Source organism: Chenopodium quinoa, unplaced genomic scaffold (genome assembly GCF_001683475.1).
Source record: "Chenopodium quinoa cultivar QQ74 unplaced genomic scaffold, ASM168347v1, whole genome shotgun sequence".
In the NCBI taxonomy this organism is placed as follows: Eukaryota; Viridiplantae; Streptophyta; class Magnoliopsida; order Caryophyllales; family Amaranthaceae; genus Chenopodium; species Chenopodium quinoa.
The window spans coordinates 4,271,168-4,332,115 of NW_018742815.1; the positions used below are offsets into that span (position 1 = coordinate 4,271,168).

Consider the following 60,948-nt stretch of genomic DNA (forward strand, 5'->3'; position numbering starts at 1 on the left):
GGAGGACTTTGAGCCATTTTACTTCTGCACATGCATGAGCCATAACACGATACTCTGCCTCAGCGGACGATCGAGACACCGTAGTTTGCTTCTTAGTTTTCCACGAGATCAGAGAATTTTCTAAGAGCACAAAATACCCACTAACTGATCGCCTGGAAATGGGGCAGCTGGCCTAATCAGAATCACAGTACATATACAATTGCAGATCACTATCTGCTCGAAGAAACAAACCTTGTCCCGGATGCCCTTTAATATATCGCAGAACTCGAATAGCAGCATCATAGTGATCCTGTCTTGGTGCTTGCATGAATTGTGACAGAATATGAACCGCGTATGACAAATCAGGATGAGTAATAGTCAGATAAATTAAACGACCAACTAGACGTCTATATCGAGCAGGATCCTCGAACAACTTGCTGGTGGATAAGGCTAGCTGATGGTTTTGTGGTAATGGGGATTCTACAGGCTTGGTAGCAAGAAGACCAGCCTCTTGGAGTATGTCCAAGGCATACTTACGTTGGTTGAGAAACATACCTTCGGAAGAACGATTACATTCAATGCCTAGAAAGTATTTTAAAGGACCAAGTCCTTTAACCTGAAACAATCATCAAGGTACTTCTTAAAATAAGTGCAAAGTTTTGGGTTGTTTCCTGCAACCAAAATATCATCCACATATACCAATAATGAAAAAACATCCTCTCCTTTTTGGTATGTAAACAAGGTGTGATCGGCATGAGATTGTTGAAAGCCATATCGTCGCAAGGAAGAAGTAAGTTTTGCAAACCAGTTCCTGGGAGATTGGCGTAAACCATACAAAGATTTACGTAACCGACAGACTTTACCAGGAGACGAACCTGTTGAAAAACCAGGAGGTAGACGCATTTAAACTTCCTCATGTAAATCACCATGTAGGAAAGCATTGTTTACATCTAACTGATGAACCTCCCATTTCTTAGCCACTGCAACTGCAAGAAATGTACGAACACTAGTCATCTTAGCTACTGGGGCAAAGGTGTCGGTAAAATCCTCACCTTCCTTTTGATGATTACCAAACACCACTAAACGAGCTTTATCTCGTTCAACTGACCCATCAGACTTGTATTTGGTCTTAAACACCCATTGACAACCAATTGCTCTCTTGCCAGGAGGAAGATCAGTTATCTCCCATGTATTATTATTTTCCAAAGTATCAATCTTCTGCTTCATTGCTATACGCCACCTCTCATGTTGTACCGCTTCTTTGTAAGATCTAGGCTCAATGTTAGTGCTTACAGCGGCAACAAATTTTCTATGGCCAGCATTAAAATGATCAAGAGTAACATAATTAGCTATAGGATACCGCGTACCTGAGGAGGCTAATGACTCTAGTGAAGCGGAGATGGGGTGTTTAGCATGTGCTGAGTGACATATATAATCGGAGAACCAACTTGGAGGTCGACGAACACGAGAAGTTTCACTAGGAACTGTTGCAGATCCGATGTTACGACTAGATGGTGCTGCATCCATAGTTTGAGAGGGATCAGGGGCTCTGGCAAGTACAGCACCATCCTCATATGAACTACGAACTAAGGGGCTGGCTGGAGATGACTCAGGGTGAGCTAACATACCCGAAGTAGCATCTTGGACACTAGTATTGCGTTGGCGGCGCGTGTATACACGCATTGGTTAAGGTGCAGCTTGCTGCTCACGGGAAACACTCCCCCTGTCCACCACATTAGGGGCTACTGGATATGAAGATAAGTCCCCAAAATCTAAATCTGCATAAACCTGATTGTGCTCAGCATGAGAAGGCTCTGTCGACTCATGAGAAAATGGAAATGTGTCCTCCAAAAATCGGACATCTCGAGACACAAAAATCTCATTTGTCTCCAAATCTAATACTTTCCACCCTTTTTGACCAAAAGGATATCCCAAGAAGACACACCTTCGACTACGGGAGCCAAACTTATACTTTGTTCTCGGCTTGTTGTGAGCATAACATAAACAGCCAAACACGCGAAGCAACTCTAAATTAGGAGGAGAGCCAAATAAAATTTCATATGGTGACTTCCCTTCGAGCACTTTTGTGGGCGTTCGATTAATGAGATGTACAGCGGCTTGAACACATTCGGCCCAAAATCGAATAGGAAGAGATGCCTGAAATCGCAGAGCCCTTGCAACCTCCAGAATATTACGATGTTTCCGTTCAACACGGCCGTTTTGTTGAGGGGTACCGACACATAAAGACTGAAACATAATACCCATATCTTGATAAAACTGCAGAAGAGAGCCTTTGGTGAATTCAGTACCATTATCAGACCGAATTATTTTCACTGTCTTATCGTATTGAGTTTTCATCAAAGCACAAAAATTTCTTAAACAAGTCGGTACTTCACTCTTTTCTTTGATTATATAAATCCGAACACTACGGGAATGATCATCAACAATTGTAAGAAAATAATGAGAGCTAGAAGAAACAGATTTTTTGTACGGACCCCATAAATCACAATGGATTAAACTAAACAAAGTATCAGCTTTATTATCACTTAAAGGAAACATCGTACGAGTTTGCTTTGCTCGAAAACATACATCACAAGAGTCTAAGTATTTCTTTATTTTACTATTTCTACTGGAACCGGAAACATAAGATAAATGCTGACTTGAAGGATGTCCCAGTCGCTGATGTAGGAGAAGAGTTGAGTCTGCTGTAGTAGAATGAGACAGAATTTGCTGTGTCACTGGCTGAAAAACGTACACCCCATTCCGAAGTTCACCTAGGCCAATCGCCTTCCTCGACGTGCAGTCCTGTATGATACAAACACGATCAGTGAACGTCACAAAACAATGTGAGTCAATAATAAGTTGGCTAATAGAAATTAAATTGCATTTAAGGTTAGGGACATATAGAACGTTCTGAAGCACCAAACCAGATCCCAAGCAAACACTCCTTTTCAAAACTGCAATGGTTTGAATACCATCAGGTAAGCTAACAGGGCAAGGTGGGAGGTCTGAGCGATCAAACAAATCATCCAAAATCCCTGTCATGTGGTGTGATGCGCCACTATCAAGTAGCCATAAACAATTATTGTTGTCCTTACCATACAATTTTTCAAAAGCTGAAGAAGACTCCAGGAGAGTTATAATGTGTTGCACTTGTTCACTAGTGAAACCAGGAGGTGTAGCAATGTTGTTGGCTTGATGAAAGCCATTGTTGGGGTCTGTATCACCATCATGTTGCTGGTTCGTTGCTCTGGCAGTATTAGCTGCTGCTGGTACCTGCTGTCCACGTCCTCCTGAAGCTCCCCCTCGACCATGACCACCACGACTACCACCACGCCCACGCCCCCTTGGAGGAAAACCAATTCGCTGATAACATTTTTCATAAACATGACCTGTGCGCCCACAATGAGAGCATGTTGAAGGTGATGAGCTGGTGGGGTTGGGCTGCAAACTGGATGAATTTTGGGAAGCTTGAACTGCAAAACTAAGAGCCTGAGATTTATCATCACGGTCCCTTATAATACTTCGATGTCGTTCTTCCTGTGTTGCTAAAGAGAATGCCTTATTAAGTGCGGGAAACGGCTCCATACTCAAGATTTGGGTGCGAAGAGCTCCATATAGGTCATCATCCAAACCCAAAACAAAATCATGAGTCTTTTCTCGTTCAACACGGGCTTGTAGTTTAGCAGCAGCATCACAAGTACAACCACAAGTCAAATCCTCCGAACCATACAACTCGTCCCACAATGCCTTGAACTTGTTATAATATGACACTACACTCATGCAGTTTTGACGGAGTAAGTGGTACTGGGACTTGAGTTGATTACGACGAGGGCCGTTATTAATTGAATAACGTTCTTTTAAATCCAACCACATCTCTTTAGCAATTTTATGACCAGCAACACTAGGTTGTATAGACTCATCAACCGAATTGAACAACCAAGAACATATAGTAGAATTATTAGATTTCCAAGCTACAAATTCAGCACTTTTCTCATCTGTTGGTTTCTCAAAGTCATCACTAATAAAAACCATACTTATTACGCCCTTCTAAAGCATTAATCACAGCCTTTTCCCAAACATCATAATTTTCGCCCTTTAACAAATACTTAGTGAGGGATGTACCAAGCCCTTCAGAAGGATGTAAATAATAAATTGAAGATGCATCATGAATAAGTTGCAACTTTTTACCATTCTTCCCGTTATCACCCATAATAACAGAGAACTTGAATTAGAAATACAATAGGCACTGACCTTAGTGAAGAGAGAACCACTTAAAAAAATTGCACAAACAACCACCTGTAGCTGCTGCCCTTCAGAAATAACCACCAGTTGCCTCGCTGCAAATCTGCAAACAGAGACGAGAAGGAGAAGAGCGCAGGAATAAGAAGATTTAGGGTTTTGAGGATCGAGCAACCATTGGCTCTGATACCATGAGGGAATTTTAGAAATTAGGTCAATTGACTTGCTTTGACAGCAGAAGCGTTTTTACCATATATACAAGATTATGGCCTTGGGCCTAAGTAAAAAGCTGAAAATAAGGAAATAAACTACTGACTATAGGAAGCCCATAAAAAGTTTCCCAGACCAAGTAAATAACAAAAAAACAAATACTTGTTTCCTAAAATAACCAGATATCCAATAGATAAACTGCAAGAATTTGGATTTGTATTTGCTTCAATTCCGGGACCATTAAACATGGCTCAATTTGATAGAATTTCAAGTGCTCTACCCTGTCATTTACAATTCACTTCCTTAGATTGACGAATATTGATGGGCATGTATCCTCGTCTTTTCCAAAATGAACAAGTGGTCAACATTTATGCAATTTGCTTGTCTCCATTTTTGCAATCTTCTCTTTTTTAGTTGCTTTCTCTCTCCTCTGTTAGTAACAGAACTTCATTTAAATGCATTTTTTCAATTTCTTTTCCATAATTTTTATAAATTATAAAGTCAACATCTTACGTAAAATTCCTAAATTCCAATTTCTAGAGTTTCCCAAACACATAAAATAGAATTTTAATTTCAGAATTTGGAATTCAAGAATTAAAATTTAGAAATAGAAATGAAATAAAGATAACCAAACACAACCTTAGATAAATATAAATTGTTATCAAGATTATAAACTTGTATTTTCTAATTTTTTTTTTTTTAAAAAAAAAAAAAACCCTTGTATTTTCTTGTAAAGATCCATTTCCACTAAATAATTAAGTTAACCAAATCATAAATTTTAAAAAAAAAATATTATAAATTGAAATTAAAATTAAAAAATCAGAAAAAAGAAATGGTGCTCTGTTTTCCCTCCCTCCCAACGTCTTCCTCCCTTCTTTCTACTTTATCCTCTTCTCAAACCAGAAGCTACTACTAGTACTTCACTAAAACTTCAAAATTTACAGAGAAAACCAAGATTAAATCCACCCAAAACCTCAAAATTCTCAAATTCCAAGATTCAAACTTCCAAATTCAACCATGTTTCAAAAATTCATCATAATCTTCACCATAATCTTCACATTCAACATCCCCTGTTCATCCTCCATCTCATTCATCCCTGCAAACAACATCACCTTCTTTGGCGATGCGAACTTAATCATCAATTCTGCAACAAACCTTTCTTCCATTAGTTTAACCCAACAAAACCCTTCTTCTTCAGGCAGAGCATTCTACTTTTACCCACTTCAATTTCTTGATCATTCAACTAATTCCTCTGTTTCTTTCTTTTCTCGATTTTCCTTCATTATTACTCCTTCTTCTCCCTCAAACCCTGGTGATGGAATCGCTTTCTTGATCACCTCTGATTTGGGGTTGTTTAGTTCTAAATTTGGGCATTTGGGTTTGCCTGAATTCAGCCTGAACTCTCAAGAATCGTTTTTCGCAGTCGAATTCGATACAAAATTTGATGCATTAGTCGGCGATGTTAATGATAATCATGTGGGTATTGATGTGAATTCTGACATTTCTTTGGTTTCTGTTGATGGGTTTTGGGTGGAGTTGATTTGAGTAGTGGAAAGAAGATTAATGCTTGGATTGAGTACAGAAATTCAGTAAAAACTATCAGAATTTGGGTTAGTTACCTCCCAATTAAACCCTTGAATCCTGTTCTTTATGCTAAAATTGATCTTTCTAAGCATTTGAAGGAGTCAATGTATGTGGGATTCTCTGCTTCTAATAGAGATGGGTCTGCATTACATGTTATTAATGGATGGGAGTTCAAGACTTTCGAGTTCGATTTTTCGACTGTTGATAGAGATGAGGAGGGAGGTGATTGTGTGAATTGTACTCCGGGTGAAGTTTCTGATGATGATAACAAGAAAGATGAGATTGCATTGACTGGAATTATTTCTGCATTGAGTTTTTTGGCAGTTGTTGTTGTGATTTATTTTGTCTGGTTGTCAAGGAAAAGTGTGATATCAGATAGGGAGAAAAACAGGAGGAATGAGTTGAAGAAAGGGCCTATGAAGTTGCATCTCTCGGAGATCGAATCGGCTACTGATGGTTTCAGCAGGGGTAGGATCATAGGCCAAGGAACATCAGCAACAGTTTATAAGGGAATTCTTTTCCATGAACAAGTAGTTGCTGTTAAAAGATTCAATGATGCTAGTGACGGTAATCTCATTAGAACCTTTACCAATGAATGTTCTTCTATGACTCGGAAAATTGAAGCACAAAAACCTTGTTCAATTGTTGGGATGGTGCTGTGAAAAAAATGAACTTATCTTGGTGTATGAGTTTCTGCATAATGGTAACCTTGATCAGAATCTGCATACAGATTCGGATGCTTTTCGTGTTTTAACTTGTGAACAAAGGCTGAACATTGTGCTTGGTATAGCTTCTGGTCTCACATACTTGCATGAAGAATGCAACAGGCAGATCATTCATAGGGATGTTAAGACTAGTAATGTGATGCTTGATTCGGATTTTAACCCTAAACTTGGTGATTTTGGGTTGGTTGAGGTATATGACCGAGATTCTAGATTGAGGAAACCTACTATTCCAGCTGGGACAATAGGGTACATAGCCCCGGAGTATCTTCACTTGGGTGTTCCTACTATTAACTCTGATGTTTACAGTTTTGGAGTGGTGGTTTTGGAGGTGGTGACAGGAAGAAGGCCAACCGAGAACAAACAAGGTTATCTCACTGATTGGATATGGAACCTGTGGGAGAGGGGTAAGCTGATTGAGGCCGTTGATTGGAGGATGATGGGGTGGTATAGTAAGGAAGACATGGAAAGGATGCTCAAGGTTGGTCTGTGCTGTGTGCACTTAGATAACAAGAAAAGGCCTACTATTAAGGAAGCACATATGATGTTAAAAGGGGAACTGCAGGTGCCTGATTTACCAGCTAAGAGGCCTGATGTGAAGTTTCGAGCAGCCAATCATGGGGCTTCGAGAAAGATACTGAAAGTTGGAGGTGATGATGTTGAGGAGTGTCCTTGGTCAACTCCAAGAACTCATTTCAGTGAGTACTGATGATTAGGTGCAGGTTTCTACAGGAGATTAGCTCTTGAGCCGTGGATTCAGATGTCAGTTTATCGTAGTCTTAGATTTTGATTTTTACTTGTAAGCATGCTGGTAAGAAAAATAACTGTATAGCAGAAAATCAAGTTTACTAATTTCATTCTCAAGTTTTACTACATGAATTCTAGTCTAGGGGATAAAAACCCCTTTTTTTTTGTTTGAGAACAATAGTGTCAATAATTCAGCTCAAAAGCTGCTCAGTTCCTCAGTCTATGTAGTCATTGTAAAAAAAGATAATCGTTTACAAAAAACTCTGAATCTTCTCGATTTCTACTAGAACCTCTATTTGATTGCATCTAGTGTACCATCATGCTTTCTCTTTGCTTCATGATTTCATGAGTAGGTCATGTGACAATATATATTATTAAAGCGAAACCTGAAGTACCTGTCTTTGTAGAATTCTTCTGTTTTCCTGCAAAGACAACATTAGGTGCTAAAGTTATATCTTAAAAACTCATTGGTAAGGGTTGATTTAAGTTTTGAAAATTACTCAGATTGCTTAGAATTCTTGTATTAAATAGTTTACTTGTTACTTCTGTTATTCTGTATGTTGGCAGTGTAATGTATGATGATTCCTGCTATGTAGTTTGGCAACCTATGGTGGTAACTTGTTTCAAACTTCTGATGCAAGAATTTTCTAAGTATAAGTACACTTTGTGTGAGAAATTTGTCATATTTAAGAATTTGGCCAACAAACTACTGATTAGAGCTTTATTCAAGAGCAATCTCTTCATTCCCTAATGCTGATTCTAAGAAATAACAAACTTTTTTTTAATAAAAATGCTCCTGTAAATTGTTTGTGGGAAGTGTCTACTGGTTTTCCTATTAGTTTCAGTAAAAACTTTTACTTCTGAAACGTGTTGTTACTTGTTAGTAACAGTAAAACAAATTTTAAGTACCGTAAGAAAAGCTCTCAAATTTTCAAGTTAGGGACACGATGCTGCTTGTTTGATTCAGAGGCCTGAAATCATTTGTAGCAGAACCTGAAACCCCCAACACATTACACAAGAACTTGCATAAGTAGTCTTGCATAGATAGTTCTTAATAAGGTAGTGCTTGCTATCATCATATTTTCACTACTGGTGGATACTCCTTACTTTATTTAGCAAAACATTTTACTAATTAATCTCATAATTCCTCAATGGATATTCGAGAATCATTGTATCTTTTACTTCCCTTGTAATATACTAACGTAATTTTCTGGACCTCATTTTGCTGTAAAAGGTCTTCAGATCAGGAGAAGTGGCAGAGCAAATATTCTAAGGTTTAGTCTTCTTTTACATAGGTTGATTTTGCTTCGACTTGCAGTCTTGTGTGTTTTGTGTTGTTAGCATGTAACTTGTATGATCAATGTTGTTAAGACTTCCTCGAATGCAGAAGCAAGTAGTATTGTTTACAATCACTGTTACTGTGAAATGTGAATAAGCAGGATAAATGCAATTTAAGTTACTAACTGAATAATTCTGTTTAGGGGAGATATCTGTGTGGATGCAGTCATGCAAATTTACAAGAAATTAGCTGATCAAGTGATCATCCAGTTTTTTATTGACAGGAAATCCAAATTATTAGAAATTTTTGTATATGATACACAGATATAGTTGATATAAATTTGATTTGATTAACAACTGAATTGGCATTTTATTTAATGGCAAGTAGAGGTCAAATCCAGGAAGTAAATTAGAGATTAGGAAATATAATAATTCATGAGTAAAAAAAATTGTACTGTATAATCTATTTGACAAGTGATGAGATTTCAAATCAATTTGTGAAACTAATTAATTTAGTTGGTTTAAGTCTAGTGATCCGTAAAGGTACTCCATAGTAGAATTTGAGAAGTTGTGAAAATACCCATGAGAAGGGAATTAAGTGCTTGTTTGGTTCACAAGGAAGTTATATACCCATGAGAAGTAAGTACCTTATTTATTTCCTAGGAAACGGCCATAATTTGTTTGGTTGACAATAAAGGAAATCTCAATTCTCATGAATTTCTATTGACCAAGGAGAGAGTAGCTAAATAAATTCCCATGTTTTGTAGGAAATCAAAATTCCTAGAAATTTTTATTCCCTTTTAATTCTAACCAAACAACCACTCAAAATTTCATTTCCCATGAATTTCAACTTCCCCGCATTATTGGTTAACCAAACAATTAGAGATAAAATTTTGTTTACATCACAACTCTCTTTACAGCACCATGTATACCAAATTAAAAAAATAATAATAAAAGATAAAAAAAAAATTAAAAAAAAAAAAAACACACACACACACAAAAGGCAAAAATATACAAGTACAATATTCTATTCTTCCACAGCTTTTAGCCTTTTACTACCATAAGCTGTATAAAAATTAAGTATTTATGGAAAACGAGTGGTTCATGTAGCAAGACATACTATTTTCAGTTTTTTAACTCACTATATAATAGGTAAGTCCCTCACAAATTTGCAATAATACTGTAAAATAAGGTTAGTTGAAAGCTTTAAAGCCATTTCCAACTGCTTTTCATGTTTCTTTCAATTCCTATTAAGCTGCAACAAAACATAAGAATAAAGTTCCCAAGAGAAAGACTAGCTCAATTCTTCTTTATTAAGGTCAGTTTCTTCTTCATAATCTTCTTGAATATTTTACTTTGTTATCTAATTTTGCAAATTTTTTAGGAACATTTTGAATTTTATTTTTTTATTTTTTTTATTTTTTTTTTTAACTGCTATAAAAGAGGTAATGGGATTACCCACCTACAAGAGTTGGGTAGCTGTTTTAAAGCAAACATCATGAAATGTTTAAGTTTGAAGAATATAATTTGGGTAAATTTTTTTATGGCATGTTTGATCAAAGAATTTGCAAGAGGTGTGAAAAATATTAGGTAGGTCCATCATACACTCGAATGTCATTTTACGTTCTTTCACTTTAACATACTAGAAGCACATGTGAAAAAGTGTGATGAAAAGAAGAATGTAAGAGGGTGTAAAATTACATTTCTCTTGTATTTAATCTAGAAATTGAATACTTAAAACATAGGAAATTATGGATTTAGTTCAATTTCTAAGATCTTTGTAATAGATTATATAATTACTTGGGCTGATCATTACAACCCGAATATATTATACTTAAAATCCATATTCAAGCAAGAAAGAACATCCCATAAATTGAAAATGTGGCTGTTAAAAGCTCACATATTTGTTGAATGTTTTTTTACACAAAACATAGCATGGATTACTTGCTTTTTTTTTTCTTTTTTTTTTGACACAAAGCATGGATTACTTGCTAGTACAATGTACAAGTTCTTTATTTGAAGTACAAGAAGATGATATTCTCATTAAATTGGTAATAAATGTAAACTGGTACGGTCTGTATCTTGAAAGTGAACTACATTATAATGAATTAAATGAATGAAGTTGCTAGCTTGCATAATTTTAGGAATTACTCTTAATATAGGGAGAGATGTTAAGAGATCTTTTAGATTTGGGGTTCCTAGAAAGGAAAAGTGAGCACACCTAGCCTAGCTACCGGTCACGGCCTATTTGGACCAGTCCACATAGAGCAAGGCTGTTTATCGAACACCCAGCTTGTTAGCCGGGCTAATTTTGACATGAACTAAGAGCATCCGAACTGGACCGTCCATGAATTGGCTCAGCCCAGTTGACAGTTGTGTACTCCGATCATACAATACAAGTGGGATGAATAAGAGCCGTACTAATATCCCAGTGATTGCTTGATTGAACATAGAAAGTAATATTTCTAAAGTTTCTATTTTACCCAAGTAATTCCATTTTCTAGAAAGTGCCAAAATTTGTATTAGGAAACCCTGATTTTCAATGCAACTTCCTTTATAATATTTTTGTCTACCAAACAAACGTGGTAGAAATTTCTACTATACTTCACGTTTTAGAATACTCTTTGCTGATGCCTTATCTTATGCCTTAAATCATAGTGTTGGTTGCAGAAAGAATGAGTGTGTGCCAGACATGCGGAATGAGAGGCATCCCTGAACTATTAGTTGTATGCAGCAAGTGCCAAATTGCCTCCGAACACGTGTAAGTTTCTAAGCTTTCGTAGTTTAAATTCCATGAAAGAACAATAAGTAAGATAAGCACAAAAATCAAGTCAAATTAGAGTTCATTTGTATATGCATCATGCTGGCTTTGTGTCTCTCAGTAAATACTGATAGAGTTCAGATCGTATTGTCGAGTTTTGTCACAATTTGCAATCTCTTTATATGATGGTATGATATAGTATTAAAGAAAATGTGTAATTCATATTTACATGAGAAAGTCATCAAGAACAGGAGAGGTAAAAGGTAACTTAACAGCACCGGTAGCAATAAAGAACAAGAGGAACCAAGCAGGTGCAATCCAAAAAAACATAACCTCTAAAATTTTCTTTCCAGATGACCGAGCAGCTCTCTCAGTTTGTTCATTCATCCACTCTCCAGTTTCGCGTAGTGCTCGTTCAGTTTTGCCCTCTGTCTTTCCTACTGAATTCGATAATACTGCATCGAACACACTATTCTTCTCTGCAGGATCACTGCATTACATATACAAAGTATAAAGCAACAAAAAAAGATGAGTGATAACAGACTAATAATACAAAAAACGGTTTAAAATTATCTGAAGTTTGTACTGTGTACCAACAATAATCCCAAGTTCTAATTATCTGGATAGCTTATACTTCGTTCTACTTCTCTAATATATTAAAATAGAGTCTGAAAGAGATAAGTAAGATGTGAGGTGCTTACCTTATACTAGCAGGATCATGATCGCGGTATTTGCCAGCACCAATGGCTCGTTCTATCTCCGCAATAGAGGGCTGAATTTGCGGATTGTGGCTTGATTTTGGAGGAGTAATCTTTGAAGGGTTCCGGGGTGCTGTGTGCTTAGAAGAATTCTGAGAGAGAGAAGCAAGAGTGATAACAGGTTTGGTTATGGAAATACAGCCTGATAAAATCATTTTGTGGTGTTTAGTGGGGATTTTGAGGATAGAGTGGGTATATGTAAATATGTGGCTGCATTGGTTGTTTATATCTATTTTCTTGTCTTATTGAAAGTGCTGCCTTTTTCATGAATATATTTATGGTCTATCTTTTTTGTAATGCCAAAAAGGGAATTTTTGAGGGACGAAATAAAATACTCTTGAACTTTATTTATTTATTTTTTACTTTTTTTTTTCATTGGTGGTAAATAATTTTTTTTTTTTCAAAATTTTTTATAAACAAAGTATTAGGCTTCCATCTTTCACAAGATTTTGGTAGGATTATTTATTTTGCCTCATTTTATAAAGTCCAAAATCTTCTTTCAAAAAAAAAATTAAAAAAAAAAGTCCAAAATCTGAGGTATTTGATTGACGAGCTTAGAGATGTTATGAAAGTTCAGGAATCATATGTAAATGATTACAATAATTTAAATTATTATTATTTTTTAGAAGAAAAAAACTGTTTTTTTAAAAAAAATGAAACTAATCTGTTTTCAAACCTTTTCCTGTGATTGGTTCCGTACACGAATATTAGAAAAGAACATAAGAGTAAGGATGGAAGAGAGCAGAAGCGGAAAGGTGAGAGAAGGGAAAAGAGCAATGATGATTAGAATTCCTTTAAGGAAAACAATTTACAGACTCATTCGGAATATTATTGTAATTTTAAATTTAATTCTCTTGTATACTACGGAGTATATATTTAAGGATCTAATTGCACTATAAAAAATCCATGAAAATATAGTATATCTAAGCATATGCATCTATTCCAATCTGTCTCCTTGAAGACTATATTGGACCACCAGGACTACATATTGAACCACCATTCACAATAATTACACACGTTCGTTGCTACTCGGGGCCGAAAAGGTAGAACTACAATTTAATTCCCCTGGAAACAATAGTCAATCTTGGGATATAAGCCCCAGGATTTAGATTTAGTTCCTGCACTTTTTCAGGTATCAGTGAAAGAAGCTTCAGGAACAGGGCTACAGGGTTTTCTGTTAGAAAATTGCGGCTTCTGAATTATTTTCATATGATAAGTATTTCTGCTAGTTTTGACCCTAAGCTCTAAATAAGTGTTGAGCTCCTATTTCTTTTAAGGTAACAGTAGCTCCCATGTATAGTTAATTAGTTGACTTTAGCTTCCGTTACAAGTTGAGTACTTGAACATCACGTATGTAACTAGAAGAAAAAAGAATCATTTAAAGGGATAAAGTGGGAATTAACAAAATAATATCTTTGGGACTAGATATTCTCTTATCTATGTCAATGTATATCCATAGCATATACTTACAGAAAGTTTGTGTAGCTAAGAAAGATATGTATATAGGTAGTGTGAACTAACCTTGTCCAAATAATTTCCTGCGTTTCAGTTACTGCCGTAATAAGTTGGCAGAGACAGATGATGATGAAGTCGAATGGACTTGTGAATTTTGTGAGCCAAGGATCGTTGAACTGTCTGATTCAACAAACAGTGTTTCAGACACAGAAAGTGGTGAACTAAAAGATGATGCAAAGGAGCCACTTCATACATCATTAATTGAGGAAGCTCAGAGTGTGAGAAATGCCGAGGCTGGTCCATCAACCAATGAGATACAGTTATTCTGCAGAGATTTGGAAACGAGTCATGATCCAAAAAGGCAAACACACAAATATGTTGTTGGAGACCTGCATTTTCCAGATGAAGACTTTGAAGCAACAAGTGCTAGGGCGGCTAAGTCTGGCTCTCCGGAAACATCCTGTATCCTTGAAGATGACTTCTGTAGCAATATAGAGCCACTACCAGATCCTTTTTGGAAGTAATGCTCCCCTTCTCTTGTGTCCTGGAACAACTAATTTAATGTACATGATATTAGTTTAATCCTCCGCAAAAGAGGATACAAGGACAAAAACATCAAGATTCGCCCTAAATCAGGAAGGCAGGAAATAGTTTTGAAACAACTATTTTAGTAAGGAGTTCTAATATGCATATGGTTATTATTTTGCAGGGGAAGTTTTAAGATATATGGAGAAAAATCTTGTACTGTCCATGAAATGATGGCACACCTATCCAACGAAGCATGCAAAGAAGCATCAGAGGTGACAAGTTCTTTGCCTGTGCTCCTACGCTTAGAGATGGTTTCTAAATTCAACATTTGGCCTGTGAAGTTCAAGGAAACACTGCCAACAGCTTATAATATTGCAGTGTACTTTTTTCCTGATCACCGGTAATCTTCAACAAAAATATGTATGTCAAACTAATTTATCCAAATTTTCTGTTTTAATAAAGCAATTGCACATCATACAGCACTGAAAGAATGTACGACTGCCTAGTGGATGACATAGTTGACCGTGAATTAGCCATGATATCAAGGATCAATAATGTTGAGCTCCTGATCTTTTCATCTTGTGAGCTGCCACCAAATTATTGGAGTAAGCCCAAATCATTTGAAACTTTTGCAAATATAATTTTACTCTATTAGTCTATCAGTACTTACTACTTAACCTGTTTCAAATTATATATTTAAAAGGAATATTTCTAATGATAGATGGGGAACAAATATAATGCTCATATGCAGGATTCAAACGGAAATATTATCTATGGGGTATGTTTAGAAGAAAGAAGAAAACCTTACCTCAACACCAACATGATGATTCTTCATCCAGCATACATAGTAGCATCAACCATACGGCTCCTTCAAAATTGTCAACTGAAACAGGTGGTAACTGAGTCTGTCACAGAGAACTTGGCTATTCTGAGCCAATTCACAAAGGACTGGTGAGTAATTTCATGCACACATACTTCACCACTAACTAAACTACTTTACTTTTTACTCTTTCGAACATAAAGATGTTGGAGGCAAGCTAAAGAAAGAATGATTGTAAAATAAATCTTTTCTTTCCTTGTTGAATCATTGTACAAGTTTTTTCACGGGAAATAGGAGCTACAGTATAGACCTCAGTAATCCATTCTCCCATTCTGCACTTAATACCTCACTATTTCTTCTGTTTAAATCTCAACAGAAGAGTATCTGCATGCTTAAGACCGGAGAAATTTGAAAAATTAGTCAGTAGAACAGCCATAGGCCCATAGCCCATAGGTTATACCACAACAATGTCACATCCACCCAAACAAAAACCTGTATCAAGCATTGTTTTACTCTGAAGAAGAAATCGTAAACTAGAAAATACCAAATGAACTTCATACAAATATTCAGCATCAGTCTGCAAACAAGGGTCTGGGGAGGGAAATCGGGAATGACATGTCTATAATGGGAATAAGGGATGTTAAAGTTTCCGTTACATTCATAACTCTTTGCAGTTAGCACTTCAGACACATGATTGCTTGTACATTGCAAATACAGGAAATTATTTAACAAATGCAATGCAATGATTTTGTGCTAACAAGAAGCTAGGAAATGCTGGAAATCTGCTGAAAGCTAAGCACAGCATGCTCGTGTTAGCTGCTCTGGCGCATATTACCTGGTGTGTGAAAGGTATAAAAGACTTAGGCCATGTCATGCAAATTGTGCAAGGAGTGCTTCTCCATATGCTGCTGTAAACTCATACAGGAAAGGCTATCCCTGATCATCAAAACTTGATGTCAATATTGCTAAGCTAAGTTGTTAGGTTAATTCAATTTTCTGTTCATTTCTATTACTTTGGGGAGGCAGGGGATTGTCAATTTATGAATTGAGCCAATAGTACTTCAGCGCCGGTGGTGCCTTTGTAAATAACAAGAATATGTAAACCATAACAAACTTCTTTGTAATATATATCAATATGCAAACCAGCATGAAATTAAATTTACATTCATCACTTCATCCTTGACCAAATAATTTCACCTCAACTTATTATTATTTATTCCCCTTTAATGTTGTTTGCTTACAACTGTATTAAACTACAGATAGCAGCTAATCTAAGTAACAAAATTGCGAAAAGATTTCAACTCAAACAAAAACAAACTCAATTTTAAATTCTCCTACATACAAAAATGGCAGGAAGAGAATCACCATTCACCATAATCACCAAACAGTCATCTTAATCCAGAACCCTCCGCGTTATGAAGAAGCATGCTCGTGTTAGCTGCTCTGGCGCATATTACCTGGTGTGTGAAAGGTATAAAAGACTTAGGCCATGTCATGCAAATTGTGCAAGGAGTGCTTCTCCATATGCTGCTGTAAACTCATACAGGAAAGGCTATCCCTGATCATCAAAACTTGATGTCAATATTGCTAAGCTAAGTTGTTAGGTTAATTCAATTTTCTGTTCATTTCTATTACTTTGGGGAGGCAGGGGATTGTCAATTTATGAATTGAGCCAATAGTACTTCAGCGCCGGTGGTGCCTTTGTAAATAACAAGAATATGTAAACCATAACAAACTTCTTTGTAATATATATCAATATGCAAACCAGCATGAAATTAAATTTACATTCATCACTTCATCCTTGACCAAATAATTTCACCTCAACTTATTATTATTTATTCCCCTTTAATGTTGTTTGCTTACAACTGTATTAAACTACAGATAGCAGCTAATCTAAGTAACAAAATTGCGAAAAGATTTCAACTCAAACAAAAACAAACTCAATTTTAAATTCTCCTACATACAAAAATGGCAGGAAGAGAATCACCATTCACCATAATCACCAAACAGTCATCTTAATCAAGAACCCTCCGCGTTATGAAGAAGCATGCTCGTGTTAGCTGCTCTGGCGCATATTACCTGGTGTGTGAAAGGTATAAAAGACTTAGGCCATGTCATGCAAATTGTGCAAGGAGTGCTTCTCCATATGCTGCTGTAAACTCATACAGGAAAGGCTATCCCTGATCATCAAAACTTGATGTCAATATTGCTAAGCTAAGTTGTTAGGTTAATTCAATTTTCTGTTCATTTCTATTACTTTGGGGAGGCAGGGGATTGTCAATTTATGAATTGAGCCAATAGTACTTCAGCGCCGGTGGTGCCTTTGTAAATAACAAGAATATGTAAACCATAACAAACTTCTTTGTAATATATATCAATATGCAAACCAGCATGAAATTAAATTTACATTCATCACTTCATCCTTGACCAAATAATTTCACCTCAACTTATTATTATTTATTCCCCTTTAATGTTGTTTGCTTACAACTGTATTAAACTACAGATAGCAGCTAATCTAAGTAACAAAATTGCGAAAAGATTTCAACTCAAACAAAAACAAACTCAATTTTAAATTCTCCTACATACAAAAATGGCAGGAAGAGAATCACCATTCACCATAATCACCAAACAGTCATCTTAATCCAGAACCCTCCGCGTTATGAAGAAGCATGCTCGTGTTAGCTGCTCTGGCGCATATTACCTGGTGTGTGAAAGGTATAAAAGACTTAGGCCATGTCATGCAAATTGTGCAAGGAGTGCTTCTCCATATGCTGCTGTAAACTCATACAGGAAAGGCTATCCCTGATCATCAAAACTTGATGTCAATATTGCTAAGCTAAGTTGTTAGGTTAATTCAATTTTCTGTTCATTTCTATTACTTTGGGGAGGCAGGGGATTGTCAATTTATGAATTGAGCCAATAGTACTTCAGCGCCGGTGGTGCCTTTGTAAATAACAAGAATATGTAAACCATAACAAACTTCTTTGTAATATATATCAATATGCAAACCAGCATGAAATTAAATTTACATTCATCACTTCATCCTTGACCAAATAATTTCACCTCAACTTATTATTATTTATTCCCCTTTAATGTTGTTTGCTTACAACTGTATTAAACTACAGATAGCAGCTAATCTAAGTAACAAAATTGCGAAAAGATTTCAACTCAAACAAAAACAAACTCAATTTTAAATTCTCCTACATACAAAAATGGCAGGAAGAGAATCACCATTCACCATAATCACCAAACAGTCATCTTAATCCAGAACCCTCCGCGTTATGAAGAAGCTGCAGCCATCATCTCCTTAGCCTGCTGATCTTTATGCTTAAGATACTGTTCCATGATCGCAAGCCTCGCAGTCTCGAATGCAAAATAGCCAATTGCAGAAAAACAAGCACTATGAACAATTCTTGGTCCCATACCCCTAGTAAAACCAATCCAACCTTCATCCATCATAATCTGCTTAACAGTGGCACTAACCCCACCAAGTGTAGCAGCAGCAACCTTAGTCACAGCCTCCCCATGAACTTGAGTCATCAACCTAGTCTTAACAACATCCAATGGAGTTGTCAACGTGGCCGAAATCACCCCGGCCAATGCCCCACAACAAACACTCTCCAATGGTGTCATCTTCCCCTTCTCCGACTTCCTCAAAACCGCGGCTTTAAGCCACTCGAACGAGGCATAACTCAAAACCCCAGAAGGCAAATTCCTCAGCAATGTAGCTGAATAACCAGCATATAACCCCAAAATCCCATCCTTCTCCAAAATTCTAACAACAACCTCCCAAGACCGGCCCTTCGCACCCGCCTGCATTCGTTGCGTAATCAATTCCTTAGGCACCATTATAGCAGAAGACACAACATTCCCCATTAAACCAGCAGTAGGAGGAATCAACACAGGAGGAAAACTATCAAATTTAGACAAAAATGACTTCCCAAATTCACAAGTAGCAAAATAAACAGCAGAAGAAAAAGTAGAACCAACTAATGCAGCTGAAACCCCACTATAAAACCCTAGAATACCTTTTGATTGGAAGGTCTTAACAATGGCGTCGAGGGTATTAGCGTAAATTTGACTAGCCCCTTTTGTCTGAAGCTTCGTCTTCACAGTTTCAAGCGGGTAAAGGCAAACATACGTAAAAGCTCCGGCAGATCCTCCGGCACCCGCTCCGATAGACGCGCGTTCGAAGATAGAAAGGTCTTTTAAGGCAGAATTTGAGGTGGGTTTTTGCGGAATTTCAGAATTGGGTGATGGGTTTTGGAGCTTGAGTTCCATAGAAATGGAGGTTGAGAGGAATTGGGGGAGACAGACATTGTTGTTAATGGCGGATTTTCGGGTTTTGGGGGAAATGAGGACGGCATTTAGGAGAGAGAAAGATGTGTTGAAATCGAAATCAGAGGTTGAATTGAGTAGTAATGGTGATAATGGAGTTAGTGAGAATGAAGATGATGATGAAGAGGTTAATCGAGCTTTCATGGTGGTTGTTAGGATTGGAAGTTGAAGTTCTGGGTTTTTGAGTGAGTAATTTGTGAACGTTGAGAATTCACTGTGTATACTCATATACTGTATACGACGTGTTTGGATGCTGGGCACACGTACGACGTACCGCAATCTCTTTAACTTTTTTTTTTTTTTTTTTACAAAGTTTTTGGAAATTTGCTCATTGAGGAAAATGAATGTGGAAAATTTTCCTCGAGGGCTTCACGGTGGTTACTGGTGAGGAAGTTGGTTTTCCTCACAAGGAATCCTCATGGCGAAATGATTTAATGGTAAGACTAAGGTTCTGTTCTCTTCACCTTAATTTTGCTGAACTGAAATTATTTTTACTGAATTTAAATTATTTTTGCTGAACTTAAATTATTTTTACTGAACTGAAATTATTTTTATTGATTTTCTATTATAATTCTTCTTTAAGAAAACTGAATTTTACTGAAATGAACTTATTTTTACTAAACTGAAATTATTTTTACTTAATATTATTTTTTAAGGTGAATAGAACAGGGCCTAAATTATGGAATGTAAAGTTAATGTTAGAATATTTGGAGAACTACAGCGATTGAATATTTCTTTTATGCACATGATTTAGAAGCTGTTTTTTTAATAGTTTGATATCGATTTTATAAGAACTAATAGGGTTACACAATATAACTATTATGATACAAAGAAAAACCCAATTAGTTTAGACTGTGTTGATGTTATGGTGAAGGAGTGCCAACAAGGCAACATGGTATAGTCAAGGTAAGAAAAATAAAATTGGGATTCCTACTAAGGATGATCAAACCAAGACCTTTTCCACCACCAATTCAAGCCTCAACAACTGGATAATGCATTATGGAGGCCACCCAAAGTACCCTTGATGAGGTTCAAAAAAGAAGTACCCTATGAAATGCTACATTGAACCGATATCATTGGCCAATCATCAGCCTACAAGGTCGAGATTCTCCTATTTGAGTTTCATAAAAAGAGCTCAAAAGTTTTATGAAACATTACCATGGTGGATACAACCATCTCGTGTAGGGGTGAGCAAACTGGGTACCCGGTCAAAATTTTAGGATCCGAACTTGAAATTGGTTGGAACCGGATCCTAAAATTCGGATTCGGAATTGGAATTGGTTCAACCGGGTTCTAAAATTTAGGAATTGGTATTGGAACCACCGGGTACCGGTTCCGGTTCCAGGTACCCACTTATGTAAAATATAATACAAATTATAATTCTTATTTTAGTTAGGTTCGCTTTTAGCGTTTAATTAATACTTATATTTATATATGCATTAAGCTATTTGTATTTATGTTATGTATTAATAATACTTTTTTAATTGGAAAAATAGAAACTAAAAATCCAATCTTTGCGCGATCTGACAATAAAAATTCAACATTTCATTAATCTCAAAAAAATCCAAATTTTATACCCCACCTTCTTCAACAGATCCATTTAACCTGTAACCGGTTAAACAAGGTTTTTTTTTTTTTTCCTCTTACTTTACCTTCTCACTCCTCCTCTTTCTCTCTTCTCTTTCCTCAAAAACTGAAACAAAGTACGCAGCATGCACCTCCGCCGCCGCCACCTCCACCACCACCACCACCTCTGCCACAATTTAGAGAGAGAGGAAGAAGAGCGTTACTTTTACGCGAACAGCCGCATTTTCCGGCACCACCCAACAATCCTCCTTACGCTAAACAACAAGCTTTCCCATTCTCATTTACATTCTCTCTCCTCCTTCATTCTTTGTTTGAATTAATCTGAGGAGAGAGAAAAATTCATACCCTTTTCACATTTTGAGCTTCACGTCACTTTTCTCTCTCTCCCTTTGTCTTTGATTTCTTGAATTTTGTTTTTTTCAGTGAATTAATTAGTGTAAAGTTTTTTTTTGTTGAAATTGGATTAAAACCCATGTAAATGGTTGCATCAAGTTTGAATTTTGATGTCAAAGTTGAGAGATTTTTGTAGTATGAATTTGTGTTCTGCTAATTGTTCAATTTTGGGTGTTTGTTGAATGTTTGAAGTATCTCAATCATGAATGTTTGTTTAAACTGCCTAATTTTGGGTGTTATGGGTTTCAGCAAAAGGGGATGGGCGTTTTTGTTGGTGGCTGGGCGTCTGTGTTGGTGGCGGGGCGGTGGAGTTGATGTATCTGTGTTTTTGTTGGTGGATGGGTGTGTATGTTGGTGGCAGGGGAAGTTGGTGGTGGTGTACGTTGGATTCCGGCGGACTGTGCGTTTTTGTTGGTGGCGTGTGTGTTGGGTTCCGATGGGCGGTGGCCGCGCAGGGAAGGGAGGGGGAGAAGGTTTGGTGGCAGGGGAAGGTGGTGGTGGCGTAAAAGGGGATTCTGAATTTTTTTTTCTTTTAATTATTTTTGTTTTTTAATAATTAAAAAGATAATTGACCTATTATTAGCTGACACATGGCATATAACTTACAAAAATCAGAGCTAAATGGAGTGTTGAGATGCATTAGCAAATGCATCTTCAGGGGTAAGCTGGTAAATTCTCATGATTGAGTGGAAATCCACATCACCTTCCGTTATGCTTTTTGTCAGCCCGTTTTTATAGTATATCGTATTTTGTAAATGTATTTGGTATAGTACTCCTTATTTTGTATTTGCTTGAGGGTATTTTTTCTCTCTCTTCCATTTACCCCTCCTTCGATCTGTCTTCTCACTCTCTCTCCCCGCTGATATTCGGACCCTTATTTTCTCCTCCTAACCAATTTTTGAATTTGAATTTCGAACCCTTCTTCTCTGTATTCCTTATCCCTCCATCTCCATCATTCGTGATTTGCGTTGGGGGTTTGTTGAAGAATTCTTTCCGGGATTGCTGCGGGGCGAACTGAAGGGTTTTACGCATCAGTCGTGGAACAATTTGACCCAAGTAAGCGACTTAGTTATAAATTCATTAGTTTTTCCCAAATTTGTAATGGTTGTTGTTTTTATTTTAGTAATTTGTCTAAGTTAATGTCATTGTATTCGTTTAACCTAAAAGATTGGGTTTTTAAAATGGGTATTTTCTGGGTTTTAGGGGGATGTGGTGTTGTTCATATTTGAAATCATTAACAGGGTTGAAGAATTACATAAATCCCAATTACAATTGTCCTCGAAAATTTGTTTTTTTTAGGGTTGAAGAATTACATAAAATCCCAATTACAATTCACAGCATGAATTGTTCCACGAATTTGTAATTTTCTTGTGCGCGTGATTTATTTTTATGGGTATTTCTTGCTATATAATTGGTTTCATGGTGTTGGTTGTATATGTTTGATTAGATTGTATGTTTTGAGATTAAAGTATGTTGTAATTATGTTTTAGTTGTAATTAGGTGAATAAACAAACAAAATTGATTGACAGTCGTGTGTGTTGTTGGGTGGGATAGTGCTATAAATCTGTTGTTGTGAGTTTGATTGGTTTCATGTCGAAATTGTAACCTTAAATCTCAACATGTTAGAGATCTTCAACAATGCTGCTGTGAGATTTATCTGTGTCATAAAGTGCATGCTTGCGTTACTCAAGCATTGTGTGTGGAGCCATTCATGTACACATAGCCATTAATATTTATGAACATAAAGTGCATGCTCGCGTTCTGAGATTGTTGTGTGGCCTGTAGATAAGCAGCTATATGTGTTATTGATAGAAGATGACACCTTTTTCTTGTATTACTCTTGAGAGTGAATTAAGTGCCACTGTGAAATGATTTATTTTCCTGTTCTATATGCTGGGACTAGAACCCCTCCAAAGACTTGTTCTGTCTCTGATGACCTACTTTTATCAAATGAGTGGTATCACTATTGACACCTTTAATGAATTACAAACTTTACATCTTGGTTATACCTTTTTGTAACTGTGATAGTACTTGTAGAATGCTGATGCATTTTGTATTATTATGACAGTCCAATTGGATATTATTATGACATTCCTTTACTAGGCCCTTTTTTAGGTTTGTTTCTGCATTTTCTGATTTGTATTGATTATTTAGGGTGTGTTGAAGCATTTATCCATGATATGTCTCTATTGGTTGTTGTGTATAAGCTAAGTGCAGCTTTTGTGATTTTTTTTGCAGTAGTAGGTTTGTATTATTCCCTACAAAAATTATGAGATCGAAGACAGTTGTGCGATCGAAGAACTGGAAACATGTGACGGTGAGTGTTCTATGTATGTATTAATATATTAGTTGAATGTGATTGGTGAAAGACTGAAATTTTCTGTCATTTCTGGCATTTAGGATCCATCAACTTCTAAGGCCCCTGGTAAGGCCCTTGTGAAAGGGGGGTCTGAAGTGAAGGGGATGCACAAAACTAACAAGAGGGAAAAGCTACCGAAGAAGTCTAAAAATGTTGTTGTTGAAGATACTGAAGAAGACAATGGGTCTGATGAGCAGACTGATGAAGACATTGAGGAGGACTCCTGCTCACCCTCTGAGTTCATGAAGATGATGATGTAGTTCATGAAGAGTAAGAGTAGTCGGAAGAGGAAAAGGGCAAAGGTTTAGTGAATATGTAATTACCAAGACAGAGGATATTTGTACCAAATTAATATTCTAAGAATTGGATATAACATTGGTTTTTGATCTGTATGTGTCTAGGGTGAAATAACCGAAGGCCAAAAAGTTGTGAGGGAAGGGGCAGTGTTGAAGACCCATCATGAGAACGTCGGAAAGGTACGATGTGATGTTTTAGTAACTAATTTGAATGTGGGCATGTATATGAGTATTTTTTTTGTTCTTCACTTGACTTTATTTGTGGGCTACTAATGCATAATCCCTGCTGTTGTGTCATGGCAGTACCCCAACATTGTATGCAGAGTCGAGTCTTTCTGCGAAGCTGTCAAACATTTTGATTCAAGAAGACGTGCTTTAGTGACACAAATGGGGTTTCAAGGTCTTTTAGAGATTGACATGAAAAGTATACCAAGGCAATTTTGCTATTGGTTGATGACAAGAGTGCTTCCTGATGGCACGATGGTGTTTGGGCAGAGTGAGGTGTTACCCTTAGGTCCCGCTCAAGTGAGGTCTGTACTTGGGTTACCAATGGGTGCTGAAAAAGTTCCTTTTGATGTTGGTGAAGATGATGAGGAGAAGGTGGAGAAGATGAGAAGGATTTTTTATCTTTACGGTGTCGGTTCGAATAAAGAAACCATTTCGTTGAAATATGCTTCAGATGCATTATGTCCGTTGGATGAATCGGGTCAACCAATTCCCCTTGCTGATGAAGTTGAGGAGGAGGATTTCATGGTAGCCTTTCTACTTGTCGCTCTTGGTAAAGTGGTTTGTACAACCACTAATAATTCAAACTTTGCCAAGTCACTCCTACCAGCATTGACAGTGGCTACTGAGGCTGTCAAGTATGACTGGTGTTCGCTGACTTTTGAGTGGCTATGCGACACAGCTAACATATTTCATAGGAAGTTTCAGAAAGATGGTTTTAGGTCTGGATGTGGGGGTAGCTTTCTGTTCATTATCACTAGTACAAAACTAACCTTAAGTAACACCCAAAAAATGTTACATAATGTGGTAAATGTGTTATTATAGACAATAGGTAACACTTTAGTGGGTGATACTTCCGCCCATGTTACCTAAGGTCTTATGTAACAATTTGGGTAATGTATGGTAACACTTTTAAAAGTGTTACTTTAAACCTTCTTATGTAACACTTTTTTATATTGTTAGTATCATTTTTAAAGTGTTACCTTTTATTTCTTGGGTAACACTTAATTATCTTTAGTAACATTTTCAATTATATAGTAACACTTTATCCGGTCTTATGTATCACTTTTTCAATCTAATGTAGCACCTTGTTGATTATTAGGTAACATTTTTCAATCATATTTTGACATATTGTAGTACTTTATTTGACATTATGTATCATTTTTTCCAAACTATTGTAACACTTTATTAATTAGTAGGTAGCATTTATTATTATTATTATTATTATTATTGAGGAAATTTACATCTACTACTCCTACTAATACTGTGATTATTTTGTATATGCAAAAAAATAATAAAAAATATAAAAATACTATTAAAATGTACAACCACTACACGAATGTGAAATTAACATATACGATAAACATTAATTTGAACTGATAAAACTTCATATATCCTTGCAACAAAAAAACCATAAACACCATTTTTTTTTCGCTAAATAATCTAATAATAATAAATAATAATAAAAAAAGTCAATTTCGGTCTCTTAGACCACCAAATTCCAAACTGAATAAGTTTAATCACAATCAGCATAGTTCCAAACAAACATCAGTAGTAAGCGAAGACAGCAGCAGCTTGCAGCTCAGCAGACATCAGCTACAACAGCAATAACAATAGCAGCAGTCATCAATAACTTGACGTCAACAACAGCAATAATGGCACCAGACAGCTCCTTGCTTTAGACGAGGCATCATGGAAAGAAGACACAATTTCATCCACCAATGCAATCTCATATAAGCGAGTTACATATGTTCTTTATTTACCCTATTTTTGGCCATGTTAAGTTCCTGCACACATAACCAAAAGAAAATCAATAATCTATCTACTTAGCTAAAAACCAACTTTATTTACAAATTTCTAACGTCGGCCCACTTTTACCCATTATTCATTGTTTTGTAAATATGAAAGAGCAAATCATGTCATAATTTCCCCTGTGCCTTTTTCAGATTTATTAGAACCAGTCTCAATTAGAAAGGGGTAAACATACTCAAGACCGGACCAAATTAGGTCTGATCCAAGGATATTTTACCAATATCCCTTTATTTACAAATGCCATTAGGTCTAATTTCAATCACCATCATAACACGTCTCACTATAAAGAAAAGGCAATAAATTACCAAATTACATAAAAGAAGTCAGTAAATCACACAATTCAAATGAGCTTCTAATCTTGAAAAGAACATGAATAACGTTTACTTAGATGCCTAGCATCTTTTGACAAGAAATTCCCAGGGCAAAATCAATAATTCTTACCTAAAGACCAGCTTTAAGTTCCAATCTTGAACATGTGCCTTCCACTTTGTCCATGAGATCTGAAAAAAAACTAAGTTCTTGGTATCTTTCCTCATAGCATATGTAGCCCACTTCGCTAAAAATGAAATTGATCGTAATATATAATGTAAGGACTATAACTCATAATTTAAAGTTATTTAGCTGTAAATATAAATGAAAAAAAATTTGGAGCAAGGTGGCATCATTTAGACATGTATCAAATACAGATCATTGATTTCTCACAAACCATCAGTTCTATTCGATTCCAATTTTTACAAATATACTAAGCACATTCTTCAATAATAATGCTCAATTAATTTACCCACCTTCTATTTTAACAAAGATCTAATTAGATTAGAAAATCTCAAAGTCAACTACTTTGCACACAAGAGAAAAAATTGTGAAAACACCTAAAACAATTAACTTACCCGGGCTAGCAGAGCATTTTTTTCTTGGCAAAAATAGTTCTTGTTAAACTTGAAATAGATTGAACGCCAATGTCTCAGATATAGGAGTCGTCATGCATTAATATCATCAACCTTTTCCAGCCTGGTTACAACCTTCAAACCATTAAACATAGATACAAATATACATACAGTGAAATATCATCAACGACATGGCACAACTAGCCTATTCCTTTTTATTTCTTCAATACTCATATTTTACATGTTAGCCTCATCTTTTCATTGTATTTCAATTTAAAGTCAACCAAATATCATACTCCGTAAGTAGTCCGTATAACATTATGAAAACTCTCACATTTCACTTAAAAATACTACCTTATATACATTCCGAAAATAAAGTCCACATTTCACCAATTAGTTAGGAAAAATTGCAAAAATTAAGGAGATATATTCAATTTGACATGATTTGTAACTCACATTGATAAAAACACCCACATGAGAGGTATAGTTCAATTTCTCACTCAAATTCATCCTTCAATAGAGTATACATAATTTCACTACAATCAAATAAGCTAATATCCATAATTAGAAAATTCAGTTCAAAACTCAGCCAATCAACAGTTAAATTCCAACCCACGATCTTTTCATTTCAATTTCTTGATCAAGTCATTATTCAACAAATGTCATCGAATTTTGCAACAATACAACAATATACACTAATATTCATGATTGATTTCAGCCCATAAGTAATGCAAGGTACCGTAAACAGAACCTAATTCATAAAACTGGTGAAGATAAGACATTCTTATCAAATTATTTAAGCTCAATTTAAAATCAAATAACCCACTTACAGTTTCAAGCTAAAATAATTTATAGATGAATTTAAAAGATAGTTTCACAAATTTCAAATTTATAAGCCTAAATATAAAATAAAACATACCTACTTTCCATCCGAACCTAATAATTCGCTCATCCATTACGAGGTGAAGTTCGAGCGGTTCAGGGGCCACTTTAGTCAGCCGTCGACGAGTTGATGCAACCGGAATGGTTGAAGAAAAGGAAACCCCAACGACCATCTAGATTCAGAAATCGATCTTAGTACTTTAGGGTTTATATGATAATTTGGGGAGGATACAATAATAGTCAAATCAAACCAATCTAGAAAAATGGTTTTAAAAAACCAATCTTAAAAAATAGAAGGAAGGGGCAAAAACATAAATGGATCTTTTTATAGGGGCAAATTAATCCGAACATTGTAAATAAGAGTTTTTTTTTTTTTTTTTTTTTTTTTTTTTTTTTTTTTTTTGTGGAAAAGGTAGATAAGGATTACTTGTTAATGAACATCCTTATTTTCATTTATCTGACTTTTATAGGTTATTAGGAAGGAATTATACGGATAGATAGATTCATAGATAATATAGATATCTTAAAGAAATAAGTAACACCTCTTAGTGTTACCACAAAATGTTACCTATGTTAAAATTGTTACCTTAAAATGTTACCTACGTTAAAAGTGTAACTTCGAGTGTTACATACTAAAAGAATGTTACCAAAGTGTTACTTATAAATCTAGTAATTTTGTATTGTAAAAAGTGCTACCAAAATGTGTTACATAAAGTCAACTTTGTACTAGTGTATGGTGATCCTTAATCAAACTTTACATATTTTGGTGTTAAAAGGATTATTCACTGTCCATATTTTAAAATTTGTGTTCTGGTGGGTTGGAAGCAGAGGTTTCTGTTATTTATAATTCATAATTTTAAATAGCCTCTATATTTTTTTTTTGGTTGTAGATTTATTATCTCGACCACTTGCATCGAGTTCCTGTGCAGTGGGGAGTTTACCCGAGGGTGAAGGTATGGAACTGTGTTGAGGTGAAGGCAGCTCTTCTTGAAGATAAGGTGTCGAGCAATGAGTATGGCAAGCTTGAGGTTAGACACCAACATTAATTTTATATGTTTTGTGGGTTTATAACATTGTTTGTAAACAGTTTTTTCTAATTGATAGGCCGTCGATATTGCTTATGGGGAGGAACATCCCCTAGTACCAAGGGAGGATGATGGTGTTCCTAAGAACAAGGCGGTGGTTTCAGGAAATGAGGCTTCCGTAGATGTTGTTGTTGAGCGGGTGAGTCTTCTAAGTTTAGTCTTGAATTATATGCAATTTTAGTTGTTTGTGTTCCTAAGTGTGTTATTCTTATGTAATTCTAATCTCTGTTGAGTCCTCTTGACTTCATTTATTTTGTGTCACTTTCATTGGTCTACTATGAGTGTACTACCTTTATGTGATACATATTATAAAGTCATAGTTTTAACATTTACTGCTTGTGCAGCTTAATAATGTAGTCACTTTACTTAACATTTACTGCTTGTGCAGCTTAATAATGTAGTCAGTTAACTCCAGATAGTTCTGCTGATTTATCTCAACCCTTAGCTGCTAATATGTGGTTCCAATGTTCCATTTGCGTTGTTTATCCCAAATGGTGTTAACTGAGGTGTCTTAAGTCAAACCGAATGACTAACTTGAGTCTTCACTTCATTTATTTAGTGTCTTCACTTCAGTGTTCTACTTTAAGTGTCCTTTTTTACCCTTAATCTATTTTTGTTAAATTGTCTTAAGATTGTTGTTGTGTATGTGTAGGTATTAGGTCATTTGGAATCAAAGCTGGAAGCCATTGTGGAGGGTTTGATAGGGAATGCCCTAACTAACTTTGTCAGTAAGATGACTGGAAAACCTATTGATCAATTTGGGGGTTTTCAAAATGTTGGGGGAAGGGATGAAAATGCTGGGAGTACCGGACCAAGGGATGATAAAGCTGCGAGTACCGGATCAAGAAGGGATGAAAATGGTACAAAGGGATGAAGTGATTCCTTCCCCCGAAAAGAAAGGTGCTGATGATAACTCTGCTGACAGGTCATCACCCAATTTGGAGGAAGGACTTAGGCCAAATAAGCTTAGTCCCTTTGACAAGAGGATTCTGTGTTTTGTCCGCGGGTGGAAGGAGTTGAAGAACGATACAGAGTAAGTAGATGTTAAATTTGCTGCATAAATCGATGTTTTATTTTCTACTCATGGATTTATGATGGAAGCAAATGCTAGAGTTGTGATGGATTAACAGGTACTTAAATTTTTAGGTGTGATGATACAAATTTTATGCTACATATGTATCTTGAATTCCATGGATTTTTGTTCAAACTCTGTACTATGATTAAATTGTTGGGTTTAGGAGAGTTTAGCAGGTGGGGTGAAGGTTTTATCACTTAGATTATGACTGTCTGCCCTAATTTAGCTGCTTGATTAACAAACCAAGTTGTAAGCTGTTGGTTAGTTCAATCTAGATTCTTAGCATCTAGGGTGTTATGTTGTTGATGCAATTCTTGTGGATTAATAGAAGATGGAAATACCCTTGATGGCTTGTTTAAGGCTGGAAGCATATGAGACCGGATTGCCTATTGGCGAAAGAATTAGTGGGAATCTTAGACTTGTATTCTAATAGAGAATCTCTTAGACTTGTATTGTTAAGTAATTGACTTAACGATGTATAATTTTTTGCTCATGGATTTCTTTTGATGCTTTCAATAGGTGTATAATCTTAGCAATTGTTTGCTGCTTCACTGAGAATGAGTAATTGATGCTCACCTTTATGCATACATTTTCTCTGATTTGCTAGTGCAGCTTTGCATTTGTGTATGAGACTAAGTTGGTCAGACTCATCATTTCACCTGTATTGGGTCCTTGTGGGTATAGTTATATAGATGCATGACAGTTATTTTGTTCCAAAGAGTTGATTTGTATGTGAAATGAGGATGTAGTTTGTACTTGGGTTATGATTTACTCATTTTTATATTATTATGAAAAAAAATGATTGTGATGTAGGGGCTAACTGTAATCTTTTATGCCATATGCAAGCCCGGTCCAAACTTAATTCTTTGTGATGGTGTAGATGCATCTCAAAGGGACTGTTATCGTGTTGTTTCCCCGAGGTCTCGTGTTGGAGATCATTATGTTAGGGTGGCCTCTGTTTTGTATACGAAGACTTGGGCATCACAACATACGAGGAAAGGGATTATGATGGATCCTTCATATGCGGTGAGTTAATTTTCTACTTTTTTTGGTGAAAGAGTTTCTTCATCAACATTATTGGTATTTATTTTGTTTATAGTATTTTACTTACCCTTTTTTTTTTCTTTGTTTTGGCTGTAGAATTTTGTTATGGTTGGTAAAGATGACCCTAAAGTGTTGGGGAAAAAGTACGGGAAGACTTTCCTTAGCTATTCTCTTGACCAAATTCAAAGTGTATGTGTCAGTTTCTGGGAACTGCATCTGAAAGTCATTTATTTTTTATTAAGCCTTTTATAATTAAAGTTGATCATGGTTAACACAGGTTTTTGTCCCCGTTCTTGATGCATCTGTGTAGAATACAGAACATTGGTATTGCTTGGCCTTGGATTTAAAGGCACATGTGGTTTGGATGATTGCTTGGCCTCACTTTTTTGTTATTATACGGTTTTCTTCGCGAAGTAAAGTTGTGACATGCACAATTTGGTCCTGTAGATGAAGGCCTTAGAGGAGTTGCTGCAGGTTAGTGACCCCACATGGGAGGTGGGTACAACTTCTACATGGGTGAGGAGGACATTTCCGGTACGACAGGCTGACAAGTAAGTAGTGCTACCATGGCTGACAAGCAACTACAGCTTTATTTTTTGCTTTAGTATGTGATTTTTAAAGCTGTCCTAGTATGGTTATTTGGATGTGAATGGGTTTATGGTGAATGTGCAGTGAGCTTGCATTATTTTCTTTAAATGAACTCACATACATGGTATTGTCATAGTTATTGTGATACTTATTTTGTTTTATAATGCTTACCTCTCCGGCCGTCGTCGTGTTGCTATAACAGTTGCTCATGCGGCGCAATCATGCTAGCAAGTATTAAGCATTGTGCACGATCTTTTGAAGCTCCCTTTCACATGGTGAGATTTTGGTCCTTAATATGTCCTAAATCTATAGGAATTGAAACATGTACATTAAATCTGTCCTTCTGCCAATCTAGTATACATGAAATCGGTTGTAGCTAAGGGTATTTTGTCAACAAAGTATGTATGATTGTCAGGTGTTTTGACATGAGTATTTTTGCAGGAGAAACATACCTCCTCGTTGAGGAACAATCTGTTTCTTGAAGATGTGAACAGCGATCTCAACGAGTTGCATGCAAATTTGGAGACGATCCTCCCAAAGGAAAGACGGTGCGGTAGAAGGACAGGTTCTCAGATGAGTTGATAGGTTTGGATTCAGAAGGGGTGTGCTTAGGATTTTTAAAACTAGGAATATCATAATAACAATATAAACATGATTTCTACATCATAATATCAATAAATCCAATTAAAGCACTTACTTTGATGCTTCGTACCTCTTTCTAATAACAAAATACACACGTTAGTAACTTCAAGGAAAACAATAAAATAAACAATTAAATTAAATAATTGAAAGAGAGATTTGGGACCAAACCCTCAGAAATTAAACCTTTCACGTCTAGGGCGAAGGCAACTTCGAATATGGCTAGGTGTTTCTAGATCTTGCGAATGCAGAATTTTGTATGTAAGAAGCGAGTTTAGAAAAGAGAGAGAGAGAGATGGTGAATGATTAAAGAGAGAATGAGAACTGATTGTAGATGAATGAAGATTAATGTTGATGAGAATTGGTTGTTGATGAATGAAAACGGAGTGTTTACGACGTTATTTATAGAGAAAATCAGCCAAAAAGATAAAATTTACAAAGCAGAGTATGGGCGCAACTGAAACAGAGCTGGCTACTCATTCGATTGTGATTCGACGTGAAAGGTACTCATCACTGGGTTTGGTTTTGGGGAGATACAAATGGGTGTCTACATTCATGTTGCTTCCAGGAGCTTAACTCGTCAGGGTTTCCTGATTTCTTCGAGGAACAGGCTCGGATACCAATTGTTGACTCAAATGAACAATACAAGAGGGGGGTGAATTGTATTGTAGAGGAACTACGGTAATTTTTGCGGAATTTATTAAGGAACTCGAATTAAAACTAAAAGTGCAAAGAGAGATTTTACGTGGAAAACTTCCGGGCCTTAATCAAGAAGATAAAGCATGACCACAAGGGATTTTAAACTAAACTCTTAAAAATAATAGGGCAAACAACATATTACAAATTAAGACTCTAAACTCAAGTTCCTCAACAAACTTAAGCTCTCTTTAACTGATCCCTCAATTAGTCGATTTCTCTAACTCTCTCTTTCTCCTTGCTTCACTCAAAGCAATAAAACATTCTTAGAGTTTCCCCAAACTCTAACCCAATACAACTCAAGGTTAACCTCTAAATTGCTAAGTACAAAGACACTCAAGGACTCAAGTGGATTATGACTCTTTTGAAAACTAAAAGACTGTAATGCTCAAGTGTAAGTTTCCAACTGAAAACCTAGGCTATTTATAGAAGATTTAGGCAGTTAAAATAATCGTTGCCACAATCACCACTCAACCACAACTCCCCTAAAACTAGGAAGTGTAAGGAGTGGAATATTGGGCAGCAAGTAAATCGAAATACTAGGAAGTGGTTTTACTGCTTCCTAAATTATCTCAACTTACTTTGACAAATTAAAAAACACGTTTAAAGAGAATATTTCCAAAAAATATTTTCCAAAGAATAAGATAAAATTAAAACAGAAAATCTTTTTCAAAAAGATATTTTAACATAAAAGATATATTCGAAATTAATTTAGTTAAAATACGGAAAATAAAATCTTTATTAAATAAAATTAAATCCACTTGAATCCTAAATTATTATCGTACTTAACATTAATACAAGAAGCCTAAGATAAAGATAAAATACATTAGACTCCTTGAAACTCTTAGACGCTTTAGTTCCTCGCTAAAGGAACTTGCCTTCGAAGCTTCAACTCTGGAGCTTCAGTTCCTCACTAAAGGAACACGACTTGATTGACTTCTTTATCCTTCCATAGCTGAATTAGATCTTATTCCGTGCTCCCTTCTCACTCAAGAATTCCATAGCATAACCTGTCATAAATCAAAGCTAAAAACGAAAGTTAAACTTATATAGGTTTGCTTAGGTTCCTTGAGTCATCATCAAAGCATAAGATCAACATTTAATAATAATAATAACTAATATTTAATAATAATAATAATAAATAAATACTAATACTGATACTAATAATAATAATAATAGTAGTAGCAGTAGTATTAGCAGGAGCAGCAACAGCAGCAAGAGCAGCAACAACAGCAATAGCAGTAGCAGCAGCAGCAGCAGTAGCAGTAGCAGTAGTAGGAGTAGTAGTTACTCTGCTGAAATCTGCTCTGCTATGTTGAAATCTGCTCTGCTCTGCCCAGAAGATCAAAAGAACAGGGCCTAAGACGTATATATTATCAATCCACCATAATAATATAGTAATAGATGATAATAAATGAAGTTAATATTACAGTATTATTTTGATGATTAATAAATGAAGTTAATTGTCTATCTAATGACTAAAGATCCTCAAGAAACATAACTTGATGGATTTTTCTGTAGCGGTCGTTTGAAATATGACTACCTTATTATTTTAATAATAAATAATATGAGCGATCTATTTTTTCACATTATAAATTGACACAATTAGTATACTAATTTCTATAGTGCAAATATAATTTTTGAAAATTTTAAGCCCACATAAAGTAAATGTTATTGAATGGCAACGGATTGGATGGGGCTAAATTCGAATCCGATCCGCTTTATAAAGCCCCAGGCTCTTAGCAACCTAGGTGCTTAGCTACGCCTTCAACCCCCTCGGTGCGCCAGACACTCCTTCGGCCCTTCATACCCTCTTAGCAAGTCCGAGCTCTCAGCTCACTCAACGCTTTCGGTACTTGCAGGCCAGGCTGAGCGCCCAGCCTAGTAAAGTCACGCAGGACTACCCCGGGCTCTCGGCATCTAACATCGCTCAACCCCGCTCTCTCCCTCCGCCCAGCTTGGCAGTTTTTGTAGAATATCACTCACTCCCTCACCTCACTCCTCGCCACGCCCAGCTCCCCCTCGGCTTGCTTGGATGGGCACCACCCCTCAACCGTTCGGCATTCCAAAAAACAAGATTATAGCTTGAAAAGATGAGAGCTAGGCTTGATGAATCAAAGCCCTCAAATCTACCTTCTCGAATACAACAATTAAAAATAGAAGAAAAAAGTTCTTCTCTTGGCTAGGCCTACCAAGACTTCAGACCTCCAGCAGACGAGCAAACCGATCGATATTTTCAAAAGAGAAACAACAAGTTTTCCAAGAAGTACAAGAAAAAGTGAATTACTTTAATTATTTGCATAAGACAAATAAAGGAAGAGGGATACGTGTTGTTGAAATGGAAAAAGGGTGGTCCATATCAATATCTTTAGCTAAATGGGCTCTCAGTTAAGCGTAAGGCTTACCTCTTTATTATCAAGATAAGATATGCCTTCAGCAAAATACATGGGACTCAACCTGAAGAAAATACTCTGAAAGAAGAAAAACTCTCAGTTATCTACAAGCCGTCATTCATCATTCGACTTAGCTCTTGGATAAACTCTCAAAACCGCTCAGTCATCTTAATTAAAGTACTTATAATGCATTGCTTAGGGCTAGATTTCACCCTTGCAAGTCGCTCTCGGAGCTCTTTTTAGCCCTCAGGTACACCTGTGGGCTTGTTTATTTTTAGCCCTTGGGTACGCCTCAAAGTCTACTCCGGCTTACGTGACAACTTCTATCATATTCATTCCGCGTGATATCCGAACTTCATGCGATCTCGTTCCCACATCATGTGTGGGGTTAAAAGTTTGGGGCAAGTCCATTGTACTAAGCCCATTGACCTGGAATTACGAAAATACCCCTTCATGATCCAGCCCATCACTGGTCAGAGCAAAGTACGGATTTACCCCTAATCTGTCCAACTAAGTACAACTTCTACCATCTGAAAGTACGTCTGTAAAAAGCTCCCAAATCATTAATGATGGTAACTTTTTCCTAATTCTCTAAGCTTCTATCTCTACTTTCTCTCTCTAAAGTGCTCTCTTTCTACTTTCTCTCTCTAGAAAGTACATTTGCTGAATTAAGCATCAATCGGAGAGGCTTTCCCGGGTCACAACCCCGGGGCAGTTAACCTTCTCTCTTTTGCAGGCCGAGCTCTAGGATAGCAAGGCGGAGCAGAAGGACATTTGAACAGTTATTAGACTTAGCCTTAAGACATCTTGATATTACTCTAACCCTGAGGGGAATTATGTTTCCAGAAACACGTCCAAATTATAAAATAAAAGCATAGTGGTAATATGCATGTAGTATAACAAATCAAACAAGGAGTATTTTCTAAAAGGTTGAGGTTTAAGCCATATGTTTCGGAATCATATTCTACGTTTGATCTTTTGATTTGGAGAGTTTGAGGTTCTAACCATGTTTACCCTCCTTTATTGTCGGTTTGTTTTCATTTTACGAGTAAAAATTGGGTGTTGCTTAAAAAAAAATACCATGTGTCCATTAGGGTTTTTGGTGCATATAAAAAAAAAATATTGATTAAGGGTGATTTGTTGTTAAATGCAAGATTTTTTTTATAATGAAAAAGTCTAATTCTTACCCAAAAAATCATTTAGTTATCTTAGTATCAACTAATCATTCTAATTAAAACCTAGTTCAAGTGTTCAGCCATTACCAAACAAGCTATCATCTTCATTAGATGAGTTAATTATTTGAATTTTAAAGAGAAGGGCTCAATTACTTTAGAATATGAAGGGGATGTCATGATGTCATATATTAGTTAAAGTTCACGCTACAATGGGGTAAATTTCATTCTCTATTTATAATTCTACCTATATATATATATATATATATATATATATACTACTACTACTACTACCGTTACATATTATTTGCAACGATTTGACATAAAATATAGATGAAAAATGTCTAATCGTTGTAAATAATATGTAGCAGAAGTGATATTTCTTTTCCTTTCATGATCTTTAGCTTTGACCTCTCGTGCCTCTAAGATTTTAGATTTCTTTTTTCTTAAATTCTTGCTATACGCATTTTAGTTGATGTCTATGAAGGGACTTTCAATTTGACACCTTCTGAAAATATATATCTCGACTATTTATTTACTCCATATGTACATATTTAGCGGTTACATTAGTAGTTCTAAGTTTTCATCGCACTTTTATAGATTTAGTTGTTACATTCTCATGTTAGTGGCATGTTAGTTATAAGGGTTATTTATATGAGATCAGGCCAAGGCTAATCAAGTAGTAAAATATAAAGTAGGTATACCATATGATTGGGCCTTGATTTTCTTTTTTTTGTTTTTAAGAAAGGCCTTGATTTTCAAAGCCGCTTCATGTATTCTGGCCAAAAATGGCTTAGACTGGTCTTAGCAAGCAATCTAATGATGAATGCTTAAATACTTCATAAATTTCTTCATGAACAACACAAAATTAGTTAACCACAAAACAGATTCACCACATTTCTTCTAATCTGTCTTTTTTTTTTTTTTTTAACTTACCTTATTCTGTTGTACTTAAAAATGGTTTGATATGCTACATTATAGCCTATTTCCTTAAGCCTGAACAATTGATTATTGTATTTGTAGTAATTACTAGGAAACAAACATCTATAAAACAATCTGAAAAATGTCTTCTAGCGCGGATGTGGAGAGAGGAGACAGCTTCACGGAAGCAAGAATACAACTTCAAATACAATCAGCAGAAAATAATGTCGGAGAAAGTACAGGGCATCCATGGATGGTGTACTTCTGTACCTTCATTGCAGCTTGTGTATGTGCCATTTACCATATTTACACCCCGTCTATACACTCACTAGTTTATTTTACATCGGTATGCAGGGGAATATTATTGCTAAGAGTACTATGTACTTTTCATAATATTGAGCTAATATTGTGATCAGTAACAATCAGTTAAATTAAGTTAGCAAAAATTAAAGTAGTTGATAAATTAAGTTAGCAATATGTAAGGTCCTAACATGTTTATGAATAAGAAATAATAATAGTACTTTTCATTTAAACACATGATGAGGTATAGCTAATTAGCTATGTTATGGTTTGATTTAGGCAGGCTACTCGTCTCCCACTCAGTCCGCGATTACAGAAGAACTTCAACTGTCTGAAGCCGAGGTTTGATAACTTTCTTCTGCTATGACATAGTTGAAATGCCTTTTTTTTTTTTATTGTGTTTGAAGCTCCTACTGTTTCTATTATTTTTCTTCTTTTTCGTGCAGTTCTCACTTTTCGGTTCCATACTAACTTTTGGTGCAATGTTTGGTGCTATAACAAGTGGATTTATAGCTGATTATTTAGGTAGAATAATGGTAAGATGTCTCAAGTGATACTTTATAGTCATAAATTAAGTGGTAAATTAATCCAACTTTCATGGAGTCTTTTTGAACTCTTGTGATTGTGAGAAATTGCAGGCAATGAAACTGTATGCACTATTCTGCACAGGAGGGTGGCTTGCAATATATTTTTCAAAGGTTGAATCTTGATACTTATGTTTTAACATTATTGCTGGAAGTATGTTCAACTTCAAAGAAACAAACATCATGAGAATTCTTCTTTAATAAACCAGAGTTCTTTAGCTTTGCATCTAGGAAGACTCGCCGGTGGATATGGAATGGGCGCCTTCTCCTATGTGGTATGTATGAGTCTTTGGACCTGTTCATTTTTCTCATTGTACTGTAAAGATAAGTATGATAAGCTCAGATTTTGTAAGATAATGCAAATGATGACATTATCATCAACTTGAAGTATCTTTAAGTGTATGTATGCTACACATAAAAGCTTGCTGAGATAAATAATAAATTGACAGGTACCTATTTACATTGCTGAAATATCACCTGTAAGCCTTCGAGGAGCACTTACAACGTTAAACCAGGTAAAGTTCTATAGTACTTGAGTTATAATCATCAAAAACACATCTGTCCAATATCTGCACCAATTTGGTTCTGTTTTTTGTACAGGTCATGATCTCTACTGGTATTTCAATTGCTTTCCTTGTTGGGATACCATTATCATGGAGAGCATTAGCGTTAATGGGTAAAGAGTTAGTAAAGAAAGATGATTGTTCGCTATTAGATGATACTGCAACAAATTAGGGACTAACTAAAGAAATATTTTGCAGGATTAATCCCCTTTGGTATTATGCTTTTGGGTTTATTACTCACTCCGGAGTCTCCAAGATGGCTTGTAAGAACACGATATATATTGTACCTTTCATACATTATGTCATCCGAATATTCTATTTAATGAATATTTGGATAGCACATTGTACTATAATCCAATGTATGTTGACCAAAATACAAGCCATTATTTTTTTTTTCCATCCTAAACAATCTAAATTGAGTGCAATGTGACTGCAGGCAAGAGAAGGAAGAGCAGATAAGTTTAAAGTTTCTCTTCAGAAACTTCGCGGGAAAAAGACAGACATTACCCTTGAGACAGCTGAGATCGAAGTACTAAAATCCATCAACCTTTTGTTATGAAGGATTGTACTTCTAAGCTTTCAGATTACTAACACGCGTGTGCATATATTTTTTCGTTTGACAGCGTTGTGTGGAGGAACTCAAACTACTGCCAAAAGCTAAAATCTATGATCTGTTCAGAAAAAAATATCTAAAATCTGTCATTGTGAGTGTGTTCATAGCTCTAGTTATATAATTATGAGTCAGTGTTTGCATTATTTTTTGACATCTAGAGAGAAATCATAATATAATTAATGAAATTTTGTGTGTTGTGTAACATTACAAATAAGATCGGAAATAAATTTTCATTCTCATTAGTTAACATGAATGATTGCTTTGACGACATTGTTGAGTTTTTCATAGAAAATTACACACATTCATCACTAGTATCGACGTTTGTTACTAGCTACATTACTAATGGATTGTATGCTCTTTATTAAGTTGAACTTACATTGCATATTTTCAATTAGTTGCAAAATCAATGCTAAGATAATTGCTCTGGCACCAGATAGGAGTCGGGTTAATGATCTTCCAGCAGTTTGGAGGAATTAATGGGATTTGCTTCTATGCAAGCAACATCTTCAAAATGGCAGGTGAAAATCTTCATCTAGTCATTCTTTGAAAAATATTTATACGAAGTACAAATAATTGGTACCTGATGCGGTTCCAAGGCATCAATATTGTTATTATAATTATTTTTATTGTTATTTTTAGTTTATTATTAGATGACCGAATTTATTAGGATATTTTTGTTAGTTCAATTCGGTTAGTATAAGATAAGCTTAACTTTAAAGATCATATTTGCAAAATATTATCTTTACAAGTTAGAGTTAGTTTCCTAGTTAGATTAGAATTTGTTTTACCGATTTTTAGGCTATTTATTTAGCTTATAAATACGTGATGGTGTTTAACGAAAAGTATGATTGATTGATTTGAAATTTATAAAGTTTTACGTAAGCTCGTGCTTGTGTATTCTTGGCCTAGTTTAGGTTTTAAGCTCGTGTTGCTTAGCGTTTCTTGACCGAGACTCAAGATTCCAAACCTTTCAACTGCGATTGAAGGTTATATCCATCAAAATTCATATCAGTACCTCAATACTAAAAGTACAAAACTCACCATTTGCATTATTTTATGCAGGATTTTCACCAAAACTTGGCACCATTATATACACTTTTCTTCAGGTTCCTGAATTGTGATCAACCCAAAGTCATGATTCCTCTAATAACACGTTTGGCACCATAATTAATTATCATAAACTTTTATATTACAGGTTGTAATTACGTGCGTTGGAGCAACTTTGATTGACAAATTAGGAAGAAAGCCACTGCAATTGGTACATTTTAGCACTATAATCAAATATAATGCAGGCTACACTTATTCTGCCTATGTAGGAGCTTACTTTACTCTGCACAGGTTTCTGCAGCAGGAGCAAGTGTAGGTTTTATATTGGTGGCAGTCGCGTTCTACCTACAAGTAAGGCAACCCGAAAAATGTTAATATCAAAACCTTATTACATAAATCATAACACCAGTTAATCTTGTATCTCTGTTTACTAAACTAGGCCCATGGCAAGTCCACAGAGACAGCAGGAATACTTGCCGCGACAGGCATACTGGTATGCAGGAGTTAAAATCAGCAAATCGAAAAATGAATAAACAAATTGATTACTTGTCAATGATATGAGATTTCACACTTTCAGAGTCTTGATAATGTTGTATTCTTTTTATAGGTATATGTAGCATTCTTTTCTATTGGATTAGGACCAGTTCCATGGGTTATAATGTCAGAGGTAATGATTAGACAGTTAACCACATATACTAGTTTAAATGGACTAAATCACTAATGAATGTTTTTTTATGATGCAGATTTTCCCTATAAATATAAAAGGACTAGCTGGAAGCTTAGCCACACTTGTCAATTGGTTTTGTGCTTGGTTAGTCTCGTATAAGTTCCAGTTTCTGATGAATTGGAGTACATACGGTATGCAAATTAAATTGTGTATCAGACTACCTGATTGAATGAATATTACTGGCACTCTTGTCATTACATTATTTTCATGGAAAATTAACATAAAAACATGATATCAGAGTAATTTTGTGTGTTTTTAGGTACATTCTTTATATTTGCCGCGATTAATGCACTAGGATTCCTCTTTGTTATCACGATTGTGCCTGAAACAAAGGGAAAAACTCTAGAGCAAATCCAGGACGCCATCAACAATTAGCACAAGGAAAGAAGGTACCATCATCTTTTGAAAATTGGTGGCCTGGAAGCCATAAGTAATCTGTAACAAGATTATGATAGAAAAGCGAGTCTCGTTTTGTGTGCGAGATTTCTATGCAAATGTAGCAAAACGGTACACAAATGCAATGATAAAAGAATAGAAAGGAAAAAGAATGTAGTCGTCTCTTTAGAATTAGTTGTCACATTGTTACCCCAACCACCTATAAGGCTATAATTAGAAATATATGACATACCACATACATATAACAAAAAAAAAAAACAAAAAAAAAAAAAATTCTCTTTCAAAGAAATTGAATCTAATCTATACTGTTTAGTGTTTACCATTTACATTTGGTGATGAAATTACAAATTACATGTTCCACTCTTTTAAACATCAGACTGTAGTACTTAACATAGAAACTATAATTTATTCAAAAGGAGCACGATTCGTCTATGTTGGTTATTGTAGAAAAGAAGTCAATACTTGGATCTGATATGTTTTCTTCTGATGAAGCAGCAGCTACATTAGCACGTATCTTTTTGCTCAAACACGCTAGCTCCATGGCGACTTGCATCATGGTTGGCCTTACAGCTCCTTCGGAGTGCAGACAACGCTTTGCAAGATTTACGACTACCATTATGTCTTCAATCATATGGTTACTTCCTAACAGTATAGGATCCAACATCTCATATAAAGCAGAGTTATCCGTTATATTGATAAATTGCATCACCAAACTTGTTGCATCATCTAAAGTGACGCGAGTTGGCTTTTGTCCTGTTAAAATTTCAACAAGAACTACGCCAAAACTATAAACATCACTCTTTTCTGAAAATTGGTTTGACAAGAAATATTGAGGATCGAGATAACCAAATGTGCCTCTTACACAAGTCGTTACGTGAGTCTGGTCAATACTAATTGATCTCGAAATTCCAAAATCACAAACCTTAGCCACATACTTATGATCCAAAAGTATATTACTTGATTTTATGTCTCTGTGGTAGATAGGAGCTGAAGACGACGAATGTAGATAAGCAATAGCCCCGGCAACTTCAGATGCAATTCTTAGTCGAATTTCCCAAGTTACTCGAAACTCTTTGTTAGGACTATGAATGAGATCCGAAAGAGTGCCATTGGGAATAAACTCGTAAACTAAATGTAGAGTTTTTGTTTCTAAGCAACATCCAATCAACTTTACTACATTTCGATGGTTGACATGTGAAAGAATAATCACCTCATTTATGAACTCTTTCCATTGATTTTCATCCAATGAACTTGATCTTTTAACAGCAACAAGTTTTCCATCACTTAGCATTCCTTTGTACACTGTGCCTTGCCCCCCTTTACCAATAACGCGGTCTTCATCGAAATTGTCTGTTGCATCCTTTAATTGTTTTTTCTGTGAAGAGTCTAGTTTTCTCAGCTTCTTCTTGATTGAACTTTTGTTCTTTTAATTTACCCCTGAAGTATTTCTTTCTAAGCTTTGTCTCCTTTCTTCTATCTTTTGTTTTATGCCACCAACATTGTACAACACAGTAGCATGCCAAAATTAATGAACCTACAGCTGCATTATTCATAGTCCTATAGTGTAAACAATATATTGTAAACTCATGAGGCAGATATATCAAGAAGCAATTTCACATGTGAGTTGGTTCTACGTTTTTGGAAAAAAATAAAAATGTAATGTTCAGCAGTCTACTACTCTACTCCACCCATATAAATTATTCACAAAGTCTTAGTCATATGGTGTGACCACTTTACATAAAATCACATACAAGACAATTAATCAAGTAATAGGAGGTTAAGGTGATGAGCAAATAGGGTTACCTTAACATGTATATAGGTTACTTAAATAAGAAATAGGGGTTACTCTCTTACATAAGTGGAATGATTCTTTTATATTTTTGAAATAAAAGAATAGGGGTTAGTCGAATGCATGAACAATTGGAGTTACTTAATTCTAAATTACTTGAACTTACTCGTATAATAACATGATATTATACTTATGAAAAATTGAGGTTACCCATGCACATAAATGAAGATTACTCTTATAAACTAATGTGGTCATACGGTAGCTAGCCACATATAAGACTAATTCTAAACTATTTGTTTTAGAAAAAAAAATTTCATACGGAGTAGCCGCGAAACACAAAGATTGATCAGAAAAAAAAAAAAGGTTACACTAACAAGGAAAACATACTAATTTAAAGTAGAGGTGTCAATTCGGATAACCGGATGGAGTTTTGGTCGGGTTTATTCAGGTCGGGTCTGTTCGGATCGGATATATTTGGGTCAAAATTATTCTTTTAACTCGGATCGGGTCGGGTCAAATTCGGGTCAGATCAATTCGGGTCATGGTCAATCGATTCCGGGTCGGATATGGGTCGGGTCAACTCTAGATCAGTTCACTTTCGGTTCGTATAAATTCGGATCGGGTTCCAAACGGGTTTAGCTAGGTTATTTCAGATTGGATGGATTTGGGTCGGATTGATTTCGGTTCGATCAAGTTCAGTTTGATTAAGATAAGGTTGATCCGTACTGTTGATTCATTATTGTTCAATTTCAATTCAATTCCTTTTTGTGTTTGTCTGGAATTTTGTCGAGTTTACCAAATTATATCCAAATAAATAAGGTTATTTTTAAGCTAGAGTTATTATGAGTTTTTACCTTATTATTGGGTTAATATCAAGTCGTATCATATATTTTTATCGTTTGATTATTAATTATGAATTATGAAATTTTAGTTTTCTCATTTGATCAAGTTATGCGTAATTTTTATCTTTGAGGCAAATTGAAATTGAATAATTATCGACGACTTATCATGCATATATAAGTGAGACGATAAATAATGAGCTAGTGATATATTGACAAATGATAGTTACATATGGTGGTATATAGTATACAAATAAGAATGTTTTTTTTTAAAGGTTATTATAAATCTTCAATTGTACAATCTTCAATGTCATATTTTAGATGAGACGAATATAAAGCTTAGAGAGTAATTAATTGGTATGTACATGAAGTAAACTTGTTACTCCGGATTATTTATTTGTAGTAAAATAATTGAACTTATTAATAATTAGTAAATATAGTAATACAAGAACTGGAATAAAAAAGTTGATAATTAATTGTGGTCAGGTTAAATTCGGATCGGGTAAAAATCAAATCGAGTTAAAATTGGGTGGGGTTGATATCAGTTCGGTTCAAAACAGATCGGATTAGATTGGATATTTTTTGGGTCAATTTCCAATCGGGTTGAGCTCGGGTTGGGTAAAATTGGTTCGATTTAAGTTCATGTCAGGTCAAATCGGATTCGGGTTGTGTTCAATTCGATCAAATCGGTGCTGGGTTAAGTTCAGATCGGGTCAAGTTCGGATTCGGGTTGAGTTCGGTTCGTTTACAGATCGAGTTTGGATCTTGATTTTCGCAGATCAAATCGGATCGGTTACAGTTCGAAACAAATAATTTTTTTCGGATCAGTTCGGTTTTGACACCTCTAATTGAAAGTAGTATTATGTGTATGAAAAAGGGAAAAAAATAAGTAAATAATGGTAAGGGCAGGGCCGTGGTTTATGATTTTATGAGTGAGCCCACGGGTCGGGTTTGATAAGTTAGCACATAGGCTTATCCTAAGGTTAAAATGGGTGAAGGGCTGGACAGGCCCACATCACAAAAAAAATCAAGCCCAGGCGCAGCTCAGTTCGCAGTCTGTTCGAATAGGCAAATAGTTACAGCGGCCTGTGGGCAAATTTTAAGATGCACCATGGTGCATCTAGAAATAGGTGCACCACGCCTATACTTTTGAACATTTAGTAAAAAAAATCCGAACAATTGCAAATTTTGAACATGTAGTAAAAATATCTGAACATCGCAAATTTTGAACATTTAGTTAAAAAATCTGAACAATCACAATGCATCACACCTATAATTTTGAACATTTAGTAAAAAAATCTGAATAATCGCGAATTTTGAACATTTAGTAAAAAAATCTGAACATCGCAAATTTTGAACATTTAGTAAAAAATATCTGAACAATCGCAATGCGCCACACATATACTTTTGAACATTTAGTAAAAAAAATATGAACAATAACAAATTTTGAACATTTAGTAAAAAAATATGAACAATCACAAATTTTGAATTATTACAAGTCAAACAAATTTTGAAAGAAGTTTGTCTAACTCGTAATAATTCAATAGTTTTGTAATATAAACTGAACATTTAATGTATACAAAATGGACATTTCTTTATAAGATATGAACATAAAAATTGCATGTTTATATTCATTTTTTGTGACGTGTTCATATTTTTTTTACTAGATGTTCATATTTTTGTAAAATGTTCAAATTTTTTTCACTAAATGTTCAAAAGTATAGGAGTGGTGCACCTAATTCTAGGTGCACCATGGTGCACATAATACTAATTGGCGGCCTGTGCATGATGGGTCTAGGTCGGAACGGGCTTTTAAGGGCTAGGGGGCTCGATTGGGCCTTGTACAAAGCCATCTTTACTTGGTTGATTTGGTTCAATATATAAATTCAACGTTGAACTTCAACGTTGTAATTTAAAACATAAGAACAGGAAGTAGTATGAATGCAAGTGAGATAAAAGAGTTCGTGTAATTGGTGAATCTATCATAGTTATTAATTTATCCATCATATATTTATTTCAAAAAAAAAAAAAAACCTATCCATCATATATTTTGTCACTAAAGTATATATTTAAATAATCTTTTCTTTTGTGGGATAACACAAGTAACAAAAAGTCTTATGTGTGGACACCGTGTTACAAGGGTTACTTTATTAGTGTAATAGGGGTTACTTGGTCAGTATTAAATGGGTTACTTTGTCGGTGTTATAGGGTTACTCAATTAGTGATATAGGGTTACTCAGTCAGTATTTTAGGGGTTACTCGTTCAGTGTTATTGAGGTTACTTTATTGTTTTATAAGTGATCACACGGTGTGGTTAGCCACACACAAGACGAGCTTAACAAGTAATATTACTCCCTCCGTGTTTATAAAATGTCTCATTGGAGCTTGGCACACATGTTGATACAAAATTTTGACCAATTATATCTTTAATATTACCATAAAATATAAATACAACTTTTTTTTTATTGGGTATTTCACCTAATTAACCAATATTATTCATTAAGACGATTATATCAAGTATAAGTAAGACTATATTTTTTTCTTATGCATAATTAACAAACGTTAATTAAAATGGGTCAAGAAACATTCAAAAAGTCCCAAGCAAACACTTAAAAAAAATAAAAATGGAGGGAGTACATATCTCAAATTCTCAATAATTAGGTCAGTCAGACTTACTTGGCAAGACGAAGCGAACAGCAAACATGAATCGTTCATACCCTGTCAATTAAAAAAATAATAAATAAATAAATAACAATTTTTTGTTACTTTCACTGTTCATAAAATTAGAATTATACAAGGTTTCAAAAAGAAAAAAATTGAATTATACAAAGTATTACAAAAACATCTACAATCTTAAAATCAAATATTTTCATCAGCTACATGATCTAACTTTTTTTGCACAATTACTTGATAATAAAATACTTATTGAGAGAGTGGTTAGGTTTAAGAAAAAGGTGATTGAAGTAGGAGCGAGTCGATCACGAACTGAGGGGTGCTCAACTCAACTCGAAAACTTTTTACATGTGCTCAACTCGTGCTCGCTAAAATTTCGAGCAAATAAAACCTGCTCGACTCGTGCTCGTTAAACTTTCGAGTCGAGTAGCTCACAATCTGCTCGTTAAAATTTTGGTCCTTCTATTATTATATGCCCTTATTATTTTTTTTCAATTTATATTGTTTTCCTTATTATATATAGTTATTATTAAACATTTACTCTTTATTTTTTTATGATATAAATTAAGACTTAATAAGTATCAAATATGTTAAAAAATAATAACTTTGTTTGCAAATTCTATATTAGTATTATATTATCGAGTTGCTCACGAGTTTATCGAGTCGAGTTAGAGCTTGCTCAACTCGTATTCGTTAACATCTCGAGTCGAGTCGAGTTTTGACCGAGACGAGTACGAGTGCTCAACTCAATTAGCACCCCTAGATTGAAGTAAGATGGTGTATGTAAAAAACTACTCTTTTTTTTTTGTTTTGTTTTGTTTTGTTTTGTTTTGTTTTGTGTGTGTGTATGTAGTTGGAGTTACTTAAGAAAAGAACAAAAACAAATAACAATGAAGAAACTCTTAAAAGTCTTAATAATATACAAGAATCAGATTAAGTACCTTCATTCAAAAAAAAAAAAGTACCTTCATTTCATAAAAAAAAAAAGAACAAAAAAATTAAGTACCTTCATTTAGGTTCTCTATATACCAGAGAAGCACGACCGGAACGGCAGCCATCGAAGGCACGGTCGACTGGCTTAGTGCATGACTTGCCAAATATTCCCGACTTATCAAGAAGGCTGACCTGCAATAATGCCCTGATGCATTGTTGACACTCACACTAATGCTATATTTTTTAGCCAAAGGAATGTCAATTTGGCAACAACTGTTATAGCCATAGCATTGGTCCAACTCTAACAAAGTACTCGTATTCGTTTCTTGAATATCAAGACATATTGAAGTGCATCCTTCTATGTTACGATTTCGACCATCATCGAATGAGGCATAACCATGACATCCTACAGATGCAAAAATATTTGGACTTCCAAAGTTAAATGGAGACCCCTTTAAATTCGGACTATTCCAGTGTATGGTAGTACCCCTACAAGCGGAGACTGATGGGATCTTAACAGTTACTCCTCCATATTGTCCGTATTCGTATGGCGGATTGCTTCGCACCTCAAGAATTTCAAGATTGAATTTCTGTAAGATTGGTTTACGTGATGAGTTGTTACAAGAGACAGCAAAGTTGTCATCGGAGTAGCAGCCGTGCTCAGGCGGCCCGATTCCAAACGGGTACGGAATGTCAATGTTACCACAACGATGTATGCAATCAGGATGTTGTTGTTGTTGACATGGTCTCCATAAACAAGAGAAGAAGATTATTGTCAACAAGTTTGAGTTTGGCATTTGTTTTTGCTTTGTTTTAGCTTCTTAGTTTTTAGGCATTCGAGTAGTTGAAGTAACAATTATATTGTGGTGAGTTGTGATGAGTCACTTGTCCTTTGGGGGATTTAGACCATTTAGTATTACTTTATCTACTTCATACATCCTTTTCATTTATATTTTTGAAGTTATATTAAAATAATTAAAGTTGAGTAATCTTATGTGTATTGAAAGCTAGGATTTATGAAGAGATGATCTGGTAAAAGATGACAAAGATAAATTTCATTGAATGTTTCATTACACATTATTATAACAAATTTATACATAATAATTAAACTATTACTCCATAAAACAGAGCTAGTAGCTCTAATTTATACCAGTAAGTATCTTTTAATAGTAATATTTTTTATTAAAAAAATTATAATATCTATGTTGGAGTGTTGGACTTTCTGTCTATATGTTCCACAAAACATTTTTAAAAAAAAAAAAAAAAAAACCCTGTTCCACAAAACAGAGCAACTAGCTCTATTCTACTTGTTCCATTTTTATACTCCAAACAATTTTAAATGAAACTTATACTCTCTTCAATTTGGTTTTATTTAAGTGTCTCATTTTGTTATTATATATTATTCACTTAATTTAATTTGACTTTTTTTTTTCTTTTTTTGAAACAATTCAAACTGATTTATACTCCAAACAAAGTAAACTATTTATAACTCATATATGACCCGAGCCGTGTCAATACCATTGGGATCGAATAGAAAAAATGTTGAATTTATACACTTTGCTTGTGTCAATAATCATCTTGTGTTGTTCATGGAAACCATGTCAACAAAGGCAAGATACAGATTGCTTACACCGGTGCGGCAGTATTAACATTCCCTATCCCTTTGGAATCGGGCCGCCAGACGGCAAGGGCTGCTACTCAAACCCCAAATTCGCCGTCTCTTGTAATTCCTCCACTCCATCACCTATACCAGTTTTAAGCAAATTCAATCTTGAGATCCTCGAGATCCAACGTTCTGGTCGGAAAGGCTCCTGGGGCTCACTAATCGTTAAAATCCCAACATTATCTACGTGCAGTAGAAATAACAACAGTACAGAAGCAAAATGGATGAGCAATAACTTGACTGATTCACCATTCAGATTTGCAGGAGATGCAGTAGATGGAAATGTATTTGCATCAGTTGGATGCGACGGACACGCCGTGTTCTATAACGAGACTGGTGGAATGATAGCAGGATGCACCTCAGTTTGCAGCCCTGATAACAGTCCATCTGCAGGAGCTGTAACTGTAAGCAGAAGCAAATGTTACGGTTATCGTTGCTGTCAAGTTCAATTGACTTCTGTGCATAAACATTTCATGGAGCTTAAGCAATACGGAATAAGTGTAGGAACAACTAATACATCAGGATTTTGTAGAACAGCGTTTTTGATCGGAAAGAAATATTTAGAAGCTGGACCGCCGTTAGCGTCGGGGATCACTGCGGTACCGGTTGTGCTTAAATGGGGATATGCTCCCACATGGTTTCGTAAGCATGCTTATCTCATCTAATTGTTCTTTAATTTAATTGATCAATAGATTGATAAAAGAACGTGTCGTGATGGTCACATTAGACATTTTTGTAGCTATGGTAATATATTAACTAATTAACAAATTGTTTCAAAAAAAAAAAAAAAAAAAACTAAGTGTAGTTGTTTATATGTGTAGTATGTGTTTATTGAAGACTATTCATTCGATTGACTAATTCATGAAAATATTAGGAAAACTTGTCTGAAACATATTTGTTCACTATTTTGTATGGAAAGACATTACATATTTAAAGTGGTCTAAAAAGACCTTATAAGTTTATTTTGTTGTTTGGAGGGATCTTGACGTCGAAATTCGGCAATAATTGACTTTTTTCTCCGACATTGACCTCTCATGTGACCTTAAAAAATGATCCCCTTTTATTTTTTTCCATGATTTCCTCAAATTCCCTTATTTTGATTTGTGTCATTTAGGGATTAGAAGAGAGAAAGAGGAATTGGAGGGAAATCGAGGAAAAAAAAAAAGAAGGATCGTTTTTTAATGTCACGTGAGAGGTCAACGTCGGAAATAAAAGTCAATTATCGTCGGATTCTGACCTCAAGGTACCCTCAAACAATAAAATAAACTTATAAGGTTCTTTTACACCACTTTAAATATATAAGGTCCTTCTACACAAAATACTGAATATATGTCCCTTCTAGACAAATTTTACAAAATATTAAATTAAAAAATCATTTTAAAAAATGGAATGAAAATAATATGAGGTATTTCTCTGATCGATAGATTGATCTTTTTATTTAATTTATTTTAAATACATATCCTTGTCTATTTGATTTTATCTCTTCAAACTCTATGAATAACATCAATAAAGTAAGGAAGATTATAATCATGTTAATAAGGGTGTAGAAATGAATTTAAACTAGCCTTTTGGCCCGTGCAATGCACGGGTTATTCATATAAAATTGTATTGAGAGATAAGTGAGAAATATCAGTAAGTCATTATAGGGTATAATATGTAATCGGAATTGTATTGAGAGATAACTGAGGAAATATCAGTAAGTCATTATAGGGTATAATATGTAATCGGAAACATGATTAAAGAAATTAAAATTTTAGAACTTTAATCGAAAAAGAGGCTTAAATAGAAGGTGGAAGTGCTAAAATTAAAGAGAAAATTGGAAAAGCTTGAATTAAAGGGGAGAGATGAAGTGTGTATGAAAGATGAAGTATAAGTTTAATGAAAGAATTAAAAAAAATGGTGAAATAATAAATTAATAGTGTGAGATGACATGTGTCACTATGGTTAGAGAAGTGTAATAGAATGGATGGAGACATGTGTGTTTCTTAGTTTGTTGGTTATAGTTTTTAAATACTAAAGTATAGATATGGCGGGATAAGGGATAAAATAATAAAACTTTCGATGAAAATAGAAAAAACAAAAGGGAAATTCTCAATGGTAACCCCCAACTTGTGTAACACTGAAATGGTAACCCTCTTATTTTTCAATTATACAAAATGACCCCATTAAGAAATTTATCATAGTTATGACATTAATGAGTCTTATTTGGTTAAAAGATTAAACCATGGTTAATTTTTTTTTTTTTTAAATCAAATTAAAAAAAATTAAACCACCCAACCACCTTCACCTTCATCTGCCACTGCACACCATCACCAGCATCACCCTCTCCAAGCGCGCGCCACCACCTACGCCTCCACCTCAACCTCACCAAGTCGCCGCTACCAGCCCCTCACCCCAACCCGACAACCCCACTAGACCCAATTAAGACCATCCCTTTCTTTCTCTCCTTCAACTCACAACCCACACTTGGGTCACTCGCCGCACCTCCCGCTCTTTCACCTCCGCCCGGACCGAACCAAATCCGTAACCCAAACCATCCATTTAGGGTTTCGACAAAGGTGTCGGTGGTTCTAAACCCTAACCCGAGCCACTACACCTCAGTCGAACTCTAACCATGGTGGTTTGGGTTTGATCTGGGCGGAAAAGAAAGAGGGGTTGCGGTGGGAGGAGAAAAGTGAGAGGAGAGAGAGGGAGCGTCGCCATGGGGGGAGGGGAAGCTTCGGCGGCGGCGGGGAGGATGGCCTGGCATCGACAGTGATGGGAGAAAGGGTGATGGTGGCTGGCAGGTTTGGAGATGGTGGTGTGGGTGGTGGTTGGTTTTTTTTTTAAAAAAAGTTTTTTTTTTTTTTTTTTTTTTAAAAAAAAAAATCTAACCATAGTTAGCTTTAATTAACCATTTAGTGAAATAAGGTTATAAGTGAGAATAAATTCTTAATTGGGATCATTTTATATAAAAATAAAAAAAGAGGGTTACCATTTTCAGTGTTATAGAAGTTGGGGGTTACCATTGAGAATTTCCCAAAACAAAAATTGAATCTTTCAATGAAAACAACGTGTTTTCCGTGCGGCTGGCTACATTGCGTGGCCAACTGACATACATCAAAAAATTGATCGGGTAACTCACTACAAGAATACGTGCGTTTACCGATGGGAAATACCGATGGCCACTAAAATCCATCGGTAAAAATTTAATTTACCGATGGTTATTTCAAGCCATCGGTATTTTAAAAAATACCGATGGTTTTCATCCATCGGTAAAATCTTATTTTTTAAAATAAAATTAAAAAATTTTACCGATGGTTAAAAGCCATCGGTAAAATAAAAATACCGATGGTTAAAAGCCATCGGTAAAATAAAAATACCGATGGCTTTATACTATCGGTATTTTACCGAGCCATCGGTAATTTCTTAAAAAATATTATAAAAAAAAAAACAAAACAAAAATTGGAGTAAACCCTAATTTAAACCAAGCGCCCCCCATTCCCCTTCTCTTTCTTCCTCCGTCAACCACGCCTCTCTTCTTCTATCTCCTTTATCCTCTCATTCTTTGTTCTCTCTCCTTTCCTCTCCCTTCTCTCTTCTATCTTCACCTTTTCCTCTCTCTTTCTTCTCTGACGGTCCTCCTCCCTTCTCCTTTCATCTCAACGTTTCTCCTCTCTTTTGATTTCTTTCTCTCCCTCTCTTCTCCCTCATCAAAACCACTACCACCACCACAAACGTTCACAATTTTTTAGGGTTACCACCATCGCCATCACGAGGTTTGTGCAAATTTTAAGGTTTTTTTGGTCAAACTCGACCATGAAAATTCCAGATCTGAAATTTTCATGGTCGAGTTTAACCATTTAAACCCCCAAAAGAAGAAATTTAAAAGGTATGTGGATTTTTTGTTTAATTTTATGAGTTAATTTTGTTTGTGTGTGGTTTAATTTTGATTTCGTTGTTTAATTTGGGATTATTTTGGGATTTCATTGATTGATGTTTAGTTTTTATGGGTTGATTTTTGTGGGTTTATTTGTGTGATTTTGTGGGTTTAATTTTCTACCATTTTCGTGGTGTATGTTTGTTGAATTTTGTGTGTTTATTGTTTTTTAACTTTATTTTTCATCAATGTTTGATTTTTTTTGTTAATTTTTGTGGTTTATTTCGGCTTGATTTTTGTGGGTTGTTTTGTGTTGATTTTTGTAGATTGTTTTTTTTTTGTTGATTTTTAGGGTGTTTTGGGTGGTAGTTGGTGGTGCTGAGTGGTTTACGGTTGCGGTGGTAGGTGGAATAGGGTTGTGGTGGTGGTTGGCGGTGCTAAGAGGTTTACAACGGCGGTGTTGAGTGGTGTTGGGTGGGGCAGGCAGGGGGGTGGGTAGGCAGGGTGTTTTAATTTATTTTTTATTTTTTATTCAAAAATTACCGATGGCCAAAAGCCATCGGTATTTGAAATATACCGATGGCTTCGACCATCGAAAAAAAAAACTGATGGCTTTTGCCATCGGTATTTAAAAAGGCACCCGATAGTTTAGAGCCAACGGTAAAACCATCGGTATTAAGTTTACCGATGGTTTTTCCATCGGTATTTTCGATTTTACCGACGTATTATCATCTGATGGTTTTTTTAGAGATGGCATCCATCGGTAAACGAGATACCGATGGTTTTTTACAATTTTACCGATGGATTCTGGCCATCGGAAAATGGATCATTTCTAGTAGTGACTTTTGAGCGACTGAGTTTCACTTGACCGATCAAATAAACCCCTAATCAAGTAACCCATGAATAAGTAATCTTGAACGCACACTTTGACCAGTCATATATGAAACTTTTATAATGAAAAATATTTAATATTCCGTAATTAATACTCCTCTATTTTCTTGAAACAATAGTTAACTATTTTTTTTATTTTGGAATAGTTAATCCAATGAGTAATTAAACAAGTTTATCCTTTCCCGTCAAAAAAAAAAAAAAACCTATCCTTGAATTTTGTTCTGAATTTAATTAATTTGTTCTTTTAGCTTGCTCTAGATCTTGAATAGCCATAATATAACAAATAATGTTTTTGGGTCCACCAAAATTCTCTCTAATAATTAATTTCACATAACTAATGCACTTATAATAAAATAAACGCAAATAAACCAATGGGGAAAATAAGTTCGAATGAAGGATGTAGTTAAAATAGAATATTTTTAAGGAATATTTGTAAATTACCATTCAAATAGGGGACTTGTTACGAAACTATCACCCGTTAAATTTTATTTTATTTTTTATTTTACTACCCCTTAAATTAAAAAAAGTTTTCCGATTACCACCCTTTTCAAAAATTCGGTGGATTTTATGTTTGAGGGCCCACATAACGGTTATATTGACTTTTTAGATTGATTTTTCCCCAATTTTTCTATTAAATATTAATCTTACTCCATATTATTTACAGCATAACATTTATTGTAAATAATAGGGAGTAAGATTAATATTCAATAGTGTACTATAAACCTATTGTACCATGATGTGAGTGTGTGTTATATGTAAATTGCCTACTTCTTTGTAGTTCATTTAGTCGTTTTTTTTTTATAATTGCTTAAATTTCTGTTACAGCTCTTACTTCAAAAGTTCTCATCCTCAGCTCTGTTATTCCAAGTAAGATAATTTTCTTTATGTACCATTATACTCAAATTTAAATGACTGATTTTCCTTAATTTTTTTGTTCGTCATATTTGTTACTCCCTTTGTTTTTTTCAAGTGACACAGTTTGACCGACATGGAGTTTTAGGAGATTTTATTGACTTTAATAAAATAAGATGTTAGTGGGTAGGTTGGAGGAGTGAGAAATGATAAAGTAAAAGAATGTGAGAGGAAGTGGGGACCATGAAAGGAGTGAAAAATGATAAAGTAACATATAGTGGGATGAAGATATATATTATTAAAATTTAAGGAATTTCTAAAAGAGGAAGTGTGTCTCTTAAAAAAAAAACGGTCGTTTAAGGAAAACCCAAAAAAAAAATCAAAAATCGATTACAAGCCATTATACTTCCGAACATTTTTAATTTAGCCAATCAAAATTAAGTATAGTGATAATCATTTTAAGGATGACTACCTCAAAATTGCATGTTAAATGTAGTTTATTATAGTTGCATGATATTCTCACCTTTTGGACTATTTGGTACGCATGGTGTTAAATTGTGGTTTGAAGAAGAAATTTGCAAATAAATTATTGTATGAAAAATCAATGTCAATTCTCATGGTAATAAATAACTAACGAAAACCCAAGTTATTTCACATGTTTCAAAATTTTCATGACAATTATTGTCATATTTGTTTCAAGTCTTTAACACTGTGTGATGATGAACACGTATAAATAGCAAATCATCTTCATCATTGTTACTTTTAAAGTCAGTATTTGACAGTTTTTATTCGATACTTTTGATGGATTGTATAGTATTTTGTTCTTAATTCTCATTATAAATTTGGATATATATGCAACTAAAATTATCTGCAATTATGATATTAGTTATTTTTTTGTAACCATGATTCTAGTTGTTGGCATACCAATTATAATATGTGGAGGATGTTGGGGGTGGTGGCGATTTAAAACTAAAAAGAGAAGAAAGGAAATCAAACTAAGAGCTATGTATTTCAAGGATAAACTAGAGGTACTAGGGGCTTCCAACATAGACACCGCCGAGAGGACTAAACTCTTCACACTTACGGAACTAAAGAGATTCACGAACAACTTTAGCAAGGATCGTGTACTTGGACAAGGAGGTCAAGGTACCGTTTATAAAGGAATGTTGAAAGACGGTCAAGTTATAGCTGTTAAAAGATCAAGAGCCCTCGAGGAAAGCCAATGGAAACAATTCATTAACGAGGTAATTCTATTGTCACAAATCAAACATAGACATGTAGTGAAGATTCTTGGATGTTGTTTTGGAAGATGACACACCTCTTGTAGTGTATGAGTTCATTTGTAATGGAACTCTTTCGGAAAATATCCAAAAGTCCATATTCACATGGGAAATGCGCTTGAGAATTGCTTTTGAAACTGCTTCTGCAATTGCATACTTGCATTCAGAGTTTTCAACACCAATTTATCATAGAGATATTAAATCTAGCAACGTACTTTTGGATGAAAAGTTTGGAGCAAAATTGTCGGATTTTGGGATTTCTAGAGCAGTATCTGTGGAACAAACTCATGTGACAACTTGTGTCCAAGGGACATTTGGTTATTTGGATCCTGAATATTTCTATTCGAGCCAGTATTCTGAAAAGAGTGATGTTTATAGCTTTGGAGTGATTTTGGTTGAGCTTTTGACGGGAAAAAAAACCAATTCGTACACCAATACTAGTAGATAAAGAAGAAGATACCGAAGATGATGAAGAATTAAGTTTGGTGATGTATTTTGCCTCATCAATGAAGGATTCTACTTTGTTTGATATAGTTGACCCTATGATCATAAAGGATGGCAAGAAAAAGGATATCATGGAATTTGCCAATCTTGCCAAACAATGCTTGAACCAGAAAGGACTTGAAAGGCCAACAATGAAAGAAGTCACAATGGTTTTAGAAGGACTAAGGTACAAGAACTCATCATCTTGTTTGCCTCATCCACCATATGATAACGCGATGATTAGAAAATAGTACTTGCTATATTGGAAGCTCTTGATCTATATTCACATAGTTCTCATTAGGAAATTATTTACAACTCCTTAAAGATAGAAATTATTTCTGATACAACAATTACAAAGTCCAAGATCGATTTTAAAAGTGTGAGGAAGATTTTATCCAAACAATGGCCAAAATCTTGAATATATTCATCAAGTATGTAAAAACAGTTAATATGATTACGTAATTATGATAATTTTTTCTCTAATACTCCATCCCTAATATAGTAAAGCAAAGTAGTTAAAGATTCAAAAAGCTAATATTTTCCTATATCTCATATCTCTAACACTTTGTATTAGTTTATGCATTTTGTAATGGGAATTAGTGCATAGTACTTTCTTCTAGTTGTGCTATTCTGCTAGTCAGAGCAGTTTTTAGATTAATCAACCATTTAATGATTTAAATGATTTAATTTTTATGGAGTAAAAACCAGTCTTGTCCCTTTTCTGCCTTTCAGTATACTTACATTCGAATTATTACAATATTTACAATGTTTAAGCTTCCCTCATTTTGAAATACAAGCATATCAAAGTGTGATAAATGTCGGACAAATTATAGAGCAAAAATATGTTACAAAGCATTCATGAATTCAAAGGCTCATGGTTCGTCTAAGGGGGTGTCTCCAACTCAATGATTCCAAAGAACAACTCCACATCGAAAACAAAATTATAATATTACAGTACACCCTGATAGAGCTAAGAGCTAGCTAGACACAAAATCCAACATGATCTGATGATGATGAAGTTAATTGAGTTGAGAGGTTCAGTAAGCATTTACGCTTCTTAGTTTTATTACAAAGCATAGATTTCACTTAATTTGCATTACAAGATGATACAAGAAACAATTTTTTTTTTTTTTTTTTTTGAAAGAATGATACAAGAAACAACTATTGCAGGCACATATGCTCAATAATGCGAATAAACAGATTAAACACCCATAGAGAACAAATAACAGCACTTCATAGAAACTAAAGTACATTAAAAAGGAGCATGATTATTCGTTTAAGTGGGTTTTTCAAGAAAAGAACTCCTGGCTGAGATCTGATGTGTATCCTTCTGATGAAGCAGCAACTTTAGCATGTACCTTTTTCCTCAAACACGCTAGTTCCATGGAGACTTGCATCATTGTTGGCCTTAAAGATCCTTCGGGATGCAGACAATGCTTTGCAAGACTTGCAACTAACATTATGTCTTCTGTCATATTGCTATTGTCTAAGATTATAGGATCCAACATTTCATATAAAGCGGAATCCTCTGTTTCAACAAATTGCGTCACCAAAGTCGTTGCATAGTCTAAAGTCACACAAATTGGCTTCTGTCCTGTTAAAATTTCAACTAGAACCACTCCAAAACTATAAACATCACTCTTTTCGGTGAATTGTCTTGTTCGAAAGTATTGAGGATCAAGATAGCCAAATGTCCCACGTACACAAGTTGTTAAGTGGGTTTGATCCATACTAATTGATCTCGAAATTCCAAAATCACAAACTTTGGCCGTGTACTTATGATCCAAGAGTATATTACATGATTTGATGTCTCTATGATAAACAGGAGATGAAGACGATGAATGTAGATAAGCAATAGCCCCGGCAACTTCAGATGCAATTCTTAGACGAATATCCCATGTTACTCGAAACTCTTCATTAGGACTATGAATGAGTTGCGAAAGAGTGCCATTGGGGATAAACTCATAAACTAAATGCAAAGTTTTAGTTTCCAAGCAACATCCAAGCAGCTTAACTACATTTCTATGGTTGACTTGTGAGAGTATAATTACCTCATTTATGAACTCCTTCCAATGGCTTTCATTCAATGAGATTGATGTTTTGACAGCGATTAGTTTCCTGTCACTTAGCATTCCTTTATACACCGTACCCTGTCCCCCTTTACCAATTATGCGATTTTCGTTGAAGTTGTCTGTTGCTTTCTTTAACTCATTCACTGTAAAGAGTTTTGTTTTCTCAGCTTCTTCTTGGTTTATCCTTTGTTCTTCTAATCTTCCCCTGAAGTATTTCTTTCTGAGCTTTGTTTCCTTTCTTCTTGTTTTTGTTTTGCACCACCAACATTGCCCAACACAGTAGCACATCAAAGTAATTGAATCTACAACTGCATATTTTAAGGTCGTATAAATCATATAAATACATCACCAACTAACACAATTACATAGATAAAAATTCTACCGTAGTCGTCGACTACGAACGACTATGGACGACTACGGTAAGAGATTAAATCTCATCCGTTTATTTTTTAATTGACTAATCGTAGCCGTCCTATTCAATACCTCAACAAAACAATCATCAAGTTTAATCATCACGCCATTAACACAGTCATCAAGTCATTACACAGTTATCAGGTCTAGTAATTAAGTCATTACACAGTCATCAAGCAAGTCTAGTCATTATACAGTCATCAAGTCTAGTCATTAAATAGTCATCAAATCATAATTCTAGTTTGGTTAAATTAATTTGCTCAAAAGCTTTTTTTTTTTTTTTTTTTTTTTTGGCTTCTTCTATACAATTGAATAAAAATATCTTATTTTCATCTTCAACCTATATTATCTAAAACCTTCCTGTTCAACCTACAACATTCATTCTTCTGGTTCAAAAATTAATTAAATTATTATATTTTTTTAATTTCATAATTAAATTGATCATCATATAATTAAAATTTTGGCTTCATATAATCGTTTACCTTTATTCATGGAGTACAAAATCAATGGAAAACTTCATTCATAATCTTTTATTGTAGTCTCTTCACCTCCACCCTTTTCAAGTTAAATTTATTTATCTAACGATTCGAACAATAATTATTTCAGTGTTATTCAAAATTATGTTGTGCTAAACTTTGATATAATTTCAAGATTCATTTATTTGCAATTGTTTTTTCATAATTATTTTTTTATTTTTGAATAGCCATCTGCCATTATTATTTTTTTGTAAAAAAAAATATGTAAAAAAAACAACTAAAGTTAAAAAAAAAAATCTTAAAAGCAAGTTTGAGACTTCAAAAGCTGAGCAAAATTAATCTTAATGAAAACCACTTTTAGCATTATATTATTAAAAAAATTATAATAAAGAAATCTCTATTGATGTATAACTTCTTCCTAAAAAAATAAATAATAATAAAAAAATTGTTACCCCATTGACGTACTGTTTTACCATCATTCAAAACCTCACATGTGGTTTTGATGGGAAATTGGCAATAAATTTCCATACACATCATATATAACGTTAGGAGTACAGTTCAAATTAGTTATATAATCAGTTAGCGTAAATAAATTCATGGTAGCTTAACATTACATCAAAATAAAAAAAATAGAATAAGATTCGGAGAAGGGGATGTTAACTGGAATTTGGAAGATAGAATTTTAATTTCTACTACTATTATTATTATTATTATTATTATTATTATTATTATGAATATTATTATTATTATTATTATTATTATTATTATTATTATTATCATCATATTACTCTATTATTTTCCTCATCTTACTTCTAAATTATACGAAGTAATATATATAAATCAGGGTTAATATATAAATCGTTTCACATTTTGGGTATACCTACGTTATATTTGGGCATACCTAAAACAAAATAAAGTAGATCAATTATATCTTTAAAAATACGGAGTACAAAAGTATAAGGTTAGTTTAGATATCGTTTTTAATACTTTTGAGTTTTGACTAATTAAGGCCCTGTTCACTTCA

General features: G+C 34.8%; 9 protein-coding genes, 1 long non-coding RNA gene and 3 pseudogenes across 19 annotated transcripts in view; 6 read left to right on the forward strand and 7 right to left on the reverse strand.

The window, feature by feature from the left end:
• The window catches only part of LOC110725491 (uncharacterized mitochondrial protein AtMg00810-like), a 1,163-nt gene extending 281 nt beyond the window's left edge, over positions 1 to 882 (reverse strand). The window contains exons 1-3 of the mRNA XM_021904961.1: positions 679 to 882; positions 198 to 595; positions 1 to 152 (exon numbers count right to left, since the gene is read on the reverse strand). The exon at positions 1 to 152 is cut by the window's left edge and continues 281 nt beyond it. Of these exons, the coding sequence (XP_021760653.1) occupies positions 1 to 152; positions 198 to 595; positions 679 to 882 (754 nt within the window). The remainder of the gene's footprint in view (positions 153 to 197; positions 596 to 678) is intronic.
• Positions 883 to 3,874: 2,992 nt separating this feature from the next.
• On the forward strand, positions 3,875 to 7,494 carry LOC110725817 (annotated as a pseudogene).
• Positions 7,495 to 7,589: 95 nt separating this feature from the next.
• LOC110725821 (probable NAD(P)H dehydrogenase subunit CRR3, chloroplastic) lies at positions 7,590 to 12,759 on the reverse strand. The gene is made up of 2 exons (XM_021905290.1): positions 12,225 to 12,759; positions 7,590 to 12,013 (listed from the first exon to the last, which is right to left on the reverse strand). The coding sequence occupies exons 1-2, from the start codon at positions 12,434 to 12,436 to the stop codon at positions 11,749 to 11,751; spliced, it is 477 nt and encodes a 158-aa protein (XP_021760982.1). The 5' UTR covers positions 12,437 to 12,759; the 3' UTR covers positions 7,590 to 11,748.
• LOC110725820 lies at positions 9,638 to 16,107 on the forward strand. 3 transcript variants are annotated; one of them, XM_021905288.1, is made up of 7 exons: positions 9,638 to 10,080; positions 11,421 to 11,523; positions 13,831 to 14,256; positions 14,446 to 14,664; positions 14,745 to 14,869; positions 15,016 to 15,215; positions 15,802 to 16,107. In XM_021905288.1, exons 2-6 carry the CDS (start codon positions 11,438 to 11,440, stop codon positions 15,165 to 15,167), a joined length of 1,008 nt encoding a protein of 335 aa, XP_021760980.1. In that variant the 5' UTR covers positions 9,638 to 10,080; positions 11,421 to 11,437; the 3' UTR covers positions 15,168 to 15,215; positions 15,802 to 16,107. The 3 variants fall into 3 exon arrangements, with proteins under 3 accessions (XP_021760980.1, XP_021760981.1, XP_021760979.1); XM_021905289.1 differs by having other exon boundaries at positions 11,433 to 11,523; XM_021905287.1 differs by having other exon boundaries at positions 9,638 to 11,523.
• Positions 16,108 to 16,805: 698 nt separating this feature from the next.
• On the reverse strand, positions 16,806 to 19,911 carry LOC110725819 (protein MITOFERRINLIKE 1, chloroplastic-like). Its single transcript, XM_021905286.1, has 2 exons — positions 18,332 to 19,911; positions 16,806 to 17,709 (listed from the first exon to the last, which is right to left on the reverse strand). Exon 1 carries the CDS (start codon positions 19,648 to 19,650, stop codon positions 18,364 to 18,366), a length of 1,287 nt encoding a protein of 428 aa, XP_021760978.1. The 5' UTR covers positions 19,651 to 19,911; the 3' UTR covers positions 16,806 to 17,709; positions 18,332 to 18,363.
• Positions 19,912 to 20,899: 988 nt separating this feature from the next.
• LOC110725822 lies at positions 20,900 to 25,325 on the forward strand. 4 transcript variants are annotated; one of them, XR_002512234.1, is made up of 5 exons: positions 20,900 to 22,458; positions 23,641 to 23,719; positions 23,803 to 24,031; positions 24,163 to 24,237; positions 24,361 to 25,325. XR_002512234.1 is itself a non-coding variant. In XM_021905291.1 (5 exons), exons 3-5 carry the CDS (start codon positions 24,025 to 24,027, stop codon positions 25,105 to 25,107), a joined length of 861 nt encoding a protein of 286 aa, XP_021760983.1. In that variant the 5' UTR covers positions 21,086 to 22,458; positions 23,641 to 23,719; positions 23,803 to 24,024; the 3' UTR covers positions 25,108 to 25,325. The 4 variants fall into 4 exon arrangements, 2 of the variants coding, with proteins under 2 accessions (XP_021760983.1, XP_021760984.1); XR_002512233.1 differs by having other exon boundaries at positions 21,077 to 22,458; positions 23,803 to 24,076; XM_021905291.1 differs by having other exon boundaries at positions 21,086 to 22,458; positions 23,803 to 24,063.
• A 299-nt stretch (positions 25,326 to 25,624) lies between these two features.
• On the reverse strand, positions 25,625 to 28,194 carry LOC110725824. Of its 2 annotated transcripts, none has more exons than XR_002512235.1 (4): positions 27,898 to 28,194; positions 26,982 to 27,102; positions 26,536 to 26,594; positions 25,625 to 26,069 (listed from the first exon to the last, which is right to left on the reverse strand). It is a non-coding gene; the product is annotated as an uncharacterized LOC110725824 (long non-coding RNA). The 2 variants fall into 2 exon arrangements; XR_002512236.1 differs by having other exon boundaries at positions 26,536 to 26,650.
• Positions 28,195 to 29,509: 1,315 nt separating this feature from the next.
• Positions 29,510 to 32,337, forward strand: LOC110725471. Of its 4 annotated transcripts, none has more exons than XR_002512170.1 (5): positions 29,510 to 29,978; positions 30,901 to 31,253; positions 31,342 to 31,615; positions 31,855 to 31,927; positions 32,094 to 32,337. XR_002512170.1 is itself a non-coding variant. In XM_021904945.1 (3 exons), the coding sequence occupies exons 1-3, from the start codon at positions 31,512 to 31,514 to the stop codon at positions 32,232 to 32,234; spliced, it is 318 nt and encodes a 105-aa protein (XP_021760637.1). In that variant the 5' UTR covers positions 29,985 to 31,511; the 3' UTR covers positions 32,235 to 32,337. The 4 variants fall into 4 exon arrangements, 1 of the variants encoding a protein (XP_021760637.1); XR_002512169.1 differs by having other exon boundaries at positions 30,901 to 31,046; positions 31,161 to 31,615; XR_002512168.1 differs by having other exon boundaries at positions 30,901 to 31,615.
• A 5,278-nt stretch (positions 32,338 to 37,615) lies between these two features.
• On the forward strand, positions 37,616 to 41,961 carry LOC110725492 (sugar transporter ERD6-like 7). The gene is made up of 18 exons (XM_021904962.1): positions 37,616 to 37,759; positions 38,053 to 38,115; positions 38,220 to 38,309; positions 38,412 to 38,471; positions 38,567 to 38,632; positions 38,807 to 38,872; positions 38,958 to 39,033; positions 39,119 to 39,183; positions 39,357 to 39,449; positions 39,544 to 39,624; positions 39,967 to 40,051; positions 40,596 to 40,639; positions 40,729 to 40,791; positions 40,872 to 40,931; positions 41,020 to 41,073; positions 41,188 to 41,247; positions 41,324 to 41,438; positions 41,567 to 41,961. Exons 1-18 carry the CDS (start codon positions 37,616 to 37,618, stop codon positions 41,680 to 41,682), a joined length of 1,401 nt encoding a protein of 466 aa, XP_021760654.1. The 3' UTR covers positions 41,683 to 41,961.
• On the reverse strand, positions 41,697 to 43,338 carry LOC110725825 (annotated as a pseudogene).
• A 4,395-nt stretch (positions 43,339 to 47,733) lies between these two features.
• On the reverse strand, positions 47,734 to 48,738 carry LOC110725826 (wall-associated receptor kinase-like 5). Its single transcript, XM_021905293.1, has one exon. It carries the CDS (start codon positions 48,732 to 48,734, stop codon positions 48,003 to 48,005), a length of 732 nt encoding a protein of 243 aa, XP_021760985.1. The 5' UTR covers positions 48,735 to 48,738; the 3' UTR covers positions 47,734 to 48,002.
• Positions 48,739 to 49,408: 670 nt separating this feature from the next.
• LOC110725827 lies at positions 49,409 to 57,441 on the forward strand (annotated as a pseudogene).
• Positions 57,442 to 58,254: 813 nt separating this feature from the next.
• Positions 58,255 to 59,373, reverse strand: LOC110725493 (wall-associated receptor kinase-like 2). Its single transcript, XM_021904963.1, has one exon. The coding sequence runs from the start codon at positions 59,371 to 59,373 to the stop codon at positions 58,255 to 58,257; it is 1,119 nt and encodes a 372-aa protein (XP_021760655.1).
• Between the last annotated feature and the right edge of the window lie 1,575 nt (positions 59,374 to 60,948).

What these genes read in the sequence shown, in the direction of transcription:
- LOC110725820 (XM_021905287.1), top strand. Translation starts at nt 11,438, where the DNA reads ATGAGTGTGTGCCAGACATGCGGAATGAGAGGCATCCCTGAACTATTA. An exon ending in CTACCAGATCCTTTTTGGAA is followed by an intron (nt 14,257 to 14,445) that starts GTAATGCTCCCC and finishes ATTATTTTGCAG; the next exon opens with GGGAAGTTTTAAGATATATG. An exon ending in TACTTTTTTCCTGATCACCG is followed by an intron (nt 14,665 to 14,744) that starts GTAATCTTCAAC and finishes CACATCATACAG; the next exon opens with CACTGAAAGAATGTACGACT.
- LOC110725821 (XM_021905290.1), bottom strand. Translation starts at nt 12,436, where the DNA reads ATGATTTTATCAGGCTGTATTTCCATAACCAAACCTGTTATCACTCTT. An exon ending in CATGATCCTGCTAGTATAAG is followed by an intron (nt 12,014 to 12,224) that starts GTAAGCACCTCA and finishes TATGTAATGCAG; the next exon opens with TGATCCTGCAGAGAAGAATA.
- LOC110725819 (XM_021905286.1), bottom strand. Translation starts at nt 19,650, where the DNA reads ATGAGTATACACAGTGAATTCTCAACGTTCACAAATTACTCACTCAAA.
- LOC110725822 (XM_021905291.1), top strand. Translation starts at nt 24,025, where the DNA reads ATGAAGAGTAAGAGTAGTCGGAAGAGGAAAAGGGCAAAG. An exon ending in GGAAGAGGAAAAGGGCAAAG is followed by an intron (nt 24,064 to 24,162) that starts GTTTAGTGAATA and finishes GTATGTGTCTAG; the next exon opens with GGTGAAATAACCGAAGGCCA. An exon ending in ATCATGAGAACGTCGGAAAG is followed by an intron (nt 24,238 to 24,360) that starts GTACGATGTGAT and finishes GTGTCATGGCAG; the next exon opens with TACCCCAACATTGTATGCAG.
- LOC110725471 (XM_021904945.1), top strand. Translation starts at nt 31,512, where the DNA reads ATGAAGGCCTTAGAGGAGTTGCTGCAGGTTAGTGACCCCACATGGGAG. An exon ending in CCGGTACGACAGGCTGACAA is followed by an intron (nt 31,616 to 31,854) that starts GTAAGTAGTGCT and finishes TTGCTATAACAG; the next exon opens with TTGCTCATGCGGCGCAATCA. An exon ending in TTGAAGCTCCCTTTCACATG is followed by an intron (nt 31,928 to 32,093) that starts GTGAGATTTTGG and finishes GTATTTTTGCAG; the next exon opens with GAGAAACATACCTCCTCGTT.
- LOC110725492 (XM_021904962.1), top strand. Translation starts at nt 37,616, where the DNA reads ATGTCTTCTAGCGCGGATGTGGAGAGAGGAGACAGCTTCACGGAAGCA. An exon ending in ATTATTTAGGTAGAATAATG is followed by an intron (nt 38,310 to 38,411) that starts GTAAGATGTCTC and finishes GAGAAATTGCAG; the next exon opens with GCAATGAAACTGTATGCACT. An exon ending in TTGAGACAGCTGAGATCGAA is followed by an intron (nt 39,450 to 39,543) that starts GTACTAAAATCC and finishes TTCGTTTGACAG; the next exon opens with CGTTGTGTGGAGGAACTCAA.
- LOC110725826 (XM_021905293.1), bottom strand. Translation starts at nt 48,734, where the DNA reads ATGCCAAACTCAAACTTGTTGACAATAATCTTCTTCTCTTGTTTATGG.
- LOC110725493 (XM_021904963.1), bottom strand. Translation starts at nt 59,373, where the DNA reads ATGATTTATACGACCTTAAAATATGCAGTTGTAGATTCAATTACTTTG.